Consider the following 72,089-nt stretch of genomic DNA (forward strand, 5'->3'; position numbering starts at 1 on the left):
CCAACTATCGACTGAGCCCCCGGTGACAAAAAAGCGTTGAAACCTGCAACTTCATTATGAAACCATGATCGAAACAGTATAAATTTCTGTGATTAGTTTGCGATGTAAATCCAACAAATTCTTCATTCAGTGCAACAATAAAGAGTAGAGAATGGTATAGATCAAAGAACACTTATCGATGTTTCGCTCTTTTTGATTTCGTTTTGGAGATCGGTAACATATTACCTTTATGAAATTCTTCCGACATAGATCTTTCCATATCAATATCAATATCATTTTCCAACCGACCAAACGGAAGTCTTCTTTTTCTCTCGATTGACAATAAGGATGTTTAATCGTATTTCTTATCCTGGGTATTTTCCTCCCTGGGTACTCCTTTGCTAACAAGCATTTGCTAGCATAATTATACAATAAGGCAGATAATATATGCATATATAACATTGGCGGTGACCCGGTGGTACGGGGCTACTAGAAATTGGTGTAAGGCCATCAGACTTTCAGAAAGTATATCTTTTGGTGGCCCGACCTAGCAACTAAGGGTCAAAATATATCGCTATGTTTCCTATTATTCAACGCCCTTACCATTCCGTTTCGAGCCACCAACATTTCAAATATTATGATTTTAGTGGCTCGAACAGGCCTTCAGAGAAATAAAGTTATTGTCGAGACCTGATATACATGAATACACCCTGTCCCATTCACGCTCACATCATATATATATACATATATATATATATATATATATATATATATATATATATATATATATAATTACAATGTATAATTATATGAGATAGAGAGAGAAAAAAAAATATCAAACAGAACACGTGATAGACAAGACACTAAATCGCGGCGCCAATAATCCGAGAGATCACTATCTTGCAATCCTGGAAATTAACAGTTCGGTCAATTAGTTTGCAATGGTCTTTGAATGAATTGATAGACCTACCTTGTGATGTAAAGATGGTGATGAAGAAGAAAGCACGTACGACAAATCTAGCCGGAAATATTCTCCTTCCCTGCAAATTGAGTCAATAATAAATTCTGACTATCTGATAGAACTGTCATGATTTATGATTGTAATGATAAGAATGTGTGACGAAACTGTTTAGTTTATCCCTCTTCAAAATTACGAACAATAGAGGTCTGTATTGCATTTAAGTACAACACAGCTTTTAGTACGTGGCATGTTACAGTCTACTTGTTTCTGTTGATTACTATCCATATTCATCTGTATCTTGATAAACAAAAGGGTTTAATTGTAGGTGGATTTCTATGGTTTCTGATCAGATAAATAATATTTATTCGTCAAAGTACCTTTTCCTATGCAAAGCTGAGACTCAGAGCTTCAGCCAATGATAATATAGAATAAACGGTGTGTGCGTGTGTGTGTAGGGGGAACTGATTATATATGTATATGTATATATATATATATATATATATATATATATATAATTATGTACTATATAAAATTTTCATTTATTCATTCGTCAATATGCTGTATGCTTAATCATTTTGATATGTTTGATAAAAAGATGAAGGTATAGATATGAGTATTTTCTTTTATCCCTTTTTCCTTTCATGTTAGTTGATGTTAGAAGGTCGAACAAGGTCTTGACTTGAAGCATCAGCCTAGAAGAAGTGGCACGAATCAAGACTCAACAATGGTTCATGATTATTCCATGCACTAACTTCGATGTGTCTACCACTATCCACTGGTCACTAGATAACTTAAGGCAAATTTCATCTAGCCTTAATCTCACATCCAGCACGAGAATTGTTCTTGAGCAATCACAGGTGGATATCAGTGGCTCCGCAAAAGATCTGATCACTGAATTCTCGTATGGAAATAAAAAATGATGCCTTTTAATGCACCTGACCTGATTAAGACTAGAAAATTAGGTCAGTGTGGCACTCCCACTTCATCCTTTTAATGCACGCACACACACACACACACACACACACACACACGCACACACGTGTACATACACAAAACCATCCAAACTAGCAATAGGTAGGCCTACTTGTGGGAGTACCCCGTTGTTTTCTCCCATAGACATTTTAATTAATACTCCTATAATGTCATTTTACCCCCACAGTGCCTGAGTAAATAAAGTGAAACATAAGATGGAACCCCCACAATGTACCTCTTGCTCGTCCACACACACACATTCACACACAAAAAGTCTGTTTTAATGGACTCCAGTAATACGATGTAATTGCCTACATAGGCTAACATATTACACAGTTTCCTTCCAAATCGTGTGTGCTTGAGCGCTTCCTTTAGGGAGATGAAATTCACCTCCCTGCTTCGGTATATTATTGAAATGCTGAACGACAAAAACAGCAGGATAATTTCCTTAACATAAGAGCCATGATAATGAAAAACGCGATAAAATTTCTAAAGCAGTAATAATTGCAGTCATATGAGTAAGAAAAATATAAAAAGACAAAGAATTGGAACATATTTTTGTACTCACATTTGTATTCGTTACTAAACACATATCGCTGATAATATTTTCTTTCAAACTTTGTACTCTTAGCTATAACAAAACAGTGATCCGAATGGGATTAAATGAAAACAAAAGTAAAACAAGATGCAGTAAAACTAGAAATGAAAATCTCAGACATATAACAATGACCGATATAATGAGTATACAACGTCATAAACAGACAAGAAAACGAACCTAGAACTGGTTTAATGAGAGTGCATTTACCTACATTAACATCGTGGTTCTATGTCATATTAGATTAATTAGCAAAATCATAATTTTTATGTTACAATGAAGCGTAATTGTACATTTATGCTAGGGTAAATATAAAAAATACATTATAAGTTAATCTGTATGTAATTTTCACTTAAAACATGCTCAACTTGCAATTATCATCAGCCTTCAGGAAATATAAAGTGAATAATATGATTAGAGGCTCATTCTCTTATCACAATTTCATGTTTGCCTATTTCAAAATGATGAAATAAATTTCCTGCTAACATGAGAGCGTAAAGTCCTCTTTCACAGCTGTTCAAAACTCACCATCTTTCGTCTATGCAGATTCTGTCCTCCAAGAGAGCCCCCTGTTGCCATTTTATGAACCATGAGGCATATCAGCTGACCGAAAATTGAAATGTGTTTTCAGTGACAAAGCTTAGCTCCTTGGGCAACTCTAGAGTTTGAAAGTTTGCCTATATTTGAGGGAAAAGATTGCAGGCTATGGAAAGCTACACGAATTGGATGAAAGGTACAAGATCGCGATTCTGTGATGCCCTTGGACGCCTTTAGAGAGAGTGATGATAATGGTTACCCCATGCTGTGGGACAGCCTTATAATCCGGTATATATGTCGTCAGATGTGCACCGTTACCAAGGCAACAAAGTGATAATGCCGCTACCATCCTCTTACAGAAGCAAACATGGTTTGTGCTACTTACGCTCTGTGCAACATCAATCAGTGATCCTTATCTATATATGCAAGTACAAACAGTGAATATTAACAAAACCAAATCTAGAAGGATCTGTTATGACATATGTCTTGATTATCTGCATATCAATCCGCTAATGATTAGAAAAGTACGTTATGATTTTGATGAGTTTTCATTTTCGGTCAAATATGACAGTTCTTAGCCAAGTCATATAAATCGTCAGGAAAGCAAGCTTGTCAAACCATCAATAAACATCCAAGTTATGCACTCGTGATTAAAAGTATTTCCTTGAAATCTCCCTAACGAGCAATTGAATCCATCTCTGTCTATAAAATACATTGCGTTATATCGATTTTGTTGTTATATCGGGCAAGCCTCCATGCACACTGGAAAAAAAAAAAGTTTGTCCCAGAAGTTAGAATCAGCAATCATCATCACCTATCAAACAGGTCTCCCACAGTCACCTGTACACACAGATTTAAGTCAAGTCTTCGCATTCACGATTTTTTTTTTTATTGTAAAGCTCATTTGGTGATAACTACATAACATCTACTTCACTCAATGTCGAAGTTGCCTAGAAACATTCCTAACCAACCTGATCTTAATAGGTTCTCAGGAACTTAGATGATCTAAAGGAAACTTGTAGCTTTAGCTCTCATTGGAACCGTCAGAAAGGCAGCGTGTTGTAATAGCAGGTGTCAGATTATGATACGCAATAGGGGATTCATCAATTGGAATTTCAGTATGCTGAGAAGGGTGATTTTTGTATATTTGCTCATAATCTGAAACTATGATAATGGATCACTGGGGTAGAAAATATTATGTTAGTTACCCCAATCTGCAATTAAATGCGTTTCTGCGATCTTTTTTTTTTTTTTTTTTAATCTATCATATCTTTTGTTGTTGGGGGGAGGGGGCTGATAATTGTAGTTGGAATCCTTCTGTTTCCAGGCCAGACACAAGCACACTAAGAGCACACATACAAACATACAAGTGTTCGTCCATGCCTGCATACACACAAATGAGATACAGTCATACCTACGTGCATGGCGTCTGACGTGCAAACACACATTACTAGTATATAGATGATGACTGGCGGGGGAGGGAACATACCGAATGTTCCACCCGAAGAGTTTGAAATGCTATTGAGGGAGGTTATAAGTCCCGAGACGAAGTCGAGGGACTTATAGCCTCCCGAAATAGCATTTCAAACCCTGAGGGTGGAATGTTTGGTACATGTTCCCGACAACAAAAGTCATCATCTGTTATATTATATGGGTTAGTCAAATGTGTCACATACGTCAACGTCAACCACCAGCACAACGCACTCGATCGCTCGCGCAGAGCCAAATTTACTGTGCGCGCGCGGGTACTTCTGTCATTTGTTACGTGAAAATGTTTTCCCATGGGAGAACATTACAAAGAATGTTCTCCCATGGGTGAACATAACGAATGTTCCTCCATCATGTGACTGTGTTTAGCCAATCACTAACCGGTATTTGACTAACCCATTTAATATTAACCCATGTACACAGAAGCGTGACAGCATGCACACAAACCAACACGCAAACTTGCGACATTCATGAGAATAAATACCTCATGTATTCGAACTAATATACATACACTTTCACAGATCAGCCCAAGAAAAAAGCCCAATCACAGTCGATAGCTCTGTTCAGTTTTCCAACTCTCTTTATGTAAAAAGAATACGCCAACACTTACAACCATACACCAGCAAGCTGCTTGGCGGTATGTATCATATAAACTGATGTACATAGAGCATGACCTTCAACGAAATCATTATGTACAGTGACTTCTCGTTCTCAATGCAAGTTTTAAAAAAGAATAGTAAAATAAACCAAGATTTATAGCAATCTACAAAGAAAGAGATATTTATAAGAGGAGAAGATGAATATTTCCACATGTTTTTCCTTATTTTCATCAAACATTATATACCACAGACTTCAAGAAGTGCTTTTAAAATTCAATAACTGTACTTGAGTAAAAGCTTGATTTATTTTTTCATTTTAGTTGTGTAAAACAAACAAAAGATAGAGCCGTCAATTTTCATTTTTTTAGACAAATGGATTTGCTCTGTAATGAAGTTTGCCAATTTCGTTTAAACATGGTTTAGTTAAGTCATGACTTGAAGATGGCGGGACCAAATTTCGAAGTCCGAGTTACTGTATTTATTTACAAACGATTTCAGTATTTTGCATCGCATCGTGGCTTTGGATATTCTTGTTTTAATAATTTTTTCTACACTTTCCTTTTCGGGATTCACTCATGACAATCAGATACTACGTCTAAAAGGTATATAAAGATTAAAAATACTGAAAAAGAGATCAGGAAATCAATGAACTTGATGCTTTGAACCTTGAGGACCCTACTCTTTCACGACGAAAACAGTCCGCCTTACTTTTGTCAACAGAAGGACTCGTTACGAACAATTAAGATATCAAAATGTTTCCAGATTGGATTCACACTTATTCTATACCGAGAAATATATTAGATATTAGAATGTTTCTACATTGGATTCACATTCATTTTATACCGAGACAGGGTTTTGAGCAGAAGCCCAGCCTCCTCTCGAGCAGTCTGGATGTGTGTATATTGATTGTTTTCTCAATGTTAATGGAAGCTACATTTTGCTTACTTACAGACACAAAAGGACAAGACACCAAAATAAATTTCTTCCTCGGGTAAAAAAAAGAAAGATAAATCTCTAGCAAGAATAAAAACCCATCGCTATCCCTCAACGTCAATACACTACCATCCAAAATATCAATACAAATCCACTTATCTAGCAAGCGAGAGGTCTGCATTAGCATGGCTCAAAGCATTAAAAAATGACATCTACTGGACAGAGTACTTAACTTAAAAGAAGTAAAAGTATATAATACAATTGCTACGTAAGACACATTGTGTGAAGATATTTCTGTGAGGCACTTAGATCCTTTTGGATATTTCTTCATAATTTACATATCAAATACTTTCTCTCAATTCTTCACACACACTTTTTTGAATATCAGTGGTTATTGCACTTGCTCTAGGCACACCTGTATGATCAACAATGCGTTGGTATGAGTTACATTGCTTCGACTCAACTATATAAGGTTGATATTCTTTGTGTTTTGCCTAGAAATACCGTCATGTACATAGCAAAATAATTGGCAACATTACATATCAATCCTAATCTGTTTCTTCCTGGAGATTAGTCTCTATGACGGAAAGTCTATTGACATGTCATAATTTCGTCACAAGCACGTCACTGGAAGATTCTCGTCCTCGAGAAGAGGTTCTCATCTCCAACTGATACTTCTCGGCTTTATTGTTTGTCGGTAAGCTCTCACTCGGATCTTCGGCTATCATCGGCGTGGTGCTTCGAGAGAGCCCCAGTTGACCGGGAAGTTCCATAGCGGGTCCGAGAGAACCCGAATGGCTAGCGTCTAAGGTCGACCGACCGGCATCGTGAGAGTTTCTCCGCGAAGCACTGTGGCTCGCATTTGCGGCCCTGTTGGCCGACGCGGCCTTGCTAATTTCTCGGCGGAGGCGGAAGAACCTGTAAGCTCGTTGGACGATCTTTGCTGCTTGGTTCATTTTATTGATCTTCATCGTGCTCGTTGTCGGTTGAACCTGCTCGCGGTCAGGGAACGACTCCGCGAATTTTTCCGCCATTTGTCTCTGGAGTTCATTGAAATCATCAGATTCCTCAACATCTGCTAGAACTCGTTTGGTCAAACTAAACAACACATCAAGACAATGTAGCCTAAACCCTTCATAGATTGGCATGTCCAGTGCCGCGATTTTAATTCTGTTAGGTCTAGCTAGCCGCAGCGGCGGTTCTAGCGCGTCGCAAAAATCGCTTAGTTGTTCGTATGAGATAAACTGTGATGCAGTAGGGTCGTACCTCTCCCATACTTGGTAGAACATTCCAAAGTCGTCCTCAGTGATACCCACTTCTTCCTGGGCATGAGCCTGACTGAAGTTCTCAAGGATGACTGCGATGTAAGTGTTGATCACCACGAGGAACGTAATGACCAGGAAGACAAGCATAAAGAAGATTGGCAGGTGGAAACTACCACAATTGCCGTTGGGGTAACCACCATAGGTGGCGTTGCAGTCTGGTGGCTCCACCATGAGAGGATCCAGGACGTCGTTCCAGCCCGCTGATGTCGACAGGCGGAAGAGCAGGAGGATGCTGTTCAGGAACGTCTCGAAGTTGACGACATCGTCGATGGCGCCGTCTTTCTTAACGTACGCGAACTGCGACATGCCGACGATAGAGAAGACGAAGATGACGAGCAGGAGGAGGATTCCGATGTTGAGGAGAGCGGGCAGGGAGATGACCAGGGCGAAGAGGAGTTTGCGGATTCCTTTGGCCTGTTTGACCAGTCTCAACACTCTTCCGATTCGGAAGAGTCGCAGGACTCTCAGGAGCGTTGGGTTGATGAAAAAGTCGTTTAAAAGGTCTCCGAGGATAATACCTGTAAGAAAGCAAATATACACATATCAAAGCCGTGCCGTCAGCTGGATAAACAAAAATAAATTAAAGACATTTAACTTGAAATTTCAGTGTGTCTTCTGCTTAAATGAATGAATAAATACTTGAAAGGCCCTTAACATATGCTTAATGCTCCGGGTAAGTTCGTATCTAATGTTAAACAACCCCATTGATTACATCTTCAAACCTTATGTTTGTTTGTTTGTTTGTTCATTTCCATCTGAGAAGATGGCTGGATAGCCCATATTCAGCTATGCTAAGCTGGTCTTCCATGGGGTCCAGTTTGATGAGAGGTGGGACCACTTCACCGGGCTAAACACCCTGCTCTTTGCGATGAATGAATGAAACGGGATCTTTTACGTGCATGAGTTATGACTCTCTCATACACGGGACCTCCATTTTATGTCCCATCCGAGGGACAAACCTTAACATCCGTTCATTTGGATTCATCTTGACAGTCAACAGGAACGAGGTTTCTGAACTTTGCACTGTGACATCGATTTCGTATTCCACCCTTGTCTTCCATGTCCAGTAAAGCAAACGTTTTATTGTATCATCATTATCGGACTATTAGAACAATGTGATATTTTTAAATTAACGTATCAAGGAAACGTTTAAACATTTAAGCGCTGTAAGTCCTTTAGCTGCTATTACCTGAAATCGTATTCGCACTTGCATTGCAACTATACAGCTTGTTGTGGGAATTGTTCTTATCGTGTAGGGGTCCGGGTTAGAGTTTAATGTGTGTTGAATGCTAGTACTTTGAAGTTGACGGTTGCTTTACACAACACTGTAACATGCTGTAAACGAATCATTCCGTAAACACACATTATTCATGTCGTTGTTATCACCTCCTGCTGTTTGATCGGGCTTACAATTGCAGCGTGAACAGTCACTGCTGGAAAGAACACAGTGTGAACACAGTGTGAAATCCCTTCACACTGTTAAATTCGAACACAATGTGAGTCGTCATATCACAATGTGAAACAAAGCATTACTATGTGAACATTCTGTGAAAACCACACCACAGTGTGAAATCATCTTCACACTAAATTCGAGCGTTTTCATGTAGTCGACTACATGAACACACTGTGAACACACTGTGTTCTTTCCAGTAGGGGTGGAAGTTGCTCAAATCTCAAAATATTGTGCTCCGTACGGAGACGGTAACACAGTGGTTGGCACCGAGATAATTAAGAGTTTGCAGGGAAGTAAGTGAACTCAGAAGCAAGCTACTGACCTAGGAGTGACATGACGACGACGATGAAATCGAAGACGTTCCAGGGAATCTTGAAGTAGTACCAACTGAGGGCAATGAGCTTGATGATGGCCTCCAGAGTGAAGATGGAAGTGAAGAAGATGTTAAGGTTGTCAAGGACGTCAGTAAACTCCTGCGACATCTGGTAGTGCTCGACCATCATCGCCAGCATGTTCAGCATGATCACGGATACGATGAGGATTTCGAATTTGTTGTTCGACGTCAGCTTGTGGAAGAAACTTTGAATTTTGTTCTGCACGGCGAGAGCAAGAGATGGGTGGGTGGGAGAATTAGTGGTTATGTTGCTCACCAGGTTGTTTTGAAAATGGTGAAATAATAGGATGTATAATCGTAAGGTGAAAATTTCATCGCAAATCGCACATTGAACAAAAGAAGTGTGTCAGTGTACCCCTCATCTTCACTGTACAGTGTGCGCTAATGCTCAGTCACAGTCTTGCAACAGCACGTGAATATCCACGCGACAATTTTCATACATATTTATTCGTGTTTACGCATGAATTTCTGCAAGTCCAGGTGCATTCATTCGTGTGAATATATCTTTTTGAAGGCACATAAATTGCTCGGTTGATCTTGTTTGTGTTCTATGTTTATGTACGTTGACAGTAACAAACCTACGGTCCAAGTAGCGAAATGTTAGTTGCAAATATTAATGTCACACAGTGCGGAACAAATCAGAAGCTTATGATTGTTGGGGGATTTTTTTTTTTCATGTATCAGCTATGGTGCATTCTGAAAACTTATAGATGTGTACTTTTTTTTTCTCGATTTCCCGGGTACTTCATGCCTGTAGCCCCAGTCGTTAAGTCATGGATCCTTTCATTTATTCAAATAAGATAAGAAATACTAAGGGTGCAATATTGAGCCTGAAAAGTTGAAAGGTAAAGACAGGAAAATACAGGGTAATACATGGTTGGGGGAGAAAATTATACAAAAAGGAGTTTCAGTATACTTTAATTTGCTACTTGATAATTCTGTCAAAGTTATTCCATTTTCGTATTATCATTGTACTGTACTCATTGCACAGAGCGTCACACCCCCGTAAAAAAAAAAAAAAAAAAAAAAATGATTTGTATAAATCGTCACTGCAGTTATCGGAAAATCGCACACACAGTAACACTGCAAACAAAGAATATATTTATTTATTTATTTATTTATTTATGTATTTCTTCGTATTGATATGCATATATAATAGATTTCACGCATTCAAAGTAGAGAAAATTATATAATATGATAGCATAAGTCTCTCAAGTAATGAAGAAAAAGTTCACGCGTCCACAGATAAGATCTGTGATGTGCAAATCAACAAATACTTACCCCGGTCTAAAGTGGTCCACATAAATAAGGAAGGCACAATCAAGGGGCAACGAAAATACAGCAAAGATTAAAATCATCATACATTATTTTGCATCAACAGCGTAAGTTAACATTAATTCAGTCTACGCTTTAAAAAAAAAAAAACTTTGATTGCATTTAATTATGCAATAGCATGTTGATTTCTGATTTCTTATTTTTTCTGATTTCCTTACAGTTGATTCCTTTTCTTTGTGTTAGTAATCTAATTCTTAGAGGCAATCAAACAAAACAGCGGGGACAGCATTTTTCATTCGAGATGTGATTCTAATTACTATACTTGAAGCCGCTTGCCATTTGGTCGCAATTACACTAACATAAGGTAATATTTCTTTGACAGTGGGTGATTGTTTCTTTTTGCAAGAACGTATAACACGTTACTTATATTGATCTTCTCAATGTGGTGAAAGATACTGTATACTGTAACAGATTTTGAAATAGCGATGCATTTTGGTTTGACTTATCAGCATATGGTAACACGCACTGGTTAACGTCATATTCTATAAGTACTCAAGCATTTTTTTACAAGCGCCCTCTATCAGAGCACTAACGACATCGAAGAATCATCTTACCGTCGGTTGTTTGACTTGTTTGGTAGGCTTCTTAATACCCAGTCGTCTCATGGTTTGGTAGTACTGCTTTTGATTCGTCGTCAAGAACATATCCATAGAACTGTCACCTTCGTACTATAAACGACAGAATAACACTGAGGTTTAGGCGCTTGATGGCAATTCCAAGGATCATGTAAGTTCTCCTTTACATTGTCTATCTTTAACTTATTGCAGACTTGTATTCAAAAGGTGTGAAAGACATAAACAACAGTACCCCACGAAAGTAAGATTATCGTATGCTGCCTTCAGGTAATAAGAGTCAGCAAGACTGCTATTATTGCCCATGTTGATTATCATTACACTCTATACGTGATCGCCAAGCACAGCTCGTGAATGATATAACGGATCATACGTGAGGCATTAAACATATGGGAAGTTTGGAAGTAGCACAGGCTGACTGTTTCAAGCACACATTAAAGGGGATGGCTAGTAACTGATCAGTGGGAATCAGTGGGAATGCTGGGGGAAGATTGTTCAAATCCTTGTGGGATTCATTTAAGAGTACATTATATATCTATTGTTGTGTGAAAATTATTTGCTTCAGAATGGTCTCATATTCAAGTAATGTGCAGTTAATCGTTAACGATCGCCCCGTCACTGTACAGGCATGCTAACCTGGAAACATTAAACTGCACATTACATGAATATGAGACCATTCTGAAGCAAATAATTTTCACACAACAATAGATATATAATGTACTCTTAAATGAATCCCACAAAGATTGGAACAATCTTCTCCCAGCATTCCCACTGATTCCCACTGATCAGTTTACTAGCCATCCCCTTTAAGTGAAAAAACAAAACAAAAACAATATGCGTGTGGCGCATGAACAGTTTCGAAATCCGTTCTGACTAGTGAATTGTTTTCGGCAATAAAAGTATTCACCAGACCCATGTATACTAGTGTTCCGCAGCGAACTTAACTATTGATGCAAAAGTTAAAAACAAATTTAAAATAATGTACTATCGCTTACCTTGCGTTTGAGCGTATTGAAGTTGTCGATGATGACGCCGATGAAGAGATTTAGGAGGAAGAAGGAGCCGATAACGATGAGGATGAAGAAGTATGCATAGGCCAGCATGTTGTTGTCTTGATGGGGCTGGAGGTCGTACTGAGAAAGAAAACGAAACAGCATAAAATATTTTGAATTCACACGGAAAGATGTCTTGATCGGATGCTTGGGTACACCGATTAATAGCTCAATCTGCACAATTTGAGCATGCATGATATGCCAAAGGGAATGTTGATTGCACACACACACACATATACACACACACGCACACACAATGGCGTCAACCGGTAATTTCCTCAGCAAAAATTTAATACTGAATATTAAAAATTTGTCTTTTCATGACTGACATACTTTAATGTTGCATTCTCGGACGTTGTACTTGCACATTTCGATTATTTTGATTCTTTCGATTTTGGTTTCGACGTTAGACTTTCAGGTTGGCAAATCCCCTCCTCCGCTGGCTCCAACCTCAATCCCCCCCCCCAAAAAAAAAAAAAGAAAAAAAAAGAAAAAGAAAATAAGAACACACACAAAAATACCAAGAAACTTACCCCTCTTGCGTCAACGCCTGAACTCATAGCTTCCATCCATCCCTCGAAAGTCGCCTGAAATTAAATCAGAAGAACAAATCATTTGAAATCCCATCAACGTGTCAAACACATTCTGCTGGAGGTTTGTAACTTTAAAAGTCCCGAATAATTGGGAAAAGCAATCGTCTTCTTTGAAGTGTACGGTGAAGCAAAAATCAAAATTCTTATCCCTAATGCTGTAGTGAACGTCGATCTCCCAGTCTGAATTATGCTGTCTCTTTCATTGTCTGTAGGCTCAATTCTTCTAAAAATCACGTAATGCTCATCTTCATAAAGTTGAAAAGAAAATATAGGCAATATACGAAACTGTACATTCACAACCAATGAACATGCACAAACACAAGTGTGTGCTTATTGGCATTAACTTCATTTAAAAGAAGTTAAATTCGCGATAGCGAACGATCGAAGTAGTATTTAAAATGTGTTTGCATCTACATCAAACGATCTAATAGCACAGTGTACCAGCACACAATGAAACCGTGATGCGCACGTACCACTTGGAAGAGGGTTACGTATCCCTTGAAGACGTCGTCGAAGTTCATGTTTGGATTTTCCCACGAGTAGTTCAGATTGAGGCAGTCGGACTTGTTGTTGACGATCGTGATTGGTAGACGATCTCCTTCCTCGTTAACGCATCGGTAGAAACGCCCAGAGAAGAACTGCACCCCGGTGATTGAGAAGATGAGCCAGAAGATGAGGCACACCAGTAGAACGTTGGCGATTGACGGGATGGCGTGGGTTAACGCGTTGACGACAATCTGGAAAGAGGAGATTGAAAGGTAAGTCATTGACTGCTGGTAGTGTCACAAATGTTGCAGGATGTGATTAATCGACTCGTAAGGTCATTGCGTTGTACGAACTCTCTCGCGTATAAAATCCCCATGTAGCTTGTACGTTTGCAGCTTCTAGATTGCACTGCATTGCTGCAATGTGTTGTGTAAATAAAATCGTAAAACTTAAAAAGTAGGACGAACTAAAAGGGTAGAACTGCAAAATAATGTGCACTTCACATTTATATTTTTTGGCAACATTTGGCCTTTACGCGGTTACATATCGGTATGATTTTAGCACAATGTTTCTCAGACTTGCGTCGAGAGGCCACGGCAACACAGACATCATCATCTATTCATATGGTTTCTAAAAATATTACTTCTAACCTACAGAGGGGTCCTAACTGCCTTACAACCGTGACGCCGCTTAATCGTGAACTATTTCTAGTTGGCCAACCTTCTGCTACATGGCAGGCTGATTATCAAAGCCTGGGAGTGGCGGGGTTCGTTTTTTAATAAAGGTAGCAGTCACGGACAACCCTTACCTTCATCCCTTGCCACCGTGAAATAGCTCGAAGTGGTCTCAGTGCACGAAGCGTACGCAGGGCCCGGAAAGCTGTGATGTTCGTCAAACCAATGACCTCACCCAAGATACTCAGAAGGCTTATCTGTAACAAATTGAAGAGTCAAATATATGAATGTATATATGAATATATATATGAATATATATATATATATATATATATATATATATATAATGATCTCAAAGAGGTGGCAATGTAGAAAGGAGAGTGGAAGACTATAAATGCAGGTCGCACATGACTGAAGGATATTCAGATTGCTTGGTGAAATGAAATAGAGTCCCAATGGTAACCACGTCGGTGGTTTTAAAAAAAAGCGATACTTAGATGATGACGTATGTCCAATATAATGATGCTTGGCAACTCAAGCATTGTAAACTCGAGGCAATGATGCAATACAAGCACAACTTGTCAAAGCCATAGCATTACAAGGCAAGTAGAGTCGAGAAAGAAGACTACACAGCAATGAAATCAAAGGCATAGACTTACGACGACGATGACGAAATCTAGCCAGCACCAGAAACTCGTGTAGTACTTCACGAAGCCGAGACCGAGCCATTTAATGATCATCTCGACGACGAAGATTGCGAAGAAGACGTAGTTGAGGTATGTTAGGATCATTTGCCTACGGGGATGGAGCTCCAGGTAAATATCCTCGAATATCTGAAATAAAAAAGCGACTGAATAACTAAGCTATCTGTGCCTAAGCATTTAAGATATTTGCGTAACTATTGTTCTTTTTATATAAAGCATTTTTTTGATCACTACAACTCTATAATTCTTTTCATTATTTTGGTTACAATGTTTGGTATTATTTTCGTTATTATTGTCAGGATATGATTATTATCATGATTAGCATTACTCTTATTGTTATTATCATTGTCAATATTGTCACCAACATTATCATTACGATCTCAGTGTATTTTGAAAACATATTCTTATTTTGAGGGGTACACCAACAACAGTACATCAATATCTCACCCCCCCCCACCCCCCAAAAAAATCCATATATATATATGTATATATATATATATATATATATATATATTAGAATAATTCAAACAATGAAATAACAGAGGTGGCATCAAGGCGAAAAAGATGCGTCGCTAAAGGATTTCGTCATGAATCAATATGGCCGCATGGGGAGAAACATTTGCCACTATAATTAAGAAATCAGCGGGATATTGAGGAGTTCAATGTCAAATACTGATCATAACTCTGCAGTTTCATCAAATTTACGATTCATGGTTTATAGATCGCATTCTTGAAGCGAAGGCTATGATCAACGCACGGCTTAACGTTACGGATCAGCTACTTACCAGCGTGATGCTACTGCCGAAGATGATGATAATGATGAAGGTTTCGAAGACCTTGTGCTCGCAGATGGTACACATGATCTCACGGAACCGTCGCCATCGGTGGGCGACGTCGTTTGTGTTAGGGTCCTGACAGCACTGTATGCATGAGCACTTGATTTGACACCACCGGATACAGGACTTAGGCAGGCAGTCTTTCACCGGATCTTCGAGCTCGGGTTCGTCGATGGTGGCGGTGGTCTCCACCACTTTTGCCGTGTCGCGTCTACTGGAGATGCTGGCCAAGGAGGCGTGGCTGAAGGATCGACCCGCCACCGGGGTAGCGTTGATCGAGCGGTTCGGCTCAATCTCGCCAGTTTCAGCGTTGGTGCTAATGACCAAGGCATTGGAGGCTGGTTCGACGGGTTCGTCATCATGTGCCGGCTCAATGGCAAGAATAGGAGCCGGGAGTGGGGCGATGGGTGGCACGGGGGCTGGGGTAACGAAGGCCTGGGAAATCGGCTGAGGTGGCGGCAACTGAATGACGGAAAAGAGTGGAATTGTGGCATCCTGGGATTATCTCTTCGAATAACCGCAGATATGTTCTTTAAGAATCCACATTCCTTCCTTCAAACACAGTCAAGTAATTCATACCGGGGTGAATATCAATCTTTTGGGCGATTCATGGAACACATTGACATGGCAGACGCATATCAATGCAATATCATATTTACTATCATTGATTTGCATGATATCTTCCCAAATGTAGGTCCTACCTCTCATTACAAAATGAGCAAAAATCATCATGAAACTGGGTTACAGAGTTGATAAAAACGATATTAATAATGTTAAATTCGTAGGTACAAATAGTTAAGTTTTTTAATAATTACAGAGACAACAAACATAACGAGAACATCGTCTTGATGATGAGTTACGTCTTACGTCAAACAGTTGATGTACTCACCGATCGTATGCTGACGGCACTACCATTTCGGCTGGATCCATTTGTGTACATGTGAGGCAGGTGGCCGTTGGACCTCGCTAGGGTGGGGTGTAAGTGGGTTCCATTGGACGTCAGATGACTTCTGTTACGCACTGTATGGTGTTCGATAAATAATCATCAATGCAATGATTGATTTATGTCGTGTCTTCACATCCATGCTATATGACGCAGAGTGTTTTATCAAAGTATATCTGTGATAAATTTCGATTTCAATTTCATTTTCAATCTATTTTCATATATCAATAAAAAGTACATCAACCAAAACTACTTAGGAATGTAACGAAGAGTGACGAACACTAAAAAAAAAAAAAACCAACATAAATATGCGTGTGTTAAAAGCTGTCTTGTAAGTACTTTTGGGTGTTTGTTTCTTTAATTGTGGCTTTGTTTGTCTGTTTTCTGTTTTTTCTGTCTGTCTACTGTCGATTAATCTGCTAAGGACGCTAGACTTACGTGTTTGTGAAGAGTTCTCGATGTCGATAGTTGATATTTTATCTTCGTCCTTCCCGACGTCCTCGACAACGATGAATTCGTTGATGGCGGGCTTTCCGTTCTTTACAGGTGGCGCTGTCCCATTTGCCTTGGTCTCCGTCTTCGCCTCGAGCTCTTTCAAATTCTCGCTGCTGTTCTCAACTTTGTTCTGCTTTCGGAAGCGCTTGCAGCAGAGGCAGGGTCGAATGCAGCACATGATCCAGCGACCAATCTTCTTGACGGCGATCACAAGTTTGGATTCCTCTGTTTCCTTGTTGCTCAGGGAGTCGGAGGCGAACGAGTTCAGTAGCAGGGCGAGGAACAGGTTAAGGATCTATGAATTCGACATAAAACAAAATACTGATGAGCTCATTTCGTTTCTTTTATCGCCTATATCACACGATCAAGGAAACCAATTATTGGCAATCCTGACCCAGATTTGCGTCAGTTGCGTGATTTGATGATTCGTAGATGTCAGTAATCACGAATTCAGGCATACGGAAAATGTGAGGGATCAAGTAATTAGCCTGCTATCTAAAACTGTTAGACTTACTAAGAGCACATGACCTCCTTTTCCAGGAATGGAAAAATACATTTAAGAATATGATTATGTATGTACATGTGTATTTTCACGCACGAGAGAAGGCTAAATGATAAAATAGGCAATATCTTCATTCATCTTGTTTTGTTAATTTGTATTATTCCTCACAAAGAATTCTCATTAACTCGTTATGCTACTGATTTAGTATGATTAGCTTGTTGATATCTTCTGACATTGCATGGTTACCAGATGGCTGACATTTGACAAGCCGTATTCTTTTGAAATTCTTCTCATTCTGTATCAAATATCAAATAAGTTGGAAAAGTCCCGTTTGCCGATTTGGCGGTTGCACTAACCGTCTTATAAGAGCATGTCATTATTTTCTAACTTGGTCTTTGCTCTTCAGCACCCGATCGAGGCTCAGGTTTATAAGTCCTTACCATAATGTTGCCAACAACGAGGGTGCTGATAAAGAGTATGATGCAGCCAGCGGTGTTTGCCACGGCCATACAGTCATAGAGAGGTTCGATCCACTCTCCACACAGGATCCGAAAGACGAGCAGGAAGGAATGGCCGAAGTCGGTGAAGTTCCAGGGCGGCACGTCACCGCCAAAGTTCTCGGGGACGTAAGCCGCGCCGAATAGTTGCATGCCGATGACGGCAAAGATGAACATAATGATGAGGAGGACGACGGACACGTTGGCGATGGCGCTAAGCGTGGTTCCAATGATAGAAAGGAGAGTCCGCATGGTTGACCACGATTGGGCCAACTTAAGTACACGTAGCTGTAAATTTGAAGAAGGACGAGTCAAATCGATATATTGTAAATATTATCATCATTATCATTGTTCTAAGGATACATTGCATTGGATTTCGAGCATCAAATTGCTATAATTCATAATGACAAATTTATATGATCTAATTCATATTTGAATTGTAATACATTGATTAGCTGAAAATACACAGGAATTGAGATCTACCTACCATTCGAAACGTCCGCAGAGCACCCAAGCCCTGTACACCCTGAAGTCCTCGCTCCAACAAACTTACGGCAACGACCACGAAGTCGAATATGTTCCACGTGTTCCGGAAAAACTTTTTGTCTAGCGCTATTAACTTGAGAACGCATTCGATAGTGAAGATGTAGGTGAAAACCTGAAAAGTAATCAGAAATGTGTCCGTTATTCACTCGTAATATGATAATGAGACATATTTTACTAGATTCTGGTCTATCTTAATCGTACCTGTTTAAACGAAGGAAAACGAAACGTCCTATTGTAATGAAATGCAGACATAATCACATAGACCTTTGATTGATATCAATTAAAAAGGTGGGACTAATTTAAACCAGAGAGGGGCAAAGACAAATCTGAATAGCCATAACTATTCTTTGCGATATAGAAATAACACATTATTAGTTAGGCGTGTATAAGTATTAGCCGGTAGTCAACATCATGGGACATTGTATGATAGCAGTGAAACTCTTCTCTGTTTATTCCGACTTCTAGTTCTTATACTCTGGTTGGCGTTATGACCCACCTCATTTCCTTTCTCGGAGATATCCGCAACGTGCTGAGGGATACCATTGTGATCCATGGCGAGGAAGACCGTGTTGCCGACGATGCAGAGAGTAATGAACAGGTCCATGAGGGGGTCTAGGACAATCCATCCCGCCCAGTACTGGACCACCCGCCACCGCCTGTAATGGGGGTATGGGCAGATGAAGTTTCGTCGGCAGCAGCCGCAGCAGGACGAGTAGTCGCAACAAGGGACGTCGCGTCGGTTTGCAGGATCGCTGTCGTCTTCCAGTTTGACTACCATGGCAACGAGAAAGAACGGATAAAGAACAATGAGAGTATATCAAAGTAAATTAAAAGCAAGATGGTAGGGAGAAAAAAGAGTGGATTTTTTGTTTATGTTCCCTTCTCTTGTACACAAGCATAATGTCAGTGTGCTCTTGTATTTTGCAGACAAAAGAACAACTATTTCGTGAAAAAAAAAAAATAATCCATACAAGCAAACTGAATGGAGACATAGAGAGACAGAGATGAAGAGATAACGAAAGGGTCAATATAATACCTGGTTCTTCATCTTCATCCCCGGTCGTCCCCCATTCCTTGGCCGTACTGTCGCCGTCTCCTCCGCTGCCACCTGCTGAAGCGCCCTCATTGTTTTCTGGCGTTGTTTGTTCGTCGATGTCTATGGTGCTGCCTTTGCCGGGTTTCTGATGAAGCACAGAACGGATATGACATTAGGTTAATGAAAAGAAATGACAAAATAACTAAGTTTTACTCCTAAAGAATATATTTCGTACAAGTGGCAGAGCGGCGGGGGGGGGGGGGTGTGCAGGAATCTAGGTTACGTACGAGGGAACATCCACACTTGGTTGGCCATCCTAAGTCCACCCGACCGGTGCACTGTGGGGTACCTCTTCGAAGCCTTGTTCTGCCAACGCGGAGGGAAAGTCTATTGTTCCCGCTGGATTGCCCATTGTTGAAGGGATTTCAGTAACACTGGACCGTATCGATCGCATCAAGTATTCATGAAGGAAAGCCAGGAGGATCGAGTACTGCGCTACCTTCGCTGTCTCCCCAGGTTATTTGTTAACCCTGTTTAGTTTCGCATCTTGAGAATGCATACCTCCCCGAACAGGGCAATAAGACTTTCTCCTTTTCGAGACAATATAAGTGTGCGTGCTTATAATTACATCGTTAGACCTTTATAGGTAATGTAGCGTTTCAATTTGGGCGTTTTGCTCTCAACTGTAAAGAAAACTTAATGTTTGCCTTATTTGTCATTGCTACTGTCATTGAGAGAGATAAATAACTGAGTTTCACAATCTGGCATGAACGTAACTAATTTGAATATAAAATCATGAATCTATTGCAAGATTTACACAGTCCCCCCTCTCGTTATTTTATCCTGTGGAAACAAATTCGCATTTCAGTACCACCAGATGAAAATATGGATTAAGTTCAGATTTTAGTGAATGCAACTGATATCATCAACATAATTATTGAAAAAAAAAAACAGCAGCGATTCGGGGAAACATTGCTAAACTGTGTTCAAATGGAGGTACATAGTTTAAGGAGTTATTGAATCAGCAAACGCACTAAAAAAAATTGCAATCGTTAACCAGCAAAAATATAACTTTCTTGGACATCATCATCATCTTACCAATATCCTATGGTTTTTATGCCGTATCAACATGATGTCCCTAAGTATTAAATTTCTCCAATAAAGACTTGTTTTGGAATATGATTAGTATCACTTCAAAAAGTTACAAGAGTTAAACATTTAGGTTTCCACACAAAAACTCACGTCGTAGGTCGATTGAAGTGCACTCAAAGTCAGTTCCTTTAAAACAAAAGGGGAAATTACTGGGGATGACACCAAATTTTTAAGCATTGTTCAATTAATAGGTTGCACGCTATACATTATCACCACTAACTCGATATAACAATATCATTTTGGTACAAAGTGTGAAGGAGACCATCGTTCTCTCACAGTAGCTCGGGGCTCACATGACAATAACAAATGACAACGTTAAAATGTTGAAACAATGCATTAATTTCATTTGTACCACTACCATGACTAATATTTTGAAATCGAAATGTTACATCAAGAGTATTACATATCTGAACCTTTTCAGGCGATAAAGTGTTATACCATAAGTTCACTCCTGCCACCAATTAATGTTAATCACGTTCTTTTTTTTTTAACCAAAATCGTAACATGATCGTACCTCTGACACTTTGGACTCGATGTCGCTCACGCTGTCGTTCTGTGGTTGGTTTGGGCCCGACGACGTGTTAGCCTCGTCACCTGCATAGCCATCGTTCTCCTGCCCTTCGGTAAATTGCGTAATAGCCTGACTGCCTTCTTTACTTCGCTTCTCTTGTTCTTCTTTCATCTTTTTCTTCTTTTTCTTGGCAGCCAATCGCTTTAGTTTTTGTGCGTCAAGCTGCAGCACTGAGTCTTTCTTCTCTCTTGCCTTCTTCTCCTTCTCCTGTAAAGCATAAAATGTTGTTGACGAACCAATCTTAATTTCAAATGGCAATTGGAGTACTTAAAACTATGGATGTTTAGTCAGAAAAGTAGTAACTAAACGAGTACAATGTACTAAAAAAACAACTTTCAAATCTAGTATCATCTGGAATTCGTCAATATTTTTATACAAATATCTAGGACCTAATTTGATAGTATGGTTTCCTTAATTTTTTTTTTCCTTTTCATAGGGATTTTTCTTTGAAATCATTCATAGGAAAATCCCGGTGGCTATTCTATTGAAGTGACGGCCGTAGCAGTGATGAAAACTCAAAGAAAGTAGCTCTAAAAACATTCACACTATCGCGCACCACCACCTAAAACATTACGTCCTGGGAGGACTGAAGAAAGTCGTGGTCGATGAGGTGGTCGACTTACCCGTCCTTGGTTCTCCATCTCTTCCGTGTAGGCCATCGACACCACCGCGAGCATGAGGTTGATGAGATAGAAAGCGCCAAACATCGTAGTCAGGATGAAGAAAGATGCAGCAAATGGTCCTTGCGCACGAATCAGCTGTTATAGAGAGCATCATGCAGTGCATCTTTGTCATTCTTTTCATTAGACTTTTTTTTCCCAAAGCTAACACCACCACTGTCGCTCGGTTGATATCTCATTCGCTAATCTATTCTACACTTTACATCTTCTTGTGATTTCTTCACATGTATCTACATACGATTTGCTTCTAACCCTCGAGTTATTATTGGTCTTGCAATCCATACCGTGTCGGGTCATCATGTTATTTGCTTCATCACTCGTTACAAGAGGGCTGCCCGTAGAAAAGAATAGACACCTTTTCTGTGTGTCTGTTTCTGTTTGTTTATCTGTTTGATGGTAAAAGGGGTGTGTTTACATTGTATGAACAGAAAGTATCACATTTTCATTCTATTTTGAATGATACCAAGTCCGATATTCGAAGGACTCGAAACACAACGCACAAGTTTAAAGTAACATCTGTAGAGTAAACACTAATATTCGAGAGGTTTTGTCGTCATTATCCTGTTCCATGCTGAATTCTGAAATCCCCATAAACTTGATATACTGGCCACCAGGTTCCCGTAGGAAATTGACTGACCCAGCGTTACCAGGTATTTATCTCTACACCTAGGCCAAGGAGTACATATTGGGGGGGGGGACATTTTGTTCGAGGTGGTTGGACACAGGACATTTTGTTAGGACCCAGGATCCCTTCATTTACAAGTTCAGACCAAAAAAAAAATCCACTACACCACTATGATGGTTCATACGTTACTCACCAGGTTGTAGACGTTCTCCCAGAAGTCGAGTGTTATAAGTTGAAAGCATGTCAGCATGGCATAACCGATATGATCAAAATTGGTGTAGCCGTTGTTGGGATTGTCCCCGATGTCTTTGAGACACGTGTAGTTACCGTCGTCCTCGATGTCGAAATTGCAGCCGCTGTCGAAAAATTATCATTGAAGTGTCTTGAATGATGGTGACAATTTTCGTATGTATAGCACATTATTGTCATTGTTATCATCACAGGCAATTGTTAACATTTCATCGTCCATAACGTTTTAGCCTAAGCAATTTCATACTAACATCTGTAACTCGATCTCTAGAACAGTACTATTTCAGTAGCTAATATTCAGCAACATATCGATTTTAGCCCATCACTGAGTGATACTCCATCAAATACAGGAAGAACTATAGCATTATCGTGATTAAAAACGTCGTATAATTGAGGTCGACAAACTGAATAGTGATCAATACTAGTGGCTTGGGAATAGACAGCGGGGAAAAGTTTCATAAAAATTCGATGATGCCACATGTAAACACAGTAATGATAATAGATAAGGTTAATTTCGCTGCATGGATGGGAGATGACCAGTTTCTTGACATCATGAAAGTGTCGTGAGCTCAACCTACCTCCAATCTCGGCTGTGCGTTTGTGTCGTTGAAGAGCGAGGGGAACGAAAGATAAACAAATAATGACAATTAATTGTGTGATTATGTAATCGTTGTCAAGTTCAATTTACGTTTTGATTAGAAAAATGAGTTTCATGATAAGTATCAAAGTAAACAATTTGCATCATACTCTTGGCATGTAGTTTTTAAAGCATTTTAGCTAAAACGAGATAATTAATGATATCATGGATATTGCAGTCTGGTGAAACCATTCTAAACAACAATGACAATAATTAACGTCCAATAAAATATGATTAAGGAAATTTATCTTGCCTTTTACCAATAGATATTAAAAGATATTACATAATTGATTAACGATCAAGAAGATATCAAACACCTCTGAAAAGAATAGACGGAATTTCCTTTTTGTGTTATTTGCTGTACGTTGATTAGTTCAGTTTTCTTTGCTTCGTTAATATTTGTGTTTTTGTGTTATATGTTGTGTTTTGTTTTGTTTTGTTTTGTGTTGTTTTGTGTTGTCTTGTTTTGTTTTCTGGCAGTACTCACCCTCGGAATGTTATGTTGCTGCATACAACAGGTTCTCCATCCCAGTATTTCCAATTTACTGTGGGGAAAAAAAAAACACGCACAGACAGGAAAGATTTCGTTCAATCATTGAGTCATCACGTAATTAGTCCGGACATCTTGCGTTTTTTCACTCTCATGTAGTCTGCTTAAGAGCTTCAAAATAACTTGCAAGTCAAATGATTTCTGTAAACTGTTTATAGAAGACACACCGGAGAGGTGCTTAAGCATTTCCATCAATGCATGAAATAGCATAGAACGCATTGATTTCACAAAAGAATTATGTTATCCTTTGAGATGTGTAATGAAAATAACAACGTCTTCTTGAACCAGGGCAGCCTCTTCAGTTTTTTTGCCACTTCTCTACCACGTGTACCACAGGGCCTTGCGATTATTATTACCTCAGCGTTGTCATGTACCCATTTGTACACCTGGGTCGAGAGGGACATAATAGGTAAAAAAAAAAAATATTGTCCAAGGACTTAAGCACTTTGGGCGGGAATGGAACTCGGGTCCTCCAATTTAGAATCGGGTGCATTATCCACTGTACCACAGCACCCCTACTAATCTGTGACAAAAGGGTGTAGGATACTGAAGGGTTTGTCTACCAGTGATAAGAGCAAGTGGTAAGTTTGGGAAAGAAACTGTCTTTATTGCCCAGTACTTGGTGATATTCTGCAAGACTAGTGAATTTCCATACCTGGATCTTGGGTGAAGTTGTAGTAGGCTTCGTGGCTGATGTTAAGACCGGCCTCAATCTCCGGCACCACCCTGACGCATTTCCGCCGTAAGACTCCCCGGAAGAGTTGGAGGGCGAACAGGGAGATGATGCAGAGGGCGAAGACGGTGAGGAGCATGACCTCGCCCAACATCTTGGTGGAGCGGATGAGTGCGTTGATGATACTCTTCAAACCTGGTCGTCGAAGAATCAGCTTGGAGTCAGTGAACTCATAACTTTACACTGGTTTTCAAAGTGGATTTATCACGCAGCTTGTCCTCTCGAAGAAATTATCTACTGAATATTCCTACAATCTCACTCGGCATCTGTATCTAAATTTCACAAGTCTAGAAATACAGGTAGAAGATGCCATAGCACATCAAGAAAATTGCAGCTTCTATGTGGACAATTAAAGTTCACTGAATGACAATTTAGATTGTCAAATGTGTACAGATGAACTAAAGTAATGTAAGTATATATGAACAAAAAAGATAATTGCTTTGCCAAATAATAAATCTGTCATTCCATAGATAGAAATTAGATCTTAAATTTTATTCAGCTTTGATCTAAAAGATACAATTGCTAGTATGTCTTCTCGTAATCTGTAATCGATGCAGAATTTCAACACTGAATTTGTTCAGTGGTAATGATATGTAAGTAAAATGAAAGTACCATGATGTTCAGGAAAGATTTAAGAATGGATGCTACTCTTACCTGGTACAACGGAGATGGTTTTTAGCGCCCTCAAGACGCGGAACGTTCGGAGGAAGGCAAAGTTTCCAATATCCACCTTCGCTCCTTGGAGTATGAATGTGATGTAACTGTGAAGAGAATAAAAAATATGATACGTCACAGAATGGCGTTCTTCACAAGTTTATTGGGAAATCCGTTAAAGTTCAACTTCTGTAACTTAAGTAGCAGAATTAGTTCCTTTCTGGAAAAATATGTGTGTGAGTGTGTGAGCACAATACAATATCAATCATTATGTTATGATTATCGTTCATATTGATAATACCTCTCCATCAGCATCTTAATGTTATCCTTAAGTTGCTATGGTTTCTACCTCTTATTCTAAATGATGAACGAAAGATGGTGCCCTTTTTCAAATTTCTGTTGTGAAAGCTATCCGTACAATGCTTGGAAGTTATGGCGAGAAACTTTCACAAGATGAATACAATTTTTCTTATCAGTTTGATTCTCTCGTAGCCATGAAGGGTACAAAAATGACGCAGAAAATGTTAAGTTTACAACAGGAGACACTTGAACAAGGTTGAGAGGTAAGGAGCTGGAAATTATCGGGATGCTTACGCTAGGAGGATGACGAGGAAGTCCAACCAGTTCCACGGGTCTCGTAAATACGTGAAGGAGTGTAACGCAAACCCTCTGGCTATAATCTTGACCACCATCTCGACCGTGTAGATGGCAGTGAACACATACCTGTCGAAATTAAATACACATACATATATGAATGAATGATGACAATATTGACACACGAGAACTACGTATATGTAACATCCTTATTGGACCCTATGGAAGAACAGAATTATTCCAATGATAAATCTGAAATTCTAATAATAATGAATAATAAATCTGAACTGGGCAATCTATCCATTTTGTCATATCTTTGATTACTCATGTATGATTTAAGTTTTCTGTGTATCTTTTTATGTGAATGGAAAATAAACAAACAAACATCCAAGTTCTTTTGATGGCTCATCAGCAAATGACTGTTGTCCTTTCATGCTTGATTGCATCATACGATATATTACATTTCTTTTATCTCAATATACACTGTATAGGATTCAGTCCCTGGCAATTCATGAGGTGTACAGTGGCATGGTATATCATCTGTTCTAGCCACTGCTAACAACACAACATCAAGCATCTTCATTTAAGTTGCAGAGGAAAATAAGTTTGAGGGAGCAAGCTTCACACATCTTTTTTTTTCTGAAACCACGGCTGTCATTAATCTGTTATACAAGTGACCATTGCTATTCGACTTTTTTCATTAAATGGTGTCAATAGTGTTCACTTGAGCGGCTGGTCATGTTCTGAAGTGTGTGCGTCTTGTTATTGTTGTTGTTTTTATTGCTAAATTTTACTATTTTTTTCAAATGATTTCATAACTGCCCAAGATTCGATGCAATTTGTCTTTCAATATTGCGATGTGAGAAAAAAAAAAAGAAAAAGTTGTAAATACTCACTCTGAGATGCTGAGGAAAGCTGGCCTGGTGATTGCAGGAAGATTCGAGTTTTTTGGTAAGAGATGGAAAAAAGGGGAAAAGACAGGTAAAAACAGACAGGAAGAAAGAGAACAAAAATGAAAGCGAACTGTCGTGACTGAGACGGAAGACGAGCCGCGTCAATTATGTCCTCTATTTCTAAAAGTGATAAGTACATCCTAGCCACTCGTGATCCGACTTCAAGGCATCTTTTGAAATTCAAATCCGATTTAAGGACCAACGCGGATGGTTCATGAAAAGAGCCAGTTCCCCCCCCCCCCTCCCCATCCCCACCACTACTACCACCACCATTTTCCATAACATTGGGTAAAATACCCCAGGAGACTTTCCCCTCTCGACAAGCTACAAACAATTGGCGTTCTCTTGTTCTGCGATTACCACTGATGGGTAAGCAAAACCTTTAAAGTGCTGTCGGTATTCGGGAAAAGCACTTGATTTATGCCTGCTCCTTCCCATCCTTTGAAACATGCATCTGTCCCTTTTGATATTCAAATTTAACCCAGCTGAGGTTAACCTTATTTCTTGGTTAAGTTAAAGGCGTTCATCATCACTGTCATACATCTTTGATATTTACGGTATTTAGCTCCCCCCCCCCCCCAAGTTATACGTATTCATATGATACGTAAAAGTGAATAATCAAACATTTGTTGTTGTTTTTTAAGTGAGGGAAATCTAAACATCCCATCATCTTCAAAATGAATTACAGGTAAATGAAAAAAAAAAATCTAGACATCCGCTAGAAATTACATTTTACACTATTAGTTCATTAAAAATATCAAAAGTTATGTGGGAACATGGGATAGGGGATAAAAATATCGACTTATATACTCACTCTGGCTCGTCTGGTAGACGGGGCGTGTCCTGGGTCAGAATAATGCAATTTGCCACAATGGTGAGCATGACGAAGACGTCAAAATACGTGCAAAGCGGTTAAGGGCAAATCTTTACTGCAGTATTTGTTTGAGCGTATGTTTCATTTTGGTGTATCTGTAAAAATGTGCTTGCTAGTAACACCTGAGAACATCTCTGCATATATATATATATATATATATATATATATATGCAGAGATGTTCTCAGGTGTTACTAGCAAGCACATTTTTACATTTTTACATTATATATATATATATATATATATATATATATATATATATATGTATTATATATACTCAAGTCATTAAATAGTTTACACTATGAGCACTCTACAGAGTGGATTTGACAAAAACTGATTGACAAATTGCCCTACATCGACGTAAATTTGTCAATCAGTTGCAATGGAAAACATCTCGACGGAAGAATTTCATGAATTCGAATAATTACTGAGTTGTATATTACCATTATCATTATCATTATTTAAAGCTAGTTAGCTGATAACAATACGTAATAGCACTTAAACTAGTTGCTTGTTTCACGTTTGCACTACATATACTGAAGTTTAATGGTATTTTTTTTAAAGGTGAATTGCAGTAAATGTGGCATCTCTGCCCTAAATGTAGCCGTCAAATTTTCAGACCTTCGATCGCCTTTGAGTGCGATATTTCAGATTGCGATTTCTCTGTATCATTTTTTCCATAAAAAATCTGAGGGCATAATGCATATGATTTAGATTAAAACAAAATGAATATTCATATCTCTCTGTGCACACGCTAATTCTAGAGGAGAAATTATGTTGCCATGGCAAAGGATATTGGTTGGTGTAGATGTTTATCATCAGCCTTCGGAGTGGGTTAAGGGGAGATAGACACCACAAGCCTTTGTTTGTCGTGAAGCGGAATATCTGTGTACTCCTGAATTTTCGCGCCACCACCACAAACGTCTGCAGGTAGAAATGAACATAGAAGGTATGAAAATGTTGAATGATATGTTAACATAGTTACATAACGTGACACAAAGTTCGAAATAAGGAATATCGTCTAACTACTAATGATACCATTACGTCTATGAAAAAAAAGAGTGTTTGCCTGTATGTTAACTTGCATACGTCATGGCAAAAAAAAAAAAATGTTACAACAATGCATTGAAAAGGTGATACATTGGGAAGGCATGTTGCATTCAGGAATAGCTTTCAATTATTATGCCGTGAATTTGTTTCGAGGAAAGAGTGGAAAAGAAGCATCCCATTATCGATCGTGACATACTGTTAGATGTATTCAATATTGCAGTCATGACGGCAAGAATTTGGGAGATGGCGTCACCTATAGTGTTGGTACTCTAAGTGACGACGTTGGTAATAACTATTTGGTGAGAGGTGAAAAGATGAACGGCAAACATCGTGGACGTAATCCTTCTGTCGCGAACTCGTTCATTATGTGAAGGAGATACCAATTACATCGTCAAATTGCCACCATCACGAGCAAATACACTCACCCCTCCACCCAGCCTTACCCTCCATGCCTTTTTATCTATCTATCTGCTCTCAGAATGAAATAAGGAATATCGTTCAACATAGCCAGTGACTTCGACTGATTAACTAAGCGTTTCCATGGTAACGCTATGAGACCTTAGAGACGACCTGCGTGTTAAGAAACATTATTTGATGCTGATTAATTCAAACGATCAATTCGGAGAGAGGCTTGAATTGTCGTCTGATGATAATTAGGTACTGACTCTTCTCCTTTAAGCATAGCATTCTCCTCGCCAGCTTCAAAATATCTTATACATTTTACGGTTATTTCGAGTTGTTGTAGAGAGAAGACAAACACAGAAATGTCAAGTTCTGACGACGGGATTGTTTCAACAGGTACAATGCATAAAAATTACACAACGTAACGGCTGATACAAGTTTACTTCCGTTGTGTTTACTGATCCAATCGCTCTTTGAAAGATTAGCCAATCTCTGCTAATGGAGTTTACGATAGTACACTCCATCCGTACCTTTCGTTTTTCTCTTCTACCAGGTAGTCAAATATTGACCTATTGGCACTTTCACTGGCTCGGCTACATTTCCAAAGACAGAACAAATTACACATTACACTCAGTTTACAAAACCGCTCCTGCGACATCCATTTGACGTCTAAAATCTGTCTTGTTCGGCAGTGAACTCAGTACTATCGTCACAACTATTGTCATCTACATGTATGTGAGCATTGCTGATGCTAATTAACAATAAACATGATAAAGTACATGTGTGAGAGAGTTGTATGGGGGCATATTTGTTTGTTAAACTTTGGTTAGGAATGATGCGGCTCTTAATTGTTGGTACTGTTCAAACAATACTTTATGTTCAGAGCAAGAAGCTTTAATGCACACCTGTTGCTTCCAGTGAGGATCATTGTCTCGACATCGTTGATTTAAAAGGCATTTCGGATTCAATTTCACAAAGTGAAGAAATTTAGTTCATTCACTCTATTGAATACAAGGAGGCAGCTACTTCGGCAGAATATGGTTTGATCAATATGTGATCACACCAATTAGCAACGGGAAGTAAACTTCTTTAACAAATGTTTAACAACGTGTTAAGTACCAAATACAATGATTGGATGCATGAGCTCGACAAGGGGCAATATTGTTAAGACCTTTGATTTTGTCATAAGAGTAGCACAGCGTTGACTGACTGAAAAGTACATGATAATATATATATATATATATATATATATATATATATATATACATATATATATAAATATATATATATATATATACATATATATAAATATATATATATATATATATATCATACCACAATGGAAGTTTAAGAGTTTAGGACATTTCATATGACAAAACAGAAGAGAAACGCCGGAATGTCGATATCTAGTCTTTTATGTTTTTTCTTAGCATATGTTATAGAGTATTTTCTCTCAGTAAGACAATCCCATGGACTGAGTAACAAAACCTAAAATCTTTCATAGAGCAGGTAAGGAAGCTACGTTCAGGCACTTTTTGTATGCAATCTTCTTATTTCTATCTATTTGTTAAGCTAATTTGCAGACCAGTAAATAATAGTTTCTCTCTCATTGTTGTTGGTGTTGTTGTTGTTGATTCTTAAAGATTTCCTAAATTACCGAACGCGTCTTTTGCCATCAGCTCAATCTTGACTAGAACATGGAGACCAATAACTTTCTCACTCAGTAGGTCGCTTTCAATGGCGGCAGAATATGTGCATCCATTGTCGCGCAATTTTTTATTCCGGCATCAGGGCACATGCCTCGACCGCAACTTCTTGGAGCAATCAATATGACATTAATATTTAATTAGACTGCGCGAATGCCACAAAACAAGATGGCGGAGTCGCGACATTTTGTTCTCTGTTTTGTAATTTGTATCGTCTCGAGATTAATGCTACTACTTTCTTGAATAAATAGATTGTTTACGCTAAAATAATGCTTGATATTGATAGTCAGAATGTTAGTTATCATAGAATACTGCTATGATGTTGGATGATGTTGAAATACAGGTGGAAAGTTTGGAGCAGGCCCGCGGAGGAAACGCGGGGTTTTTGACAGCACCTACGACTGTTTTTTAACTGCTGACGTCACGTTGGTTTTGATCAATATTCTAAATAGAGTTGCCTTTCTTTTCCTTTGTCGTCTATCTATTTGTTTGCTTGGCTGCCCGGGATCCCGCCCAACAAATACTGTGGTAAGGCAGAAAACCAAGATGGAGGAACCTTTGAATAGAACGAATAGACATCACTTTGGTCTTTTTCTTTTTTTTTTTCTTTTTTTTCTTTTTGCTTCGACTGTTTGCTGTGGAGACAAAATGGCGGCCATCTCTTCGCTTTTAAGACGGTAGTTCCCTCTGCATATGCCCAGGAATAAACCCGAATTCCACTAAATTTACAATGTTAGTACCGCACATGTCAAAATCCTTAGCTGCAATTTGATAAATCTTGTTGTTTCTATACACTCTACACCAGGGCGTGTTAATTCACATTAGTTAAACATCAGTCGTTCTGCTTAATTCAGTTCCCGTCACAACTAAAGAGGTACGGAAGAAATGGATACCTAAGGTCTTGCTTTAACCCTTACTTAAGAGAATTTCTAATATCATAATAAGATATGATATGTTCAGCAGTTTATTATGTTTTAAATATCAAACTTCATTTTCATGTTATTTCATTTATAATTTTACAACAAATTGTTCTTGGAAATGATAGGAGACTACTTTTCCAATATGTTTACATGTGATGATATTAAGGTTTTGATCCTAGATTCTGTAAAGGCAAAGCATGGCTGTAAATTTATGAATGTCCTCGCATAAAGCAGTTGTATGTATGCATATGTTAATACAAATATAATATGTTGTAATCTAACTTTGAGCGTATGTATGTGAACCTGTGTATACACGTACTTGCTCCTAAGTGTTTGTTTGTTTGTTTTTTTATAAACCATTACAAATATAGTTATCTTCATATCCTTCCCTCAATTTTGTGTTTAAAGCATAACAGGAGTTATTAAAGTTTCATTAAAGAAAATAATAGCTACAAGTATAAACGCACCCCTTGTATATCTATACCAGGGCAAAAATTGGTTCGGTGTCAGTATTGCTAGAATTTCATAAAAGGTAGAGAAATGACAGACAAAAGGAAACGTATCAAACGATTATATCATCTCACCACAGGTATTTGATCCAGGTGATTCAAACTTTTCGGCTTAATGAAGTATTTACTATCACCAATAATGTATCATGCACGTTTCCCGTGCATTGCGTTCAGAAGTACATGTAACTAAAAAGGAATGATAACGTGTTGTAGAGATTTGAACACGATATTTTGGTGTATACGAATTTTGCTTACCCTGTCGTCTTCCCTTCCCTTGTCGAATTCTTCCAGAGGAGTGCTCAGGAGCTTCCTGGGGAAAGGACCGAGCTTGGCTGGTACCACACAGCCAGCGTCCAACTCGGTATCGATCTCAGGACCGCCATGTTCCTCTTCCTCCTCCTCTTCATCCTCGAGTTCGGGATGTTTGCCAGACTGGACGAGTTTCTTTCTTTCGAGCTTGGCATAGTACCTCTCGTCGCCCTCCGCGATGGCCTCCGGAGTGAGTTTCCTGTAGTTGATGTTGTCGATATTATCCTTGGTGATAACGGCGGGTGTTGCATCCATGATTGCTGCAGGGCGGTCCCCTCAAGACTGTCCCCTAAAAATCCTCGAGAAGGATTGTTCTACGATAAGTCAGAAATCTTACGATGAGCTTTCGTCCAGACGATCAGATATTTCTCTTGGGTTGCCATGATGGTTTTACCATTTTGCAGACATTCAAGGTGGACTGGCGAACCACGCAGTGGAGAAGTGTTCAATCGAGATCTCGGAAAAAACCAACGTTTATCACGCCGACACCTATAGAAATATTTACCGAGCAGCTGGAATCAAACTCTGGTCACTTTAACCAATATCCCCTTCAAAGTTTACACTCGCCGCATGTATTATATCCAAAATAAGAACCTCTGAAATATTATGTAGGTGAGGATGTTCCTCTCGGCTATGGCGTTGCCTAGATGGGATCAGCTCGCCGTGATCTGTATAGGGGGTAAAGGAAACAGTAGCTATTGATTGGTAAATATCACACCGTCAACATCTGCGCCATAGCACCAACCACATGCCGACAAACATTTCAAAATCTCCTGAGAGGTTATTACTTACCCAACCTGATACAAATCCTGTAGAGTATGTCCTTGGATTTATCGAAGAAACGGAATTGATACTTACTTTTAGGTCTGAAAATCTACATCATTCCATGATTCTCAGCGATGTTGGAGGTAATGCTTCGACCTGCCCCGTAACTCTTGCTGATGGCGGACGGGATGTGCTTGAGTCAACAACGTTCTATCTTGAGTAATCTCCCCCTCCTATTGTTTGTGTTCAGAAAGTATTGGGGACTTAACTCGAGGGGGTCATCTTTGCCCCGTTAGTTGACGTAGGTTACCATGGAGCGCTCCTTTGTACGTGGCCAGCGCCTTTATACCCCACACAGCCCACCGAACAACAGGCGCTCTCCCTACCACTCAGTTATATGCAGCATTAGCAGACCGCTAGGCCGCGGAAGAAAGGAGAGAGAGAGAAAAGAAGCGAAGGGGATGAGGAAGAGGGGAAGAGGGGAGGGGGAGCCTATAAGGTGTGTCATGAAAGTGTATACTAAAGAACAGCAACAGAGTATCATCCAATTATCAATGTATGAATGCATCGTAGAAACAATAAAATCAAATTCCCTCCATGAAAGTGGGTCTACCTAGTTTTTCGGCAGGACTATTCAATCAGAGAAACGTTATTGTTTACTGAGAAACAAAACAATATAATCAAGTGATGATGTTCAAATACAATAGTTTGAAGCCATTCGGATCTAAAAGGTTTCGAAATTGAGATCATTATTATATCTAAACCAAAGAAGTGGATAATTATGGAAATAAATTCTTAAAGTAATTATGCATGCATGTAATCATTTATGAGTTTATGAACATTATTTTTCTGTCTCAATCATTTAATTGTAATCATAACCATTATCAAAATGACAATGTCTCAGTGGAAGATCTATGAGAGAATCGCATACTTATTACTCGTTGTCCAAGATAATCTAAAATGGTAACATATTGATGAATTATGCACTGAATATACATATACCTGTACATAATACATTAAATAGATTATTAATTAAAGTTTTCCTACAGACCAACAAACATTAAAACATTTCAAAAGAGTATTATTTACTAGATTTAAAATCCATTTTGATCAGGTAGTCACCTCAAAAGTAGCACTTTTTTTTCGTGTAGGAGCTGAAGTGAAATTTCAGTTGGTCACGGAAATACTCTCTTGATGTTCTTCAAAATAAATTGCCGTCAACAATCAATGTTAAATCTAGATTATTGGTGTTTTTGTTTTTTGATCGTTATTTTGCTACAAATAATAATATAACTGTTACTCGAGACGCACATCGTAAAAAAAAAATATAATGACTAGTGTTTTGGATCCAAGAAAATTTTACTTTTCTGCTACTCCTTCTGCTGTTACCACTACCAGTATATAGTTTTGGTTTGACTTTTATCATTGTAAACTTTTGAATTTCTCCGTTTTCGTTAGATTACATTATATATATATATATATATATATATATATATATATATATATATATATGTGTGTGTGTGTGTGTGTGTGCTTCCTTTTGAACTCATTTCGTACGTTTACGCATCGATTTATATTTTCTTGTGATAAAAATTGCCGAGAATGTAGAGATTAATAAAAAAAAAGTAAAATTCATTGGTTTACTTCCTTAAAAACAATATGTTAAAGGGAGTGTACAGTACTGGTTGAGGTAGGGTTCATGTTTTGAACATTCCTAAGTGAGATAATGAAAAGCCTCTTATGAAATATGAAATAGCATGTAATTTTAAGAAGGATTCAACGTTTATTTGATGAAAATTGGTTTTCAAATGGCTGGGATATCAAAAAAAAAGTGCTAATAATAAAAGGCGACATGCCCCAACTTTATTAGTATCTCTTTGTTTCACCTTGTTTTGGGATATCTCAGCCATTTCAAAACCGATTTTCATCGAATAAACTTTTGATACCCCTTAGAACTGCATGCTCTTTGACATCTCAAAGAGTGGTTTCTGAATATCTCACAAAACGTTAAAAACTAAATCTTCACCTCGACCAGAACTGTACACACCCTTTAAGATTTTCGGGTTAGCTGAGTGTCGTGAGTGTGGTGGAATTTAGATGGGAAAACTATTCAGCCTGTTGATTTCGGTTGTTTTTATTCGTTTGTTGTTTGTGTCTTATTGCAATATCGACAGCACCTTTTTGCTGCGACACTGTGTACCAATCTTGTAGAAAATGCCCTGACAGCCCGCTATAAACCATTTATTGTTATGCTAATTACAAGCTAGCGCACCTATGGTACACTTCCTTCCCTCTCTCTCTCCCCCTCTGTCTTAAAGAAGATAACACAAGGTCCTTTGCCCGCGGTCACTTACAGTAGTGCTTGGGCTGAGAAAGAGCGAATCCCACCAAGGGTCTTCGTGGGGGGAACTCTTTAATGATTCGCATAAAAACGTACGAAGTTGAGGGAAGGACGATCAAATCAGAATTGGAAAGACTTCGCTTTAACTAAGACTTTAGTTTATCACTCTCCCCTGCATTCCCTCCTGCCTCTCTTTCTCTCTATCTATGTATCTATCTATCTGCCTCAATCTGTTTTTGTTTCTGTTTTCACCTATATGAATTTCTCTACATTTCATTTTCAAACATAAGCCGCAATTAAGATTCAAATACAAAAACTAATCATGGCTATTTTTGCCGAGTTTGCTTCTCAAATTTTCGTCCTTTTTGTAATTAGCGTCTAGGGCAGTTGATTCTGAACTCAAACACGCAATTACTTAGCTGTAACTTAACAAGAAGAAAATCAAAGCCACTGTGCATTTCTTCTTGGATTGCTGCTTCAATTGCTTCAAAATAATGATCTCTGTCTTGATCCAAACTTGAACGATGCATCTTGCTACCCATTATAGATCGAAGTGATATCAAGGGAGTCACAGCTCCTCAGCGGAACATCAGTCTCTTTCGTAGCCCACGTATTCTGCCTTCGTCTTATCCACCTGCTCATAATTTTACTGCTTCTTGTGCTAAAGAAGAAAGTGAGCATGAAAAACAAAACGTGAGAGCTCAAGACAAATAACGATATTCATGTTGATGGCAGAGAATATATTGATTGAAATGATTTGTTTTCAGAAAGCTGATAACTGGTCAATATTGCAGCCATCGGGTCATCTTTATCACACTACACACTCATAAACATGTTAGCATGAATTATGTATGATACAACACATAGAAACAACATGGCACAAATGTTTGATGTCGTGGAAAATATGAACAATAAAAATAGCCTTGACTGAATTTGAACATAATCTGATATCTCAATGTTCAAAGCATAAATGACTAAACACACGTATGGTTCAAATATGATTGGGCAATACATATATTTAACAATTAATTTAGTATAGAACTACACAATTCTCTCTTCGTTCATAGCCACAGCATCATAACCATACTGATTGAAATCTCTCCATGAAGTGTGGAAACATACACATACTTCATTAACTGTACAAGTAGTTAAGTAGGTTCCATCATATTTCTTTAAGATTTATAGTTAGATCGAAATTTTCATTGACTTACCACTGACCACCGTGTTCTATGTGTTAGCAATAATCTGTTGTGCATCCTATTTTTTGTATACATTGTTATATTCTATGTATTTTTTTCATTGAGAAATATGACCACTCGATGACAATGAATTGAAATTGAAATTGAATATCGGGACATGGATTAAAGATTTTTGAAATTATTCGGAAAGCAAGACTATAAAAAATAGAATTGATATGGAGAACATAATATTAAGGGCCTACTCGAAATGCTGCGTTATGAGTTCTAAGTATGACGTCATGTTTTGATAATTACCACATGTGAAGAGTTTCATCGCAAAATGACCTAAGCGCCATTTTTTTTTTGAAGTAAATCCATCATCAGACGGAACAAAATAAAACTTTTGCAATGATGCCTCACTTATTGCATAAGAAGGAATATTCCTGAAGTCATGATCATCATTTTCTTTGTTTTTTTAGTACCTTTGTACGCAAATATCTCAATTTAACGAGAATGGAGTTATGTCGTTTTGGGATCAAACTCTTCATGTGAAGACGAGGAATCGGGGTAAAAACGTATGAGAAGGGGATAACGTGTGAAGTACTGACATACCAATACGTGGGCCTATGCTATATCGATTGCGGTTCTTGATGGCTTTTACACCTATAGGAGAACGTGGTTTGGTGGTAAACGTGACAAGTATTTTAATGATAAGCTCCGTTTTCCCTGAACACTTGCATTTGCTGAAACTGAAGAAGTTCAAAAGCTGAAGTTCTTAAATTCATTCGACTTTTCTTTTCTGACACAATTCTGACAAAGACGTGACTTAATTGGCAGATTTCATAAACTATAATGACAATGGTCTCATTACTCTCTCCTGTGTTGGAGTTAAAGCTCCACAAAGGGTCCCTGTCAACATTTATATAGCCCTTAATTGCAGAATTTATTGCCAGGTGCACGTATACACCTGCTGGGTTAAAATGGAAATCGTTGAAAATCACCTCGTGTCTCTGTCAGTAGCTCCATGGTGTAATCAAGCAGGATTCGAACGAATGACCCTCTAACGACCCAGGGTCTCATCCACTATCCTTATGCCAAGGTATACAGTCCAACATTCACTACCAGCATTCTCATTTGCGTTCAAAAATAAAACCTTGGTAAGTAATTCAAAGGTACAGTTTACCATTGGGAGCAGTGATTTAAGAAATGTTCGAGACTTATATTTTGATGCATATGTGTAGGTCAGTTGTATCACAAAACATCCTACCATATAAAAAAAAAAAATCGCAGTAAAACTAAAAATATAAGGAGATATCACTATTATCTCACTAGACCATAACTGTAGACGGTTTAGTCTGGAAACAATTTCACTTGTTCACATTTTGTATATTAAACAATACTTAACATTGAATGTAATGATTAAAATCTTTACACTGGTTGTTTATATCCCTAACTCACATTTTAGAACTAATTTGAAGCACTAAAGCTGGGTTTTTGTTTCATCTGCAAATGGTAAATAATGCCTTTAAGGAGAAAAGGATTTGTAGTTACGTCACTCCTGCGACCGTGCCATCTCTAAACTGCGTAATTTTAATTCAGCACAATGACTGGAGTCCTCAGTGAGAGCCATTGCCTTAATTTCCTTTTTCTAACTTGTTCGATTATCTAGTCCTTGGTGAAAATTTCACACTACTTTGAAACTCAAGATATATATCAACTTTTCATTTTATGCTAGCAAAAAAAAAAAAAAAAAAAAAAAAAAAAAAAAACCTGACTCACATACATTCACATAATAGACGCGTAACTCTCGACCTTATTAGTCATTTTCAAGAAATTTCATAACCATAACAGAATCAAAGTTAGGTCATTGTCAAGTTAGGAAATCAAAATCATTGTTCACGATCTTATGCAAGGAAATGTTACAATTGATAATTGAAGCTTGCCTCTGTACAAAAAAAAAAAAAATACAAAAATCACACAAAGAATCCTTATTGAGCCAAAATTTGTATTGCATAAGCGCATTTTGGTCGCAATCGTCTCATGATCATCGATTTCAATTCTTCTATGAAAGAATAAAAGTCGCTGTGGGAGGTCGAAATTATGGTGGAATCACAGTTATTCCAAGAGTTTAAGTGGTCATATTGGCGTATTCAAGCACATGCTAATTGAGGAGAGCACTTTTCTATACATCAGCCATTAAACTGACTCTATTTTAGCTTGAAGTCAATGTTATTAACAGGCGCTAACACGTCGGTAGTGTTGAGTGTGCATCCACATACTAAAAACTAAACTCATCAGACATTGGGTAAAATTCTCGGCGGTAATTTGCAGGAGTGGGGCCCACACTTTCCATTTGGCGCCATAAATGCATTAGGCAAGCAGAGACTACCAGTGTGCTCTTTATTGAACTCACTCAGACGCAAATTGGCCAGTAATTTGCTCCTTGTTTGAGGGAGCGAAGACTTGAATGCTAGTAGCAATACCGGAAACTGGGCCCGTCTTGTCGGACAGGTGCTTTTGATTGAGAGTGGCGAGAGAACTCACGCACTCTTGCTTCCAAGTAAGCAAGAGATGGAGGTGAGAAGACTGCTGCAGGTGCGTGAATTGCTGGGCATTTGATAGGGCGACGAAAGCACATTACATTGAAGAATAAAAACAAAGTGTTGGCCAGAGTAAAAGGAGAACAAGCGTGAGAAAGAAGGACTGACATCAACAGCAACAAAACTACAACAAAAACTACAACAAAAATAAAAGTTTGAATTCTTTACATCACACACTGAAGAGAAAATCCATGTTTTTTGTAACAGTTCTCCACATCCAACGTCTTACACATCACAACTCAAAAAAATGAAAGATTTTATTTTTTTAAGTTTAATACTCATCTTCGTAGTCATGTAGTTCCCTTGTTCCCTCTGATTAAGCTTACATCACTGAACCAAATGCCATTCCAAATCACAGCCTACCATGAATTCATTTTGTCATTGCGCCGCTCGCAGCCAACCTTTTCTCCTCCTGTTTTGTTGTTGTTGTTGTTGATGATGATGATGATGATAATGATGATGATGATGATGATGATGATGATGATGATAATGATGTTGTTGATGATGATAATAATAATAATAATAGCTGCTTATATAGCGCATAATATTCCTGGAATCTCTATGCGCTTTACATACATGTAAATGGGTAGAGTACCATAAACTACAACTTACATAATTTTAACAAAACAATATAATTAAACATACAAAATACAACTTATCATAATCATCGTGATGTTGTTTTACAGTATGAAAATCGAAATGGCGATATTTTTTTTTATTCATAGTCAATTATCGACTCCGTGTCAACACGTAAGGCTGCTATCTATCCGGTAATGGCCGAGGAACTGTGTCCAACTGGACTAGTATCCAACGCGGAAGAAAAAGGACAAGAGTGCAGTTTGATTGATTACGTTTTCTCCCAGTCACGACTTGCCATGAAGCAGGTGTTTTGAGATGACTAATTATCACTTCTGCAGGCTTTCGACACTTGCAAATGGTAACTTTACTGAATAAATGGCAATTGATTACATTCATTCTACTGATGTTTCTATGCACGGTCCCTTTCAATCACTTTCACGCTGTGGCAACATCTTTTTATCACTTTTCGTAAGATATTTCCCTTTTAAATAATTGTCGTGTGTACAAGGTAATACAAGGTATAAACAAGAACGGAAAAAAGCTGTTAGTTTCAAGCTGAATTGAGCGATTTGGTCTATTTGAGTGAATAGTGCCTATGTCGTAACATTGTAATGTTTGTATTTTTTTTTTTTACTTTTAAACAAGTTTTCAGTTATCAAATGTTTTAGTACATAAGTATAATTTAGATTAATTTTGCATAAATATGTTATTGATATTTTTTCGAGTCATCTGTTTCTGACAATCTCTGCTTTTCTGTAGATCACTCTCTTTATTTTTTACCAATGCAAAGTGTGCATCGTTTCTCGTTATGTTATTATCCGTGAATATATTCTGTGCTATACTTTCTGATTTGCTCTTCTTTCAAATTGTGTAACAATATGAATTGACAATAGCATACTACGTATTATGTATTACATTTTGCTTGATGAAAATAAAGTATCATCGAATTTAATGAAATTGAATTGAATGAAATGAAATTGAATTGAATTGAATTGAAATGAAATGAATTGAATTGAAATGAATTGAATTGAATTGAATTGGATTGAGTGCTTTCACTCAAGTGATATACTAGCTTTTGGAAGGTTCACTTAATGTTTATTCATTTGAGGTAGGCTCATGTCTAACATAATTATACATACGTACAGAGGAAAATACAAAGTAACTTTACATTCTTTAATTGATTCGTAGCACTTTGATAAATTATTTATACAAAATGTCAAAATTGAAGAAGCGAGAGGATACGTTTGGCCGAGACTGAATGCCATTCATCATTTTCATTCTTTGTTTATATTATGTTAGAAAGTTGGCAATATTGAATGAAGAGCAACTGTCTTTATTTATGTCTTGCTCCTTACCAAGTCTGAGCTTTACGTGTCGGCTCAAATATTTTTTCAATGTAACCATGGAGATATTGTAACTCCATGATGTAACCGTGTGTGTAATTCACATTGAATTCAGTAGGTTTTTTTTTTTTTTTCTCCTCACAGATGAAAATTCATGGCACCTTGTTCTGCTAATTGTTGTGCAAAGAAGTATTGACGCAATTGAAGAAAAGAGATATAAAAGCTATCAAATCTTCCATCGGAACATAGGTTAGTTTCTGATATCATTGCACTTCCTACTTTATCTCAAACTTATGATTCTTTTCTACCGATATTCAAAAAATTGGGGGAAGAATAATTTCCTCCTGGTATTCTTACATTGCGTTCTCTACAGAGATATTTCTTTTCGGGGCAAAATCTGCATTAATCTTCCTTAAACAAAACATTTTATTTTTAACTTCTCAAATTTTCAATGTAGCATGCACTGACACCAAAACTTCTTCTTCTTTTTTTTTGTCCATCTGCCATCAATTTGAAAGCTGAAGAGACTTCTTTCAAATACCGAGAAGAAGACATGGTTTTTAAGTGTGTTGGTTGCGTCATAAAATGGATGTAGTCTGACAAATTTGAAGTGCGTTGCAGAAAATTCAAATGTAGTGATTACGTAATCAAATCATTGAAAGATGAAAAAAAGAGAAAAAAGCAGTGGTTTTCGAAACATATTATGTCACTATTAAAACTTACAGACTCAAAATGACAAAACTTACTTTTTTTTTGTCATGTGTGTTCCGCTCTTTCAAAGTCTTCTTATTCTTTCTCTGCTGCTGCGCCTCCGAAAAGTCGTTGTAGTCGTCTGCTAGCTTGCTGGCTGGCTGGTTACCATGATGATATCTCAGACAGTTGTTAGTACTCTGCTTGAGCCGGAGACGATGATTTCATAAGCATCACGAGATCTCATCAGCACGTAATGTAAGTAGACCAAGGTTTGAAAGACTCGACATCATCGTAATAACGTAATTAATGATTCGTCTGTTTTCCTGGTTGATTTGTCGTTTTGCTTATTGCTTGTTGCTTCAGTTTCCTCTTCAGCTTCTTGTGTGTGTGTGTGTTTTTTTTAGTTCTATTTTCATTGTAATGACATTCAAATTCGTTTGTTTTCCAGGCTATAGTGTTTTTTGTTTGTTTGATTGATTGTTGTTGATGTTTCGCTTCCTGTGCTTTTCTTTCTTTCCTTTGATAATGCCATCATAATTTGTTTGTTCCTTGGACCTATCTGTTTGTTCGCCCTTTTGCTTGTTTTATTGTTTATTCGAATACCTTTTTCACTTCTTAACCTTTTCGTTGTATTTCTACGTTTTGTGTTTTTGGTTGTTTCCTTGTGTTTGTTTGTGTGTGAGTCACTTTCTTTGTCCAGCTCCCGGTGATGATATACCTTCAGCTTATTATCAGACAAGATTATTCAATCTTCAGCAGGATATGGACCTTAGTATGTCGAATAAAAGCGTTGACGAATAGCCCTACCGTGTTATTATTGTGTTCAATTAGTATTTTTGATTTAAAAAAAAAAAATAAATGAATTCAATTTTCTGAAAATCGCCTCTTTCGCCTATCATATAGCTGAATACAATCGCAGAATCCAGCCCAACGGGAATGTAATTTGTAGATCACTGTCATGTGTTCTGTTGTTGTTGTTGTTGTTGTTGTTGTTGTTGTTGTTGTTGTTGTTGTTGTTGTTGTTGTTGTTGTTGTTGTTGTTTTAAATCTCAGCTAGCCCGCTTACAAGATCATAATTATTTCAAAGTTACATCCAGCACCTTTTCGTCTTGTGCAATTAGTACACTCATCTATGTCTTCCATCCTTCTTTCTTTCTTCCTTTCTTGTTTTTTTTTTCTTTCTCTCATTCGTTTGCCTTGTTCCATATTGCATTACAAACTCGTTTTAAAGGTCCAAGGTTTCAAGAGTGACCACTCTGTATTATAAAGTTTAGACTTGAATCATAGAGTGGCTAGCCGGACATAAAGAAGCAGTCTTAAGCTAGAGCCAAATCAAAACAGGGTCACCGGCTTAATTCTGCAGAAGGTGTTTGATAATGAATGATAGTTTATAGTTGATACAATCAAGAGCATATCAATTTTCATAATTGTAGCGTTATCATCAATGCTTATGCCATATGCTTCGACACTTCAATATTCGTCATTTCGTCACTCAATATTTTTAGCATAGGCATGATTGGCTGAATAATTCTATGAATAAAAAAAAAAGGCGCTTTTCATCGAAGATCCAATTTGTGTGGTTAAGATGTCATGAAGAAAAAATGATATAATAATGGTTATTTGATTTGTAATATATGCCGGAAATATTATGAATGATATGGATAAGTGAAGAGTAAATTTTCTCTTTCGGCAGAATTGCGTGATCTGCCAGATCAGCAGAAGATGATCTTCTTTATCTCTATAAGCTGTCTTACGTTCTATTACACTCCTGGACGCGTCCCATTAACACCCCTCCACTCTACACACACACACACACACACACACACACACACACACAACCTTGCACACTCTTCTTATTAGAATTGGAGGAATATCTATGGTTGCCCATTTGCGCTAAGAAAGACTTTACCACCACTGGGTCCAATCAATATGCAAACTACATTCTGTGCAGCAGTAGATGTCTCTATTGTGAATTTGTGCCATCACCCACCTCATCACCCATTCTATTGTGTCTGATTTGTATTGATCAAGACTCTTCCCTATCGAACACTACATTACACAAAGTGGTTTTTCGTGCGTCACCAATCGGGAGTTGTGCCGCCCGCTCCAAACCCCAAGCTTAGAAACAGTGGTCAGAAATAGCAATGACCGTCATATTACAACGAGGGGAACGCTAGAGGGCGTACTTACTAAATTCGTTTTGGACTTTCTGCAGAGCACGCTGGACTCACTCACTGCTTGCGTAACGAAAAGCGAATCACGTAACAACGTGACCTCTGTCTGATACAGTACGGAAATTCTGATATTTGCTTGATGTACTTGACTTATTTACCAAATTCAGGCCTGCCTAACCTTTTTTTTTCTTGGTTCTAATTCTGCTTTAGACGATTTAGTTTTTATATATATATATATATATTCTAATACGTAACCTGATATATTTCGCATTTATTTGTTGAATCGACTGATTTCAATACGAAGACAGATCAATCAAGGATTTGCTCACATTATACCTAATATGCATATATTGCGCCAGAATGATTCATGAAGGCCTGCAACCTTGTGTTGTTGAGATGTTAACTACTCCAAGGAACGCAGGTAGTACACCAGATTTGTTCGTTATGGAAGTTTTTGAATGACAAGCACCTAGATAACACGGAAAAAAAAAAGGATGTACCTCATCTGTTAGAAGAAGATAACTCTTTCAGACATCTCTGTCCACATGACATAAACACACACACAAACACACATAATATCATTCATTCATTTTATTTGCATATCCGTGGATGGATAGATTCACATACATATCTTTGCGGACATTTTCTAGCTGACATGGTCAGGGAAGCATTTGACTTATTTCATACATGTGAGCATAGTTTTGAAAGAGAAAATTGAGATTGCTCATCGTTGAATGAATACGTGTTGCCATTCTCGATTATTTTATTTAGAGCAGTGTAGAGTGTAACTATGGTGAAAAAATTGAAAACGTCAGATTACACTCTCTTGGAAATGCAATTCTAGTTTAGACATGGTCTGTCCCTTATGACATGGTGTTTAAGCTAAAATACGGAGGCCCAGGGAATCGGAATAGTTACAAGGCAAAGGCGCGTTGCCCTTCATGAACGTGTCGGGCAACAAAGCAATGATGTCATAAAGGATAAAAACTGGTAAACAATTAAAGAACTAACAATGGCAAAGTGGCCATGATTTGCTAAAAGTTTTTATCACGTCACAGTGAAAACGAGTTGGGAATACAAGTATAATGATGACATAAACAAAGCCTACATATATCAAGTGTGGTATTCTGTACAGAAATTTTGACCATTTGATTGTGTGTCACCGTTTACAATCTGTTTGAATTGATTTTAGTTTCACTACCTCATTATGTTTGGTCTAGGTTCATCTATACGGTAGTAATCATGACAATGATTACGACCGTATCCGTCTAGCTTTACAGTATATCATTGATTTAAAACAGCGGGTAGAGCTTTAATGTTTTTAAGAATCGGCTTTCTTTTTCATAAAGTGATGAAATACGAACCGAATCAATTGTAGTTAATTTCTGTGCAGTTTCACAACTGCTAGAATTCTGATACGGAGGTCATTTCGCTATTTAGACATACAAGGTCTGCATAACATAATGGAATTTTTAGTTATAGATATGATGTAGTATTAATTTCATTTATATCTGTCGTGCCTACACAGTATCGATAATTATTGTGTTCGTAACAAACAACATGTTGTCGTGCATAGAAACGAACAGAACAAAATACATTGAGACAACAAAGTCACTAAGTTGGCCTACTTCATGAAACCAATGAGACGTTTTGTTTAAATCTTTCGTTTCTTTTGTTCTTGTTTGGTTTAGTACTCGACCTAATCAGAATTGACATGCTTTGTGAACACTGGGGGACTCAGAAAAGAGAGAGAGGATTTTAGAATGCAGGTGCCTCAAATCTGTGTCAATTGATTAAGAAGAAAAGAGACGGGGGAAATAAACACACGGACGGCTGCACCACGAATATAATATACAATACAAAAGGACAGAAGCGCTTTCTAGAGGACATTGGGTGGTTAAAAAAGAAATAGAATAGAAGGAAACGTTAAGATGACTACAGATGATCGCAATGCTGAAAAAAGACAATGAATTGCATTGTCTTTTTAATAATCTGGATGGAAACTAAATAATCATTTGATGCCGATCAATATGTTAGCAAGATGTTGCTCTCTCCTGTTGTCTTTTTCCCTATTTGAATGAAATGGTGAATACAATGTACACCTGTTCCACACGAAAGGTATAATATTGTAAACATTTGGTATGTATGATACATCCACAACATAATTATACATAATATCTATGATCACATATACACGTAGATCAGTCATACATATACAATTGTCATGTACAACGTATAGTGAGGATTTTGATAGTGTATATATAACTTAATGTATAGCGTATATGATGTAGTGTAATTTTATATGAATACGAGTATGAGAGAACTTGCTTGGAACGTTAAGATACAGTATAAAACTGAAAAAGATAATATTTCACCCTCTAAATGAGCTTCACAATAAGGCAGTGCTTACTACGACATTACTTCATGCGCACATAAATCTTATCTGGCTGTGATATTCTAAAGCAATTATTGCACTTGATTGTACATGAGACGTCAATTACTGTTGGCATTCAAACAATAATACTTTATGTAAGAATAGTTAAATAAAGAGTAGCATATAAAATGGATAAAGTGATATCATTTCATGGGTTTTGATACATCTGGGAGACTGTGTTTTTGGCACACATAGAGAAAACGTTTTTTACCCAATCTACTACATCGTTCTCTCTTTTTATTCTTTTTTGTCGAAGTTTTGAGTAAGATTTAAATCAAATTCGAAAACATAAAAAACACATGAAATCCTATGAATTTCGAGAGTTCCGGGACTCTTCCTATGGACTCTACCTATCCAACCATCACCGCTTACCACCACCCCCTCCCAATCCGGGACCCCCATCAGCACGAGAAAATGTTTCGCAGCCAGTGCATGATAATAGTATGTTTTTAACATTCTTACACATCATCACACATAGAGAGCGTCTCTTGTATATGTATACGTAGTGATTATTATATTGTCATGGTCGGACATCCGGGTAATTAGCAGCGACTGGAGTGTAAACAAATCTACGATCGGCGTATTTTGAGAATGTCATTTACAAATTACATAGAAGAATGGTAGATCGAGGTTTCTGAACGTCGACGCCGCGCGACCTGACACTGTTGTCTGTATCACCACGTAGATTCGTACACATGCTTGTGCGCATTGATGTATGTACAGCATTCACACCGATTCACACTCCCTCTACGTGTACACTAGCCTACTTAGACAGGAGAGCCGATTGTTTTTACTCCAGCTGCACCGGAAGTGACGTATAATATACCCAACCATAAGAATATTCCTTCTTATTACGACGGCGGTATTTCGAACATTAATTTGATCCTGCTGGTACTTATTCCTTCTGTCCCGAAAGCAGTAGGAGGCAGGTTTCATTTTCCGCAGCTTGCGGTATATAATCATAAATATACGCAGTGCTGTAAACTTTTAATCTGAATACAGTATTGCATACTTCATATATGATTACAGTTGAACCTCTCTTATCCGGCCTCCCTTTATCCGGATTTCTCTATTATACGGACGCAATCTCGCCGTGATTCTTTTTTTTTTTTATAATTACGGGAGGAAAGGGGGATTCCCAACTCCTCGAGAACTCCTACACAAACACACATGGATTACATATTACTTCCAACATTAGCATACACCTCTATTTTGGGGTCTGTTACTGAGTGTAACAATGAAAAGGTTGCAGTATACACATTACTACATGTGGTATTACAATGGGCTACATCAATACGGATCCCATCAGTACATGTGTATGTATATGTACATGTATAAAGCATTGAGTCTCCCGTATATATCCGGCCAAATCCCTTATCCGGATGAGTCCCGGTCCCGACTTGTCCGGATACGAGAGGTTCTACTGTATGTCAATACAAATGACTTCCCATCATGTAGCGACGCTGTCGTAAGTAGGGGGTGGCTCCTCGTTAGCGGATTGAGATCTGTCGTTGTCATTCAGGGCCGTCGATACACGCTTGATGTCGCCGTATAGTGGTGGTAGGTCTCGCTGACGGTTGACCTCCGCCATCGCCGACATTACGTCGTGGTCTACCAGTGGTGCTCTCGGCGATGTTGTTGTGCGGAACGAGCGTCTGGCCGTGGTCGAGTTCGTAGAAGTTTCGGTGTCAGTTCTTTGAGAACTTCTGCGACCTCCGAACGATGATGAGTGTGAGGCCATGGTGTTGCGGAGACGATCGGCGCGTTCGATATCCCGTAAGATGGATTGCTCGCAGAGATAAAGAACTCCGGCGCAGCTGAGTAAGATCACCGCAAGGCCAACGGGTATGCCGATGAAAAACGCGCAGTACATTCCGATAGCTGGCACGCACTCTGCGTGGACGTTGATTGGCCACGTGGTGGCATTCTCTCGCATGGTCAGCATCACAGCGTCCGCCTGATTCGGCATCGGGAGCGAGCACTGCATCATATCCTTGCATTCTGCATAGAGGGCGTCCTTCTCAAAAACAAGAGCGCTCCGTCGTACAGAGAAAGAGAGAGGAATGGTATAAGCATCCTCGCCACCACTGTCACCAGTCTCCTCCAATGTGAAGACAAAGCCAAAATCGTCAGATCCAGAATTCACTGAAAACAGGTAAGAATTCTGTTGACGGGACGTACAGGGTGCAAAAACATGATCTGCCGTTTCTGGAACATCACCATGCTTGATGATCTCATCAATTTTATTTCTTCCTTGAACGACTGAGAGCTTTATTTCTGTACGATTAGATGCACACAATGATACTGTGACATCTGACCCAGAATTCAAGTACAAAGCCCAATAATTCAAGTAGTTATCACTTGGAAACAGCATTGTTTCCTCCTTGACATACGAAATGGTGCGATAATTTTTGTAAGGAATGTCTAAAAGCATGTAGGCAGTGAAGCGAAGGCCCTCTGAGGCAGACTGTAGTGATTGCACAGACGATTGCGATGATGTCGAGGACGTCGATGAGGATGTCAAGGATCCGGTCGATGAGGACGATGGAGAAGACAAAGGGACCGGATTGGAGATCATATTGGAAGCCGTCACTTTGTACTGCGAGCAGAGAAGAGGTGAGAAGTTATCCTTGTTCCCGACTATCGGCCGCTGGTCGCCAGCCCCCAGCAAGACGTTGACGGGACCGAGTGAGAATCGGACGACGATAGCCGTGATGATAACCGCGATGCCTACGATGACGAATGCGATGGCCACTCTTGTTTTCTTAGACAAGTTTCTGTGTTTATAGTATAACTTCTGACAGCACTCAGGGGCAGAGTCGCAGTCGAAAACCTGTATTAAGTTAATCAAACAACAAATAGACAAGGGTCAGTAAACGCTGAAACTGGAAAAAAAAAAGTCGTGTGTTCTGAGACATGTATAATTTCACATGTTTAAGAGAGGAAGAAATCCACACCTTAACAACAGTCAGACAGTACTCAAAATTGTTTGGTTTTTTTAAAAGGAAAATCCAATAAGAATTTTGGTTGTTTTCATTCTGGATAATAAGTCAAGATATTGTTAGATCACTGCGGAAAAGATCTAGTGCAAAAGGCATTACACTTTTGTGAGATCATGGAGATCACATACACAGATGAGACTCACATATTTCACTCTGATCTCAGAAAAAAAAATCACGCTTGATTGTAGAGAAAAGAATATGATAATGTCAATGAATATTCAAAGCCTGACCTGGTGTGTTTTCTAGCCTAGAAGGAATGTACTCTTATCTTCCTATCCCAATTTATGGAAATTAGTTATCAGAAATCAATATAGTCGATAGCAGAAGAAAATTTGACCCGAAATTGACCCGTTTTTCTAAACATCCCGGTACTTTCGAATTGAAATCAATCGCCTCTTTTAAATCTTAATCGAGACGAGAATGAGTCTAGAGTGTGGAGAAATAAACCAAAAGTCAGGCATTTGATTGCACCGTTATTTGATGAAAAAGCATAAGCCTCTTTTAGCAAACATGGACCTCTCCGTCTCGTCTCGTCGCTCCCTTGCAAAGTATTACCCTCACACTCTCACTGTTAGTTCGGTCGAACTTTGAACTTGTTTTCTTCTTTTCTTTTAACCGCTTTGGGATCATAAGAAATACAATATCATTAATCATACATGAATGTTTAACAAAATACAAGTAATATGAATAAGAGTGGTGAAAAACAAGTAAAGAAAACAAGACAAGATAGCAGTTCAAAAAAAAAACTATGCAAGAAAATAAAGTGGGATAGAAGACTTATGTACATGACCCTGAAAAGAGCCTACTCACTCCCGACATTTCGGCGAGCATGTTCTTGCCATTTTGAAGAGAATGAATGATAAGTATTTTAGAGAATGAGTATTTTCTTCTAATTACCCATTCTCTTGGTAACGGCAAGAACATGTTTGCCTAAACGTCAGGAGTGAGTAGGCCCGTTTCAGGGCTACATACATAGCCAAGAAAGAATGCGTGGTGCAGCCTTCTGCCGCCCAACGTTCTACCGCCACGGAAGCCTTCAAAGATTTCATCAAGAATATAAAGCATAGCATTAAATATTTACAACAGGACTATTAACATGAACATGCATTTACTCATCTGTATGATGTAACTACATGGACGTGTAAACGCAATCCATACGTTGCAAAACCTCTACCTTTTGAATTTGTTATTATCATTTTTTTTTTAAATTGGCAAGTTTTGATAACGTTATCACATCCTTGGCATTACATAAGGTGGATATCTTTAGAGTGTTTAAACTGTTCGCAGGTCTAGACTATTCTCAATTATGCCTATAGGCCTTTACATGTGTATGCATGTATATATATATATGTATATAATAATCTTTTCATTTTTGAAGCGCCATGAGCACTGAAAGGTGGACCTGTGCGCTATGCAAGTAGCCACTATTATTATTATTATCATTACACTCTAAATTCGTTGGATTAAAAAGTAATCTAATAAGACCATGACGAGGGACAAATCCACATAAGATTACAATTTTTAGTCTAATTGATTTAGAAATTAAATCCATTAGATTTGAAATTAATAATCTTTTTTGGATTTGTCCCTCCTCGTGGTCTATTAGATTACTTTTTAATCCAACGAATTTAGAGTGTATTATTATTATTATCATTATACGATGGCTACACATAACTTTACCTCGTCGAGAGGTATGTTCCATTCATATCCGTTCCACTGGTCTCTACTCTCATTGTTGTTGTTGTTGTTGTTTCTGCTAGAGCGGGCGCTGGTCACTGTTTGGCCCTGTCGTCCGCTGATACTGACCGGGTCCATGGCTGATCGTCGACCATCGAGTAGGCCCTACAGTATCTAAACATGCAGAAGTAAAAACAGTTCTTTTGACAGCGGCGCCCGCGGGAGCTCTGAGTTCCTTTGACAGGGTCCAGGAGTCCACTATGGCTCCCTTGATGAGACGACTGTGATATTTTCACAAATTTCTGGTACGCCTTCGTCGAGTTCTGGCGGCTGTTGCTCGATCCGTTGATGCAGTATTTCGTTGAGGCTTATAGAGGTGGATGTGTTGTAAATGCCTTAATCAAAGATTCACAGTACAGACTGGATAATACCACTCCCAGTCATTTAAGTTCAAACTCCAGTAATGCAGTTGCAGAGACATGGTTTATATTACTACATGTACGCCAATCCCATTCTACGAACGCAAGCCGTCTGTCAAAAACCTTGGTTGTCTCAGTTCGCCATGGAAGGGGATGCTGTATACGTACACACTGTACGCAAAGCTAGAATACCTTCACACCACGTCAAACATGTGATTTCATGGGCATTCGCGTACATGTCATATTTATTTAAATCGGCGAGTATTGTACATCGACAGATACTCCGCGTGACTCTAAAGAGATCGTTCTGATGAGTATACACCATATATCTTTGGACTTTGACCCCAATGGACATATTGGGCTACATCGTAACACGGTTTGCTTTTCACCGTCTGCAAATATCTTATTTTTTATTGTTTTTTTTTTTTGGAAGTTCATGCGTACACAATCACACACACACCGACACACACACACAAAGGCCCCCCTCTCTCTCTCTCTCTCTCTCTCTCTCTCTCTCTATATATATATATATATATATATATCGTGTGATGATGCTGATACTCGTACCGTACCGTACGCCTTATGTGTATATTTATATATATATATATATATATATATATATATGATATGTATAGGAAGTGATGATTATAGATAAATAGACAGATGGATAGAGGTGTACACAGGAAAAACAATCATACTGTGCGATACAGTTTTGTTATACTATGTGGTAAGAGCATGAAGATTTTGTCAGTAATAATTTTGTTATATATATAATATAATATGTGTACATTGTATATTTCTGTGTTAGGTGCCTAGGGACAAGTGGCAACACACCATCCACTCCTTGTCTGTACCCGGGTTCCATGCCTGCTCTTTTGATTGTTGTAAAATAAACCAGCTGTAGGGGTTAATGACCACGAGATTGCTCATTGTATCGTAATTGTTAACAACCCTCCATCTGCACTGACACACTTGTAACACTGAACCTAATTTTTTATACTACCCCACTCCTGCCTGACATGCACCGCCGCACACAAACCTGCCACCCAATATCACATGATCACTCACATCCCGCCACAAGACAGCCACAAGACACCCAAGTAACTCACACGTCTGCTTAGCAGGTAATTATATTACTTAGTTTATTTATGATGTATGTTTTATATTTATTGTATGATATGTTTGTATGCCACATATACTCACTTTATATTCATTTACAGTTATACATTGTGAATGTGTTGCAAATTGCCAAAAATGTTGCCAAGTATGCTATGAAGCTATTAACTCACGCTGAACTTGTATTTAATATATTGTGTTCATGACTCCAGATTTGCTATATGCTCAAAAACATGTATATTTCATTTCATAAACAGATAATAAAGCTGAGGAAGACCAAGGTCAAAAGCTTCGTAACAGCCGGCTTCATGCGACATCTTTTGTCATCTACATTGTCTCGACTATATATATATATATATATATATATATATATATATATATATATATATATATATATGATTTATGTATGATATTAACTCGAACGTGACATAAAAAAGGTAAAAATACTGTGAAAGTGTGCTTGAATTTCAGCTTCCTACAAAAGAAAAAAGAATAATAATCGATTTAGGCATTTACGTCTCTTCAAACATAACGCTACCGTTCCGAAACTGTCCAGATTCAGCATCAAACCTAATACATTGTACATCACTATACACAGTCATCACAGGGGTATGACGCTTTTTTTTATGTTATTTTATCTTATTTCTGTTTTGTCTTATTTGTTGGTTTGCTGTTGCTATCTCTCTCTTTCCTTATTCTTTACCCTTGTGTAGATGTCTACTCAGCAACGGATGACATGATATCTACCTTGGTGTAGATGGCCAGACTTGTATACCCGATCATGGTCCGCCATATGGTAATTTTAGGAGTTTTTAAGAAAGACCATCATCAAATTGAGGACAATCAATTAAGCCTTTTCAATGACGCTACACTCTTTACATAACAAGACTTATTTTTGAAGACGGTATTGAAATTATCATTTAAGCTGCTTGTTTGCTTTTGTTTCCGAAACATCAAAATGATATTATGCGAAAAACACACAAATGAAGAGTATTGAACATAACATTAATTAAAGGCGAAAACATTATGTAACAAATAAGGATATGATTATCCAACGGCGGATAGTCAATTTCAGACCTATCTTCATGACACCTTAGATTTGTTCTTCCATGGGATCCAAGATTCATAAGCCTCATAAGATTCAGTTTACCAAAACATATTTTACAGTCATATTCGAACAGTGTGACTCCGAGTGAGTACATAGAGTATATTCCAAACAGTGACTCCCCCCCCCCCCCCTTCCCTCCAGGGTACTAAAAATGACATCCAATGCATTCCCGAACACGGTTATAACGAAGGAAAACTTCAGGCCACATCTGCTCTACATTTTTCTGTTGTTTATTTGTTCGGTTATAACGAATTTTCGATATAACGAAAGAAACTGCCGATTCCAAAGACTTCGTTATAACGGGAGCCCACTGTAATTGAACCGATATTCACAAAACAGTCAGTTCAGTTTGAATTATTCTACTACGTGTACTTAATGTACGTTATACAGAAATGCGTTGAGTAGTTCAAAATCTACGTACAAACTTTTAAACTCGATTAACTAAAGCTTCATGGATTTACTTATTGATTATGTTCAAATGACTTTACGTTAAATATTGCCCCACCTGCTCTAATCGGGTGTTTCTGCCGTGTTTCTCCGTGTGGGGGTTTTCGCTGTTAAATGCTAAACCAAATCAACATATTCCAAATATGGTAGGATTACAGAATCATAACATAGTTTCATATTTTGCTTCTTATTCCTAACAAACTCTCTCACTTTTCCCGGAAAACCTATCATCTTACTAACCTTTTCGCACAATTCCTCAATATTACGTACATTGTAGGTCCCATTTTAACTCTGAATCAATAATAATTCATACATAAGGGATTATTTGAATCTTTCAACTTGAGATATGGGGTTGGTTTTTATTTCCAATTAGTTCAGTGTAAAAATGTGTAATGCCTTTGAAGCATCTGTATACTAATCAACATGGAAACTGTTGTTTTTGTTTTGTTTTTGTTTCTTTTGGAGCAGTTTACTGTCAGCTTATTGTAATTCAGTCATGCGTTAAGTTTCTGAAATTCTTCATTAAGTATAATATTATGTTTTCGATTATTTTGGGATCTCTGAGTCGTAAATTACAGCATCTGTATAGAAATATTTTTCTGACATTTATCGAGACAATTTGGCAAATCGTTGATAACGAGAAATAACAGAAGTAATATCTATAAATAGGCCTATCTATCTCCAATGTATATCTATCTATAATCTATAATTTATCTTTTAATTATTTATTTATTTATTTTTCACATTTTATTCATGACATCAATGTAAAATCAAGTCAATATTATTTTCATACAATAGAGTTACATGGCTTTTCATGGTATGTCAATGTCTTTGCGAGGTTTTAGTAGAGGGATTGTAAAGTTGCGTAAATCGTCAGCCTTAGTTAATGTGGAGTATCCCGCTAGATCCATGGCTTTCCCACAAAACTCCTCGATCTCATTTACTTGCGCTGGAGACAAAATAGTCCTCCATTTTGAAGCAGTAATCGCGGAATCTTTCCTCTGATAAAATAAACCGCGGTCATCGTTCGTCTCTGACATGGGTTTTGTCGCGTCGTGGATGAAAACCTCCACCAAATAGGGCAGGTCCAAGCCAAGAAAAGAGTAGATTTCACGCGCCATAGAAATCGGGGCTGACGTGAAATCTTCGTAACGTATAAGGGTGTACCGCCCTTGTAACCATGACGACCACTCCTTTGCGGTAAGTAAGTTTCTCTCCATCCAACGACAGTAATTCGGGACGTTTCGTCTGACGAGTTTTCGGAAGACCTGGTAGCTTTGAGCATACGACGCTGGCAACGATTTCCTTGTCCTTTTTCCTCCAGACGAATCAACATTTTTGAGCTCGTAGTGCATTCGCGAATTCGTTGTTCCTCGTGGGTCACGAACGAGGTGGATGATGCGAACGTCGACACCGAATTCATCCACGAGAGAACGCAGATGGCGTATGTCAGCGCGGATAGTTTTTATTGCAATCTGCGTTTTGTGCGGTAGGCAAAGATCATGTAAGAGTCTCGGAGAAACATCGGAGCACGGTCCACTGTGAGAGCAGTAGGGCGCCAGCAGACGATTTTCACGCTTCCCTCCCCATTGCCGCATGATGTTTGCAAACGTCTGGGAAAACTGACATCTACTCATATTGTAAAGAGTGTGTAATATTGCTTCGTCTCTCTCATCCCGGGACATGCCATTTATTTCTGCCAGCAAGTTGACGGGATAGAGCGGCTCGAAGGAGTAGAAAAAGTCCCGGTTCTGATTGAACAACTGCCCGATAATCGATGAACCAGTCCGCATTTGTGCGAGTACCACAACAAACATCGACTTAATCCTTCCGCTCGTCTCCTCTTTGGTTTTAACATTGGGTTCATTACCTTCTTCAAATGCAAGCTTTCCTAATCCTGTTTTCTCTTGGGCATTTCCGTTCAACTGCTTAACAGCATTTTCGTAAGCTGTGTCTGAATCGTTAACTGTTTGGTATACTGTAATAAACGTGAGGCTTACACAGAATACCAACACAAAGGCGAGTGTCGAATGCAGCGTTCTACGAACGGACACCATGATTGCATCACCGCTTGTGGCCTCCGAGGAAATGAGATGCAAAGAGTTAGAAAGGTCGCAAACATTCCATGACGTATGCTGTTCTCTGCGTCACTCTTAGTCACTCTTAGCTGATTATTAAGTTTAAAGTGACGTTATATACGGCAACATGAAAGAAGTGCAAAGTCCCCTTTGCTTTCCATTTGAGAATGTTTACTTTCCTCGAAGAAGACGCAGGGCTTTGTTGCGACGCCTCGTCGAAATGGAGAAGAATATACCGAAACGCAAACTACACACAATTCAGTGAATCTGTATAGCTAAACAATGTCCACAAATGAACGAAAAGACACTTATAGGCATTGAATTAAACGAGTCCCTTGAAGCACTGACGGACCTGGGTGTACACACTGCATTCCGGACGTTGATAACTCTGTCTCAATCCACAAACAGTCCTCTACATTATTACTACCCTGTAACTTCTGTCCGCCATTAGAACGCAAGATGTATCGAAACAGGCTGGTTTCATACGATAATCCGGGAGAAAGGAATGGCGAGTATCACTTAAAATTCTCCTCAATGATTTGCCATGATTGTTACATGGGAGAAACTAGCAGAACCTTGAATGAGAGAGTTAAGGAACACAGAAGGGCACTGAGGCTCAACAACCCATCAGCACAAGTGATCTTATATACAACAACAACCCATCACACTCGGCGATAGCTGAACACGCCTACAATACAGGACATAACATTGAATGGGATGAGGCTCTTATCATTGACTTCGAAAGCAACTGGTTGAGGAGAAAAATAAAGGAATCACTCTGGATCAGAAGGATTAATCCAGCTCTCAATAGATACTCTGGCTATTATACCCTCTCACCCATCTATGGTCCAGTGATCAACAATTCAAGACAGCCAACGGCAGCAAGACAACATCTACTGCATAAGGCTTGAGAAAGTCCTCAGGAGCAGGAGGAATTAAAGCTAGCCCACTACAATTTAAAGGTTGGTAGAAGCTGAAACATTCAAATTTATTGTTATCCCCAACCGATGAAAGCTTTTCGTATCAGATAGGAAGTTATACAGTACATATTATACTCTTCATTCCACTCGTTCGATTAGGTTCGCGTGTACGTTACACCACTACTGATAGCTGCGAGGTCGTGCAGTCCTGCGCGCTCATCCCTCAGGCAGGCTGGCGGAAGTAGCGTTCTGTCACCAAGTGTAGTGTCGGGTTGTTAGTCACTATCCCGCTAGACACGTATTCAAAACTGAAAGCATATGTCGTTGTTTTTCATATGCCTAATGGTCAATTCCTCTTCACAACACGGAAGTCTGATGGGCCTAGTTCTCGATCTCTTGGCAACTTAACATGCTGATTATTCACTCATGACACATTGTCACTTGCATCCACGCCATTCCAAACATCCCGTCGGTTTGTTTTCGTTGACTTCTTATAAAAACTTATCCGACTTTCTCATAGAATGCGGGAAACCAATAGAGGCTCTCAATCTATACATCTGCTCGCTTTGAGTACTACTCGGGTTTCATCGATCGCTTAATCCTTCGCTTGGTTCAGTATCATGTAGGACTAACACTATACACTCATCAATAATAAAGTGATCCCCTCTTCCGGTCAGAATAGGCTATACCTACAACAATGCTTGAGGCGCGTCGAGAGAATTATGTGCAAAGTGCCATGGCCACGCAGAAGGTCGATATCACATGTACATGATAATTATGTTGCAAGATTTCAGCAGGCTCATATAGTCCATCGGCTTCTGACATCATATGGGCTAAGATGTATAATGCTTTCAACACAAAGTGCCGTCATGTAAATGCAGACATCCTCGGTGAAGTGACGTGAGTTTCCGTGATGTAAAATACCTCACCACTATAATTACTCATGCAGATTCGTCAAGCAGTCGTACAGTATGCAAGTTGGCACCATCGGATGAAGTAAAATTTTAGAAAGTGACGTATTCCCTACGCCATATCTCACTGCCGATGAGGCCGATATTTTTTCCTATATCACATCCTCTCACAGTCCAAAGTTTTCAGAACCATACTGTCCTTCCATGTATCTCATGTCCTCGCAACACAATGTGCATACAATAACAATTAAGAAATGCAATGTATAATCAGAAGCCTATAGGGTCCAAATATTACTTTCTTCGTTATATAGCACACACCATCCTACGATTGACATCATTGTGTGTCCGCTAATGAAGCCATGTTGCCAATGTCTGGCAAATGAATTAGCGCACTTTTTGGTTACACCTTTCACGCAAAAGGTCACGTGCACGCAGTAATTGCAGAAGTCTAGTCTTCTATTCGAGCTCTGATTATAATTCATTTGTTCAATTTACACTCACTGTGTTAAATTTTTCTTAATTCATCTTGGAACAATATTCTACATCATTTGGAAACATATTGATACAACTTGTCATCCTCAAAAAAGTCACGTTTTACTACTGAGGTCAATGTGAATTAGTCGTAACTTGATGTTTGAACGACTTGTACGCAGACTGCGAATGAGCAAGGTAATCCCAGCCCAATTAGGCGCACAGCCAGAACCTCGATGTTCAATATCAGGCAATGAAGAAAGGGAGAGGGAGATGGGGGGGGGGGGGGAGGGAAGAGGGAGAGAGAGGGGGGACGGAGGGGAGAACAGACAGACAGACAGACAGACAGTCAGACAGAAGTTGTAGCTCCGTGGACAGACTGAGAAAAATGAGAGGGAAAGGAGACCACTTATTTTGTTCCATTATTATAATCAATGCGTATTTTGATATTTTTTTCATATCTCTTGTCAGGTCAATTCAAGGTGCCGTTCTCTCACCTCCCTGCATGGTTTCACGAAGAGATTCTGCAATATCTTCTTTGAAGTTTAATGGAATGCAGCTACTGTTTACATCAGCTATTTTTTAAGACAAAGTGCTGATTACCTAATTACCTATCTCTTGACTGTCATCACAGTCACTTCGATTTGTTTTTAATATGACTGTCGGCTGCTCTTGCTTATTTGTATACCATGTATTGATGGTTATTGTTCTTGAGTTACTCTTTTGGAAATCAGTATATAGATTGTGGTGAGGGACCAATCCAAAATTAGGCTCTGATTGAGAAAACGATTGAATTCTGAATCATTTAATAGTGTAAGATTTTCAGTCTATTTTTGGATTGGTCCGTCGTCTCAATCTGAAGAATTTAGAGAGCAAAGGGTTCTGGGATTTGATGATGACCGTATTCAACTCCTGGTGCGACACCTGTGTCTTTCACAGTATTGATGATGGAGATGGATGAGGTTCTATAAAGTAAGTTTGAGTCGCCATTTTATGTTTGAGTTGTCTGAGGGTATACAGAATTAACAAACGAGAGTAGTAAGTTTTACTTCAATCTAATCTGGAAATAAAATCGGTTGAATTATCGATTTTCACATGATTCCATACATTTGTTAACATAAAATAGGTCGCAAACACATGCGTTATTGGCGTGGTGAAATAACTGTATCTCAATCTAGTCTAGTATAATCCCTATCATAGCGTGTATGCAACACAGCTAAACTGGAGTGGGTTCGTGCAGTAGCAGTATGTAATGGTGCACGTGTTATACCAAAATGTATAATTAAATAAAGTGATGCATAATATGTGCAAGTAAAATATGCTCTTGAATTACAGCATTCTGTCACCAACCGGAGGCTTCATCCTTCTAATGGCTATAATAGAAGCTAATAGAGCAGCCTCGTGGAAAGCAGCAAGGGTTTTTAGATATCAAACAAGTCCGGTCCTTCAGTTCACACTTCAGAACTAAAAGAAGCAAAAAAAAAAAAGAGTGTAGTCCTGGAGTTGTATATTACATGCATGAATGTGATCTATATACCGAGAAATTTGGCGAGACTGGTAGATAGTACCTCCATAAATCCATTATCATGATTATGGGATGCTATATACCATATCCGCGATTTATTATAGAGAGTGCGTTGTATGTCTGGTATGGGAGATTCGCGTATTCGTGAGTCGTCATAGTGCGGGTGTGACTTTGTCATGTACTAAGGAACTATTATACTCACCTCCATGCCTATACAATGCTTAACGTAATTGTACGGCGTATATCATTATATAGAACTAACAATTAAAGGACAAGTTCACCTTCATATACATGTGGATTGAGTGAAGGCAACAATGTTAATAGAACACATCAGTGAAAGTTTGGGGAAAATCCGACAATCCGTTCAAAAGTTATGAATTTTTAGAATATCTGAGCAATCACTGCTGGAGGAGAAGACTACTACAGTGTATGATGTCACATGCGTACAACAATATAAGGAAAATAAAAAGAGAATTTCACAAAACTTGACTTTTTGAATAAAGTGCACATTTCCTCGACTTGTTACTGACTTATGTTAGGGGCAATATTATTCCCCCTGACTTCTGAAAGAGAGGTGTCGAGTGTTCTTTTATTATGTGAGAAAAGTGAGAATATCTTGAATTTTCTTTATACTTTCTTTATTATAGTTGTACTCATATGACATCACAAACTATAGTAGTCTTCTCATCCAGCCGTGACTGAGCAGAAACTTCAAAAATTCATAACTTTTGAACGGATTGTCCGATTTTCCTCAAACTCTCATTGATGTGTTCCACTAATATTGCTGATTTCACTCAACCCACGTGTCTATGAAGGTGAACTTGTCCTTTAAAGAATGATCAAAGATCCACTTGCAAATACTATAGGCTACAAGCTCATGGGGGTACAGGGGATTATTCACAGTCTTCAAAGATTGTGGAGATAATCCCCTTAAAGCTTTCATCGTATAGCATGTGCTATTAAAGGAGAGTGCATGTGGTGCAGTGACTTCGTTCGACGATGGCGCTGAGTACCAGTACAAAAGATTTTAAAAGTGGCAATGTTCCATGCCGAAATTTCTCTCCATGATACAAACATGGACCCTACCAGAACAGACTAGTTCCGAGTAAAAGTCACGGAGGATCCTACCACTAGTCTGCATCTGTCCATAAATGATCCAAAAAAAAAAAAATTTGAAACGCCGCAAGCAATGTGCCGAGATTGGTGTTTGCAGTGTAGATGGTTCCAAACCCGAATCGATCATGGCCCTAGAATGGAGATTAACAACTCCACCAACCAAACTAACAAACAAAACAAAACACGTAATTGCACCATGAAACATACAAAAGCACGCACACATACGACAAAAAATAATCATTAGAACGTTTGGTAATCATCTCCCCCACCCCCATGTAGCTTTTAACGTGTGAAAGTGGTGGGCCTTTCCATGCCGGGGGAGGGGGAGATTATGTCCACAGATCTAATAGAGACTATTTTTTATAGGTGTCATTATATTCACCAAAAGTAGAGATACTGACACTAGGCCTAGGCCTACATAATGCACATCATGTATTGTCGTGTTCATATCTAGTGCAGCAGTATAAATAAGACTGTAGAAAACAAGTATACTGGATGTATCTTTTGGTTCCATTACATTACAGTACCAATGCTTCTGCAATATTTTCTGCTCCCATGAAATATCTCACCGCTGTAACGCCAAACATAAATACCCACAAACATAACCCTAACCCTAATCCTATAATCCTCACATCAAACTAAACCTAAAACCCAATCACAACCCTAAATTCTTTGAGAAAATGATAGGACCGGAGTCGCAGGAGCAAAAAAAAAATAATAACAATAATAATTATAATAATAATCACAATAATAACAAAACAAAACAAGACAAAAATATTGTCGTGTCACCGGCCGTATCTTTGTGCACGTATCATCTGCACAACAACTCCTCTGCGCGGATTGAACTTAGACTAGGTACCGGTAGTCGAAATGGAATTTCGCCATGGCTGATACTGAGGTACCTGGGAAATTTCCTGTAAAGCTGTTATTCTTCGCAAAAAGTCGGGAATTCGCAGGGGTTAAAGAAGATACAATCAAAGTGGCGCTTCATCTTTCCCATGAAGAGCTAATCACAGCGATCACAGATAAATTCCCACGGTAAAAGTAATGTTTCGCTTGTACTTGATTGCCGGTCCCGTGTATTAGTTTTTGTGTTACCTATTTTAGACTTGAGAGGGCCAAGTCCCGTGTGTTGTACGTGTGTGGTATGTGGGTAGGAGAGCTCGAGAGTGGATCGTATCACCGCGACCGGACGTTTTGTTTTGTTTTTGTTTTTGTTTTTGTTTTTTGGCTCTGAATTCCGTACTCAGAGGATGAAATTTCGGCCAAAAATAGCGCCAGGTAGAACCTATTCACAAAGTCCTGAAAATTACGAATTTGGCAAAAATATGAAAATCGATCATTCACTCCCATTTTTTGTAATTTCTGGGCAAAATATACAGACTTCAAATAGATCTATACCCCTCTCCAAAAAGTTTTTTTTTTTTTTTTTTTTTTGAGCAGTGTAAAATCGCATTATAATTTCAGACACGATTTTTGTAACAGAATAATTGACATCTTTTCCACCTGTCCTTGCACCAGAATCGCAATTCATACCAACGATTCACCATACACATTCTTACCAAGCGGACAACAAAGAAAAAATTTGGCAAATGAGGCTCAAATTTTGTATTTTATGGTAATCAAATGCATCAAACTTGAACATTTCGAACAGTTCACGCAATAAAATCTTGTGATAAATCGACATCTTCTTCTAAATCTGAGGTGAAATGTGAATTTCTTAACATTTTTCACTTTTTTTTTCTTTTTTTTTTTTCTTTTTTTTTTTTTTGCGCTGTCAGTCCATACAACACTCTGCTGTGAATGTGATGCTTATCTACGAAGTCCCTCGCGTATTGAATGTCATTAGTTCGCAAAACGTGTGCATCAGGAATTACCATGCTGTCCGGTAATATCATACCTGTACCAGCCCAGCCCCCCCCCCCCCCCCCCCCCTCAATCCACCAGCACCAGCTGATTCGCCCATATTATGGACAAGAGGCTCGGAGTTTTACTCGAAGGGCAGACTTTTTTTTTTTTTCAGATGTAGAGTCTACGGTTTTGTACATCCAGGAATTGTGAAACAGACATGCATTGACTGTGAGATAATTATGAAGGAGTCAAATGTTTCAAAATGCTTGAATTTATTCATCATGCTAGGCATGATATTAAGATGCACATCAAATTGCAAATCCAGATTCTTGTCACACACTGTCGGTGTCACTGAATAAAAATTCTATGATTACACAGGTGATACTGTCTGTAGATTTACTGTAGACATGCTGTGAAGTATAATCTAGTGATATAGGTTTTCCCATAAGACTAATAATAACAGAACTGAAATCAGCCATTAAGTTATTTGACCCCTTGCCTTGATCCAGGTGTTATAGACCCACAGTTAACATATATTCACCATGGAATGACAGTCGTGCATATTGAATTGAATTGAATTGAATTGAATGAATTTTCGAAGTAAAGGCAGTTGATGGCGATAATGATTTATTTTGCTTTTTGTCATTGGTCCCAATAATGGTTATCCATAAAGAATTTTCCAGAAGATTATCCTTTGCAACTGATTGACAAATTGCCCTACATTGACGTAAATAAGCACTGAATTGATCAGTGTTTTAGTAGTAGCCATGATAAAAAATCATGGGCATACATACTCGAGCAGGATTCGAACCTATGACCTCCAGATCACCGGACAGGCGTCATCTCCACTAGACCACTGAGCTTTCACCCGACAGCAAGTGTTGGTTCTAATCCTTATTTGTCAATCAGTTGCAATGAAAACATCTCAATGGAAGAATTTCATGAATTTGAGATTATCCTTTATTTTGAAATCATATACACTTTAGCCTTAGGGTCTGAAAAGAAAAATAGATTGAAAGAAAGTTTCATAGTATATTAACATGTTTTTGGTTGTTTTGTTTTGTTGTTTTTTCTTTTGTCTGTGGTGATTGCGTGAAATGTGAGATTTATGTACCAAATTAACTGTACAATAATAGCTTCTGAATTTAAAATACAGTGTATTGTGACATTTCCATTTTGCAGATTGCTGCCTATAAGAGACACACTAGTTTTGGCTGTGAATCAGGAGTACGTCTCAGACGAGGGTCAGCTGACGTTGTGTGAAGGTGATGAGGTAGCGGTCATTCCCCCTCTCTCTGGCGGATAAGAGACAGATAGCCATTTCAGCTCCTACAAAGCTTCAACATCCATCCAGGAAGGTGTATCCTGTGAGTACAAGATAAACTGTGAAACTGGAAACTTTGGAGTGATTGATTTTTTTTTTTTCACAGTTGGCCACTTTAGGCAAATTTCACTTATGATTTCATTGATGGGGTATCTCAGTAGATATCTTAAAATCTCAAAGTATATTGCCATGCTCACCCAGAAGAGTGCAAAAAAAAAAAAAAAAAATGAAAATGTCCATGATTGGGAAATCCATATTTACAGTAGGCCCTGCTTCTTGATGAGATGTATGTTTAAAGGCTGTATGAATCGATACCTTTAGAAATTGCATGGGAACCTTTTTTTAGTTTGTTGTTGTTGTTTTTTGTTGTTGTTGGTTTTTTTTTTGTTTTTTTTGTTTTTTTTTTGCTTTTCAGCTGATTAAACCCGGAAGTGGCACACCAAAAATATTTTTTTTGCACCCCCCATTTATGGAATTCCTGGATCCGTCCCTGCCTTACTATGCTTTGTTCACCAACTGGCACAGATGTCTGGAAAGTAATTGTCCTTGAAAAGAGAGTACCTAATTCCTGTGATGTGACTGTAGCTTTCTGTGACTGAGGCACATTGAATGGACTTTCTAGGTTTAAGCCTTGGTCAAGTTTGGATGGATTACTGAATGATGAAGAAAAAGCTTGGCAAGTTAAGCTAAGTGAATGGGCACATTCACATTTAAATCATTTCTGTTCTTAGATTTGACCAGTTTTGTTTATTGTGTTGTATTTGAGGGAGTCTGTTTCTATGTCTGTTTAGTAGGATCTGGAACAAAGTTAACAAATATGGCAGCCATGGATGTAATTCGACTGACACCAAGCCAGCTGAGTGTGGATGAAGCTGTGCAAGTGGTCACTCACCCTTCTTGTGGAGCTGTCTCTGTGTTCTTGGGTGAGTATGACTGATTACAATAATGCGTGGCAATGTTTTGGTAGAAGACTTCACTTCTTTTTTTTAAAATGTACGTTGATATGTTTTGTACTTTGCATTTGTTGGCTCTTGTTTTCATTTTTTGCCACAACTGATGTGTACAGTTTTGGGGCTCACTGCTTCTTCTCCCCCGCCCCTTTCACTCATGTTGTTGCTGTGTTACTCTTTTCCTATTCTTTACCCTTGTGCTGTTCCATATCTCATTTGATGTTGCCTCCCTATTCATCTTTATCTTCACAGGTTGCCTCCTATGATTCTTGGGATTATCAGTGGCCCACCTCTGCCTTTGTCTGCTCACTTTCTTGCTTTAATCCCCTTCCTTACCTCTTAGGCTCCCTGCCTTTGACTTCTAACCCACCCCTTTCGTTTTCACTGTTCTGTGTCCCTAACCCTCCTCAGACTGCCCATGTTGTGTACGTAGCCCATTACATGTCATTGTTTGTCATTTTGCCTCTGATGAAGATTATGCGATGATCAAAATTCAAGTCCCTATTGACTCCATAAAAAATAAAGAAATATGTATATAATATATGTATCCGATAGTGAAATTTGGACTAAGCAGAAAATAATCACCAACCTAAAGTTTTATGAATTTTACTGTCAATAATACCAATCTTCAAGCCAAATTTTCTTGGCTTTTTAGGTATTGTAGTAATGCAGATATCAACCCAATTACAAAAAACATGGTCATGTAGTCACAGAGGAGAGTCAGTTTGTAGTGTTTTGAGCTCTCTTTGATATGTACACGGAGTTGTCAATAAAAAGCATTGTATTCAAGTAAAATCTGCAGTAATAATCATGTCATATTGCTTGACAGAAGAACATGTAGATTGTAGCCAAAGAATGTCACATTCTCTGTATGAAACATACTCTTTGAGTTTTATCAGTACATTCAGGAACTAAAGTCTTTGTAACATTTCATGCATAGCTTTTTGTCCAATTTTCTACACAGAAAGATTCTGAATAGTTATGGTTGTTGACATAATATGCATTTTTATTCTATCAAGGAACAACCAGGGACAATTTTGAAGGGAAGACGGTAGTGCGACTTGAGTATGAAGCCTATGAACCAATGGCAGAGAAGGAGCTCAACAAGCTTTGTGCTGAGATGAGGCAGAAATGGGAATTGCACAAGATAGCAATCTTTCACCGTTTAGGGTGAGTCATTGTTAGAAAATGAATACTATATGTCTGACAGTCACCACTTGCTTATTCACAAAATGCTGGAAATATCTACAATCTGGTGTCATATTCCATGAGGCTGAACGAGCACAGATTATTCACAAACTTTAAAATAACGTAGAAGAACAAATGCTCTTTCAGAAAATATAGAAAACTTAAGATTGACTAGGTTGACCCATTTCACCAATTTGGAATCCTGTAAAAAAAGGGTGTGCGACTTTGTTTTGGTTTTGTGATGGATGGTCACAATTAGTCATGCAATATGACTGACATTGTCAATTCAAAAGGGGGAAATAATGTTAAACTCCCTTGACCCACAGAAATCATGTTTGTTAGGTGGTTTCTAGGAAGTAGAAATTTTGCTGTACAAGGTCTGATGCAGGATAGTATATGTAAGAAGTATTTATAATACTGCCTAGCTTTAAAAAAAAAAAAAAAAAAAAGTAACGATTCAGGCCGCAACATTATCCGCTCTATGGTTTTTATTGTTGAGTTGTTCGGTTATATCAAGATTACGATATGATGAAAGAAAACTGCTGATCCCGAGGATTTCGTTATAACAGGAGTCTACTGTACTGTGCAAGTTAGGGTTTCTAGTAAGGATCTCTCTGTCTTTTTCATGGTTTGTTTCAGACATGTTCCAGTGAAAGAAAGCAGTGTGATCATTGCTGTGTCGTCTGCTCACAGGAAAGAGTCCCTGGAAGCTGTCCAGTATTGCATTGACCAACTCAAGGCAGTCGTACCGATCTGGAAAAAGGTGAGAGCATATGATGGGCTAGAACCGTCATAGCATCTGTCATATAAGCTCCCTGTGTGTGGCAGAAACACACAGTTCCAGTTACTGTGGTCAAAGAATGTTGGAAAGTGCTGTGAGTTCCATGACTCAGCAGAAAGTTTCTGTCTAACAGATAACCAGCAGTACATGTACTGTGATTATTGTTCTGCAGAAGCTGATAAAGTTACATCATCATTCCTGGTCCACTATTACATGTACTGAGATTGTTGTGCCATTGAAACTGATAATGTTACATAATTTCTGCTCCTTTGTTACATGTACTGTGATTGTTGTTCATTAGTGACTGATTAAAGTTACATAATCCCTGCTTCAGTGTTAATTGTGCAAATAAAGACAAATAAAGTGATGTTATCTTAAACAATGTCAGGTGTGTGTGGCAAGAGTTCTTCCTCAAACACACTGTATGAATGTTCTGTCTTGGATTCTGCTGACAGCACACTGAGCTTTAAAACCATGTTTCTGTCGTGTTATGAAGGCATATTTTCAAACATGTGTCAAGTTCAGTGGGACTGGACGTTGTGTCACTCCAGTTCTCTTATGACAATCTCCATGGCTGTGATGAGTGCATTAGGTGTGGCACTAGCTAGTGATAGAGCGCCATCTTGTGTTCATAGCACCATACAGTATCATTTTCTGTTGGTAATGAGTGTGTTGTATGGCTAATGACTTAAGCATGCCTGTTTTGGTTGAGTGGATTATAATGTGTGTGTACATCCATGTATACATAATAATGAGAGGTCATGAGTTTTGTTTGTCACATTGCTTTGACACTTGGTGTGAAACTGTAGATTATCTAAATGCAAGTTTTACTTCTCAAAAAATATCGATGCAATTCCATCACGCTCTATTGTCTATTGTCTTCCTTCTCTACTGTCTATTGACACCATCTGAGCACACGTTCCATGTATTGCATTTTGCTGCTCCCACACATTGCAGGAGATGTATGCTGGGGATGAGGGATGCTGGAAAGCCAACAAGGAATGTTCCTGGAGCAGCAAAAAGCCAGATATCAGCTGAAAGGGAAGAGTGATTCCTGTATTGCTCTCTTGCTGCAATGATATCAATTTAAACCAAAACCAAAATTCAAACCTTTCCAGATCAGTCCAAATTTAATATATATTGCTGATGACAGTATGCTAATTCAAAAAAAGAATTATATTCAGAGTTATGAACTTGTCGACTGGAAAGCTGGGTTTTGCGTTGATGAAATTATATTTCTTCAAAAGGATGCAAGTCTGTTGTGTTTGACACAATAAAAGTGTTTAAGTTTGAGCCCCTTTGAATAAAGAGGATAAAGTGTACATCATTTTTCAGAATATTGATACTGTATATGTCTAATATTTAGCAAATCTACTTTTTCATGGATCAGGACTTCCCAACAATTTCACGAGTGGTTAAATTGGCGGGTGGGGAGTACAGTACTGAATGGAATAATGTATGCATGGACATACATTTATGTCAGGATCAGAGTTAGTATTTTTGTGTGTGTTTTTTTTATTCACGAATAGTACCCGACTCGCAAGATTTGTACAAATAAAACCTCGCAAAATATTGGGCATATACAGTACATATTAGCAGAGCCTGCCTCTATTAGTTACATGCTGTAGTATGGTAACACACTTTTGTAATAGGGGGAATATATGCATTAAAAAATGTGCTTGGTATCCTCTATTATGTATTGAATACATTTGTGGGGGGGGGGGGTTTTGCATACTTCTGCTGTGTTATTAGTTTATATAATTCTTTGAGTTATATTGACGTAGAGGGGTTTTTTTTATCATCTCTCATGTTTAATCATGTCGTTGATAATCACAGAGTGTCTTCCATTCAAGAACAGTGGGCACTTTTTATTTATACTGATGATTGGAACAATGAACTGTGCAATTTAAGAAATGTAATATAATGTTGCCAAATAATATTGAAACAAGACACTTACATTTGTGAAATATTTATTCTTTTAAAAAGGTTGATCACATTACATTGTATGTTCCATGAAGATAATTATTCACACAAAAATGGAAATGTAGAATGCCAAAAAGACACTTTGAATTTTAATAACACTAACCTGCATATTATATGAATGTCTTGAAAGCATTTAAGGATAATTTTCCTACTGTATCATCATCAAATTTCCGCCAACACCAGACTAAGTACCCTTAGTGGGGGGCGCAAGGGATTTTTGGTTCAAATTTTTCCAAAAGCACCAAAATTTGGCACACATGTAGCCCAAACCATACTATTTCGATTTTTGATGGGCGCCAAGAAGGGCGCCCTCTGGGGCGGCCATATTGGCAAAATCAAATATGGCCGCCATATAGGTTTAAAGGTCACCTGCATTTGAAAACGTAAAAGGGTTACAATCATTTAAAAAGTCAGGTTAAGAGGTTTTCTGGGTCAAGGAATTCGAATCTGAAGTTGTTTTTGTGGTTTGAGGTCAATTTTTCCTTATAAGGTCACCTTAAGGTCATATAGGGGTCAAGCCATTGTATTCATAACAGTTTATTTAAAAAAAAAAAATGGCTTGCCCATGGTCAATATTCCAGGAATGCCAGCCTTAGTAATAGAATTGCAGTTGTCGACGGCTGAAAAAAGGCGTATTTCTTGTGAAGGGCGCCCTCCAGGGCCGCATATTTGCAAAATCCAATATGGCTGCCACCTACGTTTAAAAGCCAGTATAACAATTAAACACCTTTAAAGTGTTACAATGATTCGAAAAGTCAGCTGTAGCGGTTTTATGGGTCAAGGAATTCGATTCTGAAATTATTTTTATGGTCTGATGTCAACTTTTCCTTATAGGGTCTCCCTAAAGGTCATTTGGATTTCATATTCACAATAGGTGATTTAGACTCTTGAAATGGCTTGCCTATAGTCAATATAGGAGGAATGCCAGCCCTGCTAATAGAATTGCAGTTGTTGAGGGCTGTGAGAGAGGGAGAGGTGGGCTTTCTCTCGAGTAACATCAATATGAATTATCTGCTTTCGTGTTAAGATTTCAAACACTAGGTATACACTCATGAATTATAATAAGAACCCCTTTCTGAGAGTAATTAGGTTTAAGGGATCTTACTCAGATCCTTATTTCACAATTAAATTTGAAGACTTGGTAACCCTTCAATTTCATTTTTAATGATTACTTACGGTAATTTTTTTTCTGCATCATTTCAATTATGGCCTGTTATAATATGGCTACACAAGCTTTGAAGTAAGGTTCTGTCCAAAGCTATGGAATATCATAGTTCATGCCACAATCATTTCAATAATTATTTTTACATTACAGGCGCTAAGAAGAAATGTCCTCACCGACTGGTCATATTTGCGGAATTCAATATATTTGCATTTGCTTTAATGTCGGCCAAAAGAGCTAGTTAGAATTATTGGTAATGCCCTTTCAAAGAGTTTTCAAGATCTGATTATTGGATTATTATTTTCATCTTCATCTGCAAGGAATGCAATAAAAACATACATATATGAGAAATAGATTCCTATTGCTACCTAATATATTAATAGTTTAGCAATAAGGGGAGGTGGCTACTCTCTATATTACCAGCGTTCTTGACGTTGCCACTAAAAAGAGAAGTGTTTTTATTCCTCTGTTGCAGTTCAGGGATCCTCAATCACAATAGATATTCATAATTCAGATTCAAACTCAGTGGAATAATAATTATGAAGATCACTCTTAATCTGGATGAAGAAAGAAGAAAAATCTGTCGTGTTTAAGGGAGTTTTTAGTACATCAGGTAGGCATCAATTTGCTATTTTCGAACTTGTGTAAGAAAGTTCAACTCTAAAGTCCTTACAGGAAATTTTATGTGCCTCCACAGCTAAATATGCCGTTCAGAGAACATGAAGGTCCTGGTGACGCCATGTAGGGAACAAGCATATTTCACAGGTGCCACAGTGACACCATTAACAGGGTACAGATTAGATATGCTATAGTACAACTTCATGACACCTTCTAGGGTCTATTGAGATTCTATCCAAAGTGCTGGAACGCAAATTGGTATGATATCACAGGACTTTATAAGTTGGTATCTCGTTGGTCTGAAGACTATAGGTTGCAACTCCACGCATCTGGAGACGAGCCCAATCTCCAGGATTTGCCGGAGAATCGAACATTTTCGATTTTTTGCAGAGACTATTTTCGTCTTCCAGCTTGTATCCGAGACGTCTACGAGACGTCTCTGAGAAGTCTCCATCACTGTGGCCATGTCGTGGGGACTAAATTTGTCTGCAACATCTTCGAGATGTCCCCGCATATTGTGGAGGCCGTAATAACGTAATGGCGACGAGATGGAGAAGTCGCTGAGAAAAGACGTCTCTGATAAGTCCCTGCGACTGCAAAAGTCGTGACAACATCCCCGTGACTTCCAAGCAAATAAGTTGTCCCTTTGTTTGAAGACGTCT

The 72,089-nt window shown here is 38.3% G+C and overlaps 4 protein-coding genes across 5 annotated transcripts; 1 reads left to right on the forward strand and 3 right to left on the reverse strand.

The window, feature by feature from the left end:
* Positions 1-5,773: 5,773 nt before the first annotated feature.
* On the reverse strand, positions 5,774-32,928 carry LOC140231252 (sodium channel protein 1 brain-like). Its single transcript, XM_072311399.1, has 28 exons — positions 32,620-32,928; positions 28,574-28,701; positions 27,720-27,806; positions 26,849-26,872; positions 25,953-26,081; positions 25,359-25,465; positions 24,627-24,839; positions 23,909-23,966; positions 23,363-23,374; positions 22,729-22,891; positions 21,854-21,988; positions 21,174-21,437; positions 19,508-19,652; positions 18,968-19,242; positions 18,413-18,583; positions 17,869-18,213; positions 16,870-17,221; positions 16,378-16,508; positions 15,438-15,950; positions 14,608-14,781; positions 14,083-14,205; positions 13,262-13,525; positions 12,729-12,782; positions 12,139-12,276; positions 11,126-11,239; positions 9,165-9,435; positions 6,682-7,907; positions 5,774-5,806 (listed from the first exon to the last, which is right to left on the reverse strand). Exons 1-28 carry the CDS (start codon positions 32,926-32,928, stop codon positions 5,774-5,776), a joined length of 5,958 nt encoding a protein of 1,985 aa, XP_072167500.1.
* Positions 32,929-48,230: 15,302 nt separating this feature from the next.
* Positions 48,231-51,597, reverse strand: LOC140230337 (uncharacterized). The gene is made up of 2 exons (XM_072310489.1): positions 51,463-51,597; positions 48,231-49,613 (listed from the first exon to the last, which is right to left on the reverse strand). The coding sequence occupies exons 1-2, from the start codon at positions 51,595-51,597 to the stop codon at positions 48,231-48,233; spliced, it is 1,518 nt and encodes a 505-aa protein (XP_072166590.1).
* Positions 51,598-55,361: 3,764 nt separating this feature from the next.
* LOC140231253 (carbohydrate sulfotransferase 1-like) lies at positions 55,362-56,366 on the reverse strand. The gene has a single exon (XM_072311401.1). The coding sequence runs from the start codon at positions 56,364-56,366 to the stop codon at positions 55,362-55,364; it is 1,005 nt and encodes a 334-aa protein (XP_072167502.1).
* An 8,294-nt stretch (positions 56,367-64,660) lies between these two features.
* Positions 64,661-68,832, forward strand: LOC140230813 (molybdopterin synthase catalytic subunit-like). Of its 2 annotated transcripts, none has more exons than XM_072310953.1 (5): positions 64,661-64,788; positions 65,537-65,668; positions 66,715-66,865; positions 67,523-67,646; positions 68,622-68,832. In XM_072310953.1, the coding sequence occupies exons 2-5, from the start codon at positions 65,563-65,565 to the stop codon at positions 68,700-68,702; spliced, it is 462 nt and encodes a 153-aa protein (XP_072167054.1). In that variant the 5' UTR covers positions 64,661-64,788; positions 65,537-65,562; the 3' UTR covers positions 68,703-68,832. The 2 variants fall into 2 exon arrangements, with proteins under 2 accessions (XP_072167054.1, XP_072167055.1); XM_072310954.1 differs by having other exon boundaries at positions 64,667-64,788; positions 65,540-65,668.
* The last annotated feature ends 3,257 nt before the right edge of the window (positions 68,833-72,089 follow it).

The sequence above is a fragment of the Diadema setosum genome, chromosome 7, assembly GCF_964275005.1.
Source record: "Diadema setosum chromosome 7, eeDiaSeto1, whole genome shotgun sequence".
Lineage (NCBI taxonomy): Eukaryota > Metazoa > Echinodermata > Echinoidea > Diadematoida > Diadematidae > Diadema > Diadema setosum.

What these genes read in the sequence shown, in the direction of transcription:
- LOC140230813 (XM_072310953.1), top strand. Translation starts at nt 65,563, where the DNA reads ATGGCAGCCATGGATGTAATTCGACTGACACCAAGCCAGCTGAGTGTG. An exon ending in GCAATCTTTCACCGTTTAGG is followed by an intron (nt 66,866 to 67,522) that starts GTGAGTCATTGT and finishes GGTTTGTTTCAG; the next exon opens with ACATGTTCCAGTGAAAGAAA. An exon ending in TCGTACCGATCTGGAAAAAG is followed by an intron (nt 67,647 to 68,621) that starts GTGAGAGCATAT and finishes CACACATTGCAG; the next exon opens with GAGATGTATGCTGGGGATGA.
- LOC140230337 (XM_072310489.1), bottom strand. Translation starts at nt 51,597, where the DNA reads ATGGACCCGGTCAGTATCAGCGGACGACAGGGCCAAACAGTGACCAGC. An exon ending in GGAACATACCTCTCGACGAG is followed by an intron (nt 49,614 to 51,462) that starts GTAAAGTTATGT and finishes AACTTAATACAG; the next exon opens with GTTTTCGACTGCGACTCTGC.
- LOC140231252 (XM_072311399.1), bottom strand. Translation starts at nt 32,928, where the DNA reads ATGGATGCAACACCCGCCGTTATCACCAAGGATAATATCGACAACATC. An exon ending in ATAAACATCTACACCAACCA is followed by an intron (nt 27,807 to 28,573) that starts ATATCCTTTGCC and finishes ACCGCTTTGCAC; the next exon opens with GTATTTTGACGTCTTCGTCA. An exon ending in TCGTTGTTGGCAACATTATG is followed by an intron (nt 17,222 to 17,868) that starts GTAAGGACTTAT and finishes TCGAATTCATAG; the next exon opens with ATCCTTAACCTGTTCCTCGC.
- LOC140231253 (XM_072311401.1), bottom strand. Translation starts at nt 56,366, where the DNA reads ATGTTTGTTGTGGTACTCGCACAAATGCGGACTGGTTCATCGATTATC.